Below are 72,089 nucleotides of genomic sequence, written 5' to 3'. Positions count from 1 at the left end.
CTCACCCACTTCCCCTCCAATCTTAAGAGAGGGCAAGGCACCCTGCCTTGTTGAAAGTCCAAGGCCCTTCCCACTACATCCAGGTTGAGCAAGGTATACATCCAAAGAGGATAGGATCCAAAAAGCCAGTACATGCAGTAGAGGCAAATCCCAGTGACATTATCATTGGCCCCTCAGTCTTCCCCAACTGTCAACCACATTCAGAGGGACTAGTTTCATCCCACGCTTGCTCGTTCATTCCCAGTCCAGTTGGAGTTGGTTAGCTCCCATTAGATCAAGCACATTGTCTCAGTGGGTGAACCCCTCATGGTCTTGATTTTCCTGCTCATACTCTCCTTTCTTCTGCTCTTCAACTGGACCTTGGAGATTCAGTCTAGTGATCTGATGTGGGTCTCTGTCTCTGTTTCCATCTGTTGTTGGACAAAGGTTCTATGGTGATATTTAAGATAATAATCTGTCTGACTACAGGGCAAGGCCAGTTAAGGCACCCTCTCTATTGCTTAGGGTCTTAGCTGGGGTCATCTTTGTGGATTCCTTGGAAGTTTTCTAGAGTCAGGTTTCTTGCTAACCCCAAAACGGCTCCCTCAGTCAAGATAGTTCATGATCCTAGAGATGCTAAGTAATAAAGTGAACCCAAAGAAAAACATATAGAGATTCACCTGGAAATTGGAAGTAGACAAGATCGCCTGACAAAATTTGGGAACATGGGGGCAGGGGTAGAAGGAAGGAGAGAAGGAAAAGAGGAGGGGAGAAAGGGAGGGTTGGGGTGAGTTTGAGAGAATGGGACAGTTGAGATAGAGGAAGGACAGATATGAAAGTAAAATTCAGATTTTCAGTTCAAATAAATCACACAAACATCCCTAATTGTCTTCCCTTCATTTTGAAACCTCATAAGTCTAACCTCCATCACCCGTATTTACATATATTTATCATGCATGCTCCCACAGAACAGTGCATTAAACTTTGAGTCCTCAATGGCTTTTCCAAACCAAAGTTCAAACACAGTGTATTTAGCTCTCTCACAGCAATATCCCTTAATCCTGGAACCAATTCCTGTTCCAGCTAGGCTTATGAATCACTGTTATAAAATACTGACTAAACTAATTTGGGACAGGAAGAGTTTTTGGATATTGCTCTTGTTGTTTGTTTGCATTATATAGCTTACAGTCAACCAAGAAGAGAAGTCAGAGCAGTAGCTCAAAGGTAGAAACCTGGAGTTAGGAACTGAAACAGAGACCATGGAAAATAATTCTAGCTGTGGTCCATAGGAATCTTGTAGTGAGATTTCAGGTGCTAGAGCAGAAAACTAACCCAACAGAACTAATGCATTCTGATCGAGATAAACCCAGATTCGCAAAGTGCTGGGCATACCACACTTTGTATATCAGCTGATTCTTACAGTAGATCACTTGTGAAACCATAAGCACTCCCCCTCAGTGCAAGATTCAGCAGAGTAGCATCATTGGGCACAATTCGCTCTCATCAATTATTAACAAAAAGATGTCCCCACACACTTGCTTACAGGTCAGTCTGATAGAGGACTTCTTTTAATACATGATTCTCCTTTCCTGAATGACACTATCTTGTCAAAATTCTAAGCAGCACAAACAGAATCATAGATGTATTCTAAATGAATGATCAAAATATCAAGCAGACATATATTCTAACACCTAACAAAATAGTGTTTAAACCAAAACTACTCAAAAGAGATAAAGAGTGTAACATTATTCAAATTAAAGGAATAATTCAACCAAAGAATATTTTAATTCTAGGTAAATATATATACCAGACACAATTACACCTAATTGCATAAAAATAATTGTTAGAATTAAATACAAACTATATATTAGCTTAAGCATTATCAGTTAGTGATTTCATTGTTGTACTCTCACCAATAAACATATCTACTATAAAGAAATGCTTTAGGACAATGGTCTTGTACCCTGTAAAGTTTTGTCAGTTGTACTGGTTTAATAAAACATACCAAGCCACATGGCTAACATAGACAAAACTAATGGGTAAATGTACAATGTAAGAGTTAGCTAATAAGAAAGCCTTATTAAACAGTTTATACATAATGTAGACCTCTGAGTGTTTCTTTGGGACTGAATGACTGCAAGACCAGATGGGACAGAAACCTCTGTCAACAGAAAAACATTGGAATTCAAGGATATCAAATGGGCCGAACAGACATCTACCCAACCTTGAACCTTGAGTAGAGGGATTTGGTGAAAACATTCTATCTAAGACGGAATGTTCCAAAGTCTATCACTCTTTGCATGTTGTTCAGTTTTGGGTTACTGTATTAATTCCCATGTTCTTCAAGAAGAAACTTCTCTGATTAGGGTTGAGGGAGGAACTAAACTCTGGGTATAGCAATTTGTCATTAGCAATCATTTTATTGCTATGTTACTTTTTAAGAATAACAGTAATTGGTTGTTTAAAAAGCACTAACAAACATAATTTTAATCAGTGATGATAAAAAGTAAACACTATAGTTTTTAAACAATATACATTTTTATCAGCCAAACTGACCACAAATTTAATAAGCAAATTTTTTGCCAAAAATTTTGACTCTATGTCTAAAAACATAGGAACACTAAAATGAAATGTTGCATTCTATTAGATTATAAGGTAATACATCTAAATAACAATTTCAATAGAAACAATGAAAAATATACAAACTTGGGACTACTAAACAATGTCCTACTGAGTGACAGATGGGACAAAGAAGCTAATAAGGAAATTTAAGAATTCCCATAATTGAATGAAAAGGAAAACACAATGTAACAAAGTCTATAGAACACAATGTAGACTGTCACAAGAAAGATTACAGTGTTAATTGCCAACATAAAATGACTAAATAGCTCTCAAATTAAAAACTTAATGATATAGTGGTATACCTGAAGGCCTTTGAAAAACAAAAATAAACAATTTCCCGAGACAGTAAAAGAAATGAGATCATAAAATAAAAAAAAACAAATTAAATGAAGAATTGTTTCTTTAAAAGACTAACAAAATTGACAAAACTTTAACAAAATGAACAGAAAGGAAGAGAAATAACATCCCAATTATTAACATTAGAGATGAAATGGGAGATTTGAAAACAGACATTAAAAACATCCTGAGAATTTTACAGTATTCTCATGATTATAAAGACATTTAAAAATGTTATTACTTCACTGATATGAAAAAACAAAGGAAACAGATAAATGTTTATATATATATATATGATTTACCAAGTTTAAATCAAAATGAAGTAATTTAGAGACTCATAACAACCAAGGAAATAGAAACAATCTTTAAAAAGTCTCAATCTACACTATAAAATGCCACCTATACCACTGACAAATGTAGCAAGGAGTCAGTCATGCAAACAATCCCATTCACTGTAGCCTTTAAAAATATCTTGGAATAAATATACAAAGGAAATGGAATATTTGAACAATGAAATCTTTAGGTTATTGGAGAAAGTCAGGCATAATGTTGCATGCCTTTAATCCCAGCACTTTGGCTACAGAGACAGGTGGACCTTTGTGAGTTTGACACCAGCCTAATCTACATAATGAGTTCCAGAACAGTCACAGCTGCATAGAAAGACCCTATTTCAAGCAAACAAACAAAAAGCTCACCACTAGCAACAAACAAATGGATACTAAAGAAAGAAGATAAAGAAGATTCTAAAAGAAAGACTTCTAATGTACACAGATTGATAAATATATTATTGCTGAAATAGCCATACTATCAAAAGCAATCTATAGCTTCAATGTGATCCTCATAAAATGTCCAGTGTAATTGTTTAAACAAAATGAAAGAATATTCTTAAAATTCATATGGAAGTACAAAAGATTCAAGATAGCCATAACAATACTGAGCAATAGAAACACTGCTGGCAGGGCTGGGGATATGGCTCAGCTGCCAAAGGCTATTATTGACAATCAAACCACCACTGGAGGTATTATTATCTCAATTATCTGAAGTTATATTATAGAGCTATAGTAATAAAAGCACTGTGATACTGGCATAAAAACAGGCACAGTGACTAATGGAATCGAACTGGGGACCCAAATATAAGTCTGCACAACTATGACAGCCTCATTTTTTTTCATAAGAATATTCAAAATGCACATGGGAGAAAAAGACAAAATCTTCAAAAACTGTTGCAGGTTAAATTAAATAATTACATGTAGAAGAATGAAACTAGATCCTTATATCTCATCATGTACAAAACTTGACTTTAAATAAATTAAGGACATCAAACTAACACCTGTTAGCCTAAATCAGTTAGAATAGAAAGTGGGGAAAACACTTCAACTCATAGACACAGAAAGTGGCTTTCTGAATAGGACACAAGTAGTTCAGTTATTAAAGCCATCAACTGATAAATATAAGTGTCAAGAAACTAAAAGCTTCTGTACAAAAAAAGGACATCATTCTTCAAGTGAAGAGACAACCTGTAGAATGAAAAAGGAATTCTTTCTGGCTGTATACATACACATATGTATATCTGACAGATGACCCAAGCATAGAGTATGCAAAGAACTAAAAAGATCTAAACACCAGGAAAGAAAACAACTCAGTTAAATCTGGTACATGGAAGTAAACAGAGAGTTCTAGAAAAGAGCAAAAGAAATACAAATGTCTGAAAAGGTTTTTTTTAAAGATAACTTTTTTGGCCATCACAGAATGCATATTAAAACTACTTTGAGATTTCGTGTTATTTCAGTCAGAATAGCTAAGATTAAAATATAAAAAGGCAGAAAACACTGGCAGGAGTGTGGGGAAAAAAGAAAACTCAGTCATTCTTAGTGGAAGTTTAAACTGGTATAGCCCCTACAGACATCAATGTGGAGGTTCCTCAGAAATCTTTAAATAGATCTATCATATAAGCCAGCAGTACTACTCTGGAGTACATTCCTTAAGTAGTCTATACCCTACTACAGGGATTGTTGCTTCTCTGTTTCTGTTCTTTTAACAATAGTCAAGAAACGGAAATAACCTAGATGTTGTTTATGAACTGATGAATGGATAATGAAAGTATGGTGCATATACACAATATAATATTGTTGAGCTGCAAAAATGTGAAACTATAAATTTTTCAGGTAAACAAATGGAGTCAGAAATAATCATAGGTCAGGCAACCCAACCTTTACAAGGTATATGTTAAATGTTGTCTCTCATATATGGATAGTAGTTTTGAATCGTTAGTTATATATATTTAAATTACAGTCCCTATATATATCAGGAAGCTAGAATGTGTCAACTGGAGGCACTTCAAAAGAATGGAGATAGAATATATGTGGTATGAAGTGGAAAAGGGCAACAGGGAAGATTAATTGAGGTTGGGGTAGGAGAGTAGGATAGGTGAGAGAATATGGATAATGCAGAGGGACAACTAACATTATAAAAACTCATCTGAAAATGCTCTAAAAGGCTATATAAAATCTAGTACTATAGAAACTTCCTAAAACATACCCAAATACAAATATCAAAGGAAGTTAAGAGGAGTTACCATATAATGGGAACATAATGCCCCTGTCCAAGACACCATAGACTGCCAAATAAAAGCCCATTATTGGGTATGGGATACATCTTCTCTAGTTGTTGATCAACAAGGTGTCACAAACTATCAATATTGCTCTGTATCCACAATTTAATAAGACTCTACTGTTGATGACTCTACATCACAAGTCATAAAACATAGATAAACAAAACTGGTTCTGACCTGAAAGAATCATCCATATTGGCTGGCAAGTAATAATGCTATAAGGCTATATATACAATACCAAGGGGGAAAAGCTAACAAACATTTTATTTAGCTGTGAACCATGCAAGGTATAATAATTATTGGTCAAGCAAGATACCTCTGCTTGTACAGTAAAGACATTATTGTCATGGGAGTAACTGATCACTTTCTGATTAGATTTAAGGATTGTGCCACAAAACAAAACTCATTCCTAGAACCTTTAGAAATGAGTCTCCAAACCTTGGTTTCTAGGTCGTAGACCCTAGGGAATTATTATACTATTAATATGCTTTATAATAATTAGTATGCTATTATTCTACTAAGTGAACAATAGTAAAAAACTGCTTAGTAAGATGAATTTTATTTTTATTATTTTATTCTATGTGCATGCATGTTTTGATTGACTGTATGTCTGAAGACCACAAATATCACCAGTACTTACAAAAGACAGATGACTTAGCTCCCTTGGAACAAGAGTTAAAAATGTTTGTGAGTCACCATGTCGGTGCAGAGAATTAAACCCTGGACCTCTGGAAAAGCATCCAGTGTTCTTAGCCAAAACTGTCTCACTAGCCCATCCTTGAGTTTTCTTCCCTATACTTAAGTAATATGTATCTCTGAGCCTTCATCAGTGAAAATTATACTTGTAGTATTACGTGTTGATTAATATAGAGACCCAAAACTCACAAAGGTGCAGAGAAAAAGAAACAGTGAAATGCTATCTTTAATGGGACATCTACATCACACACTCCTCTTATTCCTCTTCCCAAGACTCAGATATCATTGCAGAAGAAATGATGGAAAGATTTTAGGTGCTGGAGGTATTGAACATATTCAGTGTAATAGAATTTATTAAATATGACAGGGCAGTTGTATATACGAATTCACAGTGGCTGTGACTGCATACATAAAATCGGCCCTAGATTAAGACAGACAAAATTCCAGAATGGATAGAGAAAGTCCCTGTGAATTCATATCCCTATATGAGGAGTTATTGGATTGTTGTTGGCTGCTTTGCATGAGTAAGTTGGTTTTCTACAGAAATGTGTTTCCTGAGAAACTGCTCATTCTTCTGTAGGTGAATCTGCATCCATTCAATACAGGTAACGATAAGTAGTTTAGTCCACTAAGTAGACACAAAACTCATAGAGTTAAGAGTAAGAAGCAGTAGAGATATTTGGAAGGAATTGTAGTAGAAAGAGTGGGGGTGAATTTGATCCAATAACATCACACCTGATTCATGAATTAAACATAAAGGATAAAAGATATCATAATTTCCTTTATTTATAGAAAAATGGCAAAACAGAAAGAACATTGCCAAACACTTTTTATGAGGCTACAGTTACCAAGATACCAAAACCACACAGAGACTCAACCAAGAAAGAGAATTACAAATCAATCTCCCTACAGATATATTTGCAAAAATACTCAATAAAATACCGGCAAACTGAATCCAAGAACACATGAAACAGAGCATTCACCATGATCAAGTTGACTTCATCTTAGCGATGCAGGGATGGTTCAAGATATAAAAATCTATCAATGTAATCCATCATATAAGTAAACTTAAAGAATAAAATATTATCATCTCATTAGATGCTAAAAAGGCATTCAACAAAATCCAACATTCCTTCATCATGAAGATCTAATGGAGATCAGGAATACAAGGAACATATCTAAACATAATAAAAGCAATATACAGCAAGCCAACAGACAACATGAAATTAAATGGAGAGAAACTCAAAGTGACTACATTAAAATCAGGAGCAAGACAAGGCTGTTCACTCTTTCTATATATCTAGTCAACATAGTTCTTGAAGTTCAGGCTACAGCAATAAGACAACAAAGAAAGATCAAGGGATTCAAATTAAAAAAGGAAACGTCAAACCCGCTATTTGCAGATGATATGCTAGTATACATAAGTCACAATAAAAACTCTACAAGGGAATTCCTATAGCTAATAAATACCTTCAGTAATGTGGCAAGATAGAAAATCAACTAAAAAAAATAGTAGCCCTGCTATATACAGATGATAAAGAAACTGAGAAAGAAATCAGAGAAACATCATCCTTCACAATAGCCACAAATAACATAAAATATTTTGGAGGAACACTAACCAAAAAAGTAAAAGACCTGTTTGACAAGAACGTTAAGGCTTTGAGAAAGAAATTGGAGAAGAAACAAGAAAATGGAAATATCTTCCAGGTTCTTGAATAGGTAGGATCAACATAATAAAAATGGCAATCCTACCAAAAGCAAGCCATAGATTAAATCATGCAATCCCCATCAAAATTCCAACACAATTCTTCACTGACCTCAAAAGAATAATATTCAACTTCATATGGAAAACAAAAGGCCCATATAGCCAAAATAATCTTGTGCAATAAAGGAACTTCCAGAGACATCACCACACCTGCATCAAACTCTATTATAGAGTTACAGTAATGAAAACAGCTTGGTATTGGCATAAGAACAGACAGCTTGACCAAAGGAATAAAGTCAAAGATCTGAGCATTAATTCACATGCCTATAAACACCTGATTATTGACAAAGAAGCTAAAATTATACAATGGATAAAAGAAAGTATTTCAACAAATGGTGCTAGCATAACTGAATTTCAGCATGTAGCAGAATGCAAATAGGTCTATTTCTATCCCCATGCACAAAACATATGTCCAAATAGATTAAAGATCTCAATATAAATCTAACCACACTGAACCTGATAGAAGAGAATGTGGAAAGTAACCTTCAACGTAAGGACACCAGATACCACTTTCTAAATATAACTCCAGTGGCACAAACACTGAGAGCAACAGTTCATAAATGGGACCTCCTAAAATTGAGAAGCTTCTGTAAAGCAAAGGACACAGTGGATAAGACAAAAATGTAACCTACTGAATAGAAAAAGATCTTCACCAACCCCCCATCAGACAGAGGACCGATCTCCAAAATATTTAAAGAACTCAAAAGATTAGACATCAAAATTCCAAACAATCCAATTAAAAAATGTAGTACAGAACTAAACAAAGAATTCTCAAATGACCAAAAGACACTTAAGGAAATGTTTAACATCCTTAGCCATTAGCCATCTTACACCAGTCAGAATGTCTAAGATCAAAAACACCAAACATAGCTTATGCTAGAGAGGATGCGGAGTAAGGGGAAAACTTCATCATTGCTGATGGGAATTCAAAATTGTACAACCACTCTGGAAATCAGTAAGTTTATTTGTCAGGAAATTTGGAATCAATCTACCTCAGGACCCAGCAGTATCTCTCTTGGGAATATACCAAACGGATGCTCAACCATACTACAAGGACATTTGTACAACTATGTTCATACCAGCATTATTTCCAATAGCCAGAACCTGAAAAAAAACCTAGATGCACCTCAATTGAAGAATAGATAAAGAAAATGTGGTATATTTACACAATGGAATATTACTACCAAGCAGAAAAAAAAGACATTTTGATATTTGCATACAAATGGATTGAACTAGAAGAAAACATTCTGAGCTAGGTAATCCAGACCCAGAAATGTGAACATAGTATAGATGAACACGGTATGTACTCACCCATAAGTGGATACTAGCTGTAAAGCAAAGGAGGAGTCCTTAGAGAAGCTAAGTGACAGGGTGAAACCTAAGAGAAGCATGTATAGATCCAGCTGGAAAGTGGAAATATACAAGATTGCCTGGAAAAGTTGGGAGCATAAGGATGGGAGAAGAAGGGAGTGTGAAAAGGGAAGAGGAGGGGAAAAGGGCAGGGGTCAGGAGAACTTGAGGGAACAAGATAGTTGAGATGGAGGAAGGACAGAGACAAGAGCAAGGAAAGAGATATTTTGATTGAGGGATCAATTATCTGACTAGCAAGAAACCTGACACTAAAGAAATCCTCAGGAATTTACAAGGATGACCTCAACTAAGACCCTAAGCAGTAGAAGAGAGGGTGCCCGAACTGACCTTATCTTCTAGTGAGATTGATGAATATCTTTAATGTCACCATAGAACCTTCATTCACCAACTGATGGAAACAGAGGCAGAGATGCAAAGTGGAGCATTGGATGGATGCATTGCTGAGCCTAGATATAGTAGGAGGGGGACTTGGACAGTCCCCAAACCAATGTGCCTGACTCACTCAGAAGTGGATAGTGATGGGGTGGGGGAAAGGTGGAGGGGATGGGAGGAGGGGAGAAAGTGGGAACTGGAACTGGTATGTAAGATTCAAAAAAAGATAGTTTGTTTTCCTTTAAAAAATAAAATAAAAATTAAGAAAGGAAATATGACAAAACAATTTTATGATTTTACATTGATTATGCTTAAATAATTGACACATTCATTTTTTCTTCAAAAATTCTTAGTGTACCAGGAAGTAACAATTAGGTTAGCACTTGCATATTTTTGCTTACTGCAGAAATCAGACTACTCTTACCTACCCTGCTACCTTCTGTTTTCTAATACAGTTCAGTCTGTCAGTTTTCTAATTGCAGCATTCCTTCTAAATTGAAACCTTTTCTTCAGAAAGAAAAGGGAGTGGCCTTGAACCTCAGGAGGTAAACAAATTTCAAATGACTAGGAACTTCAAATACTCTCCAGGACCCCATCCAGCAGTTAAAACAAAAAAGAAGAGGAAGGGAAGGAATAAGGGAAGGGAAGCCGGAAGGGAAGCAAAGGGAAGGAAAAAAAGAGTAAACAGTTGTTGGGAGAGAATTGCTAGCAAAAATGATGAAGTATAGATAAATGATAGATAGATAGATAGATAGATAGATAGATAGATAGATAGATAGATAGATAGATAGATAGGTAGATAGATAGATAATATTTTCTGATTGAAGAACAACTCCAGGATTGAATATAAATTTGAAAATAGATTACATGAAGGTTTCAGGATTTTCTCGAGTCATTACCCATTTTTGAATAGGTGTTTTGGTGATGGAGCTGCTTTTTGTTGAGATAGCCCTGCTTCTTCTAAGTAATGGCTCACCCATACTCCTTTTAGCTACTCCAGTAAAAAAGAAAAGAAAAATCATTGATTGAACTAAGTTACCCTTGGTGCAATACTTACTTTGATCTGTCATGGAAGCTCCCTTTAGGGTGCAAGTAGATTCCTGTTGTGTCTTCCCAGGAAAATTCTGTTACATAAGAAATAATGTTTCTTTTACAGACTGTGCTTTGTCTTAGGCAACTCCATTTCACAAGGAGCTTTTAACCCCACTTTGGAAGGGAAGGATACACACAGCTCTTGGGTGACTACTGAAAATGCACCGTTTCTTGGGTAGCACAAACCTAGTCCAGACTGCAAATTTGTTATTTCTGGAAGTATAAAAGGAGTTGCCTTGTAGGTTTATGAGACTTAACTGAGACCTCAGGGACATATGGGTGTATTAAAATCATAGAAGGGAGCCATGTCCAAGAAATTATGACATACTAGACTAAGGAAACTGTGTAACTTCTTCATCTGAACCCCATACAGTGACAGACAACTATTATGGTGAGGTGTTTGAGTAAGTCCCACACAAGCTTATATCTGATGAATTTTTTTTCCATCAGGAATCAAAAAAGTCAGAACTGTCCCTGGGGCTCGAGCTCAGTTGGGTCCCCTGTAAATGCAGTTTACTCACCTGTCTGCTGTCTGTCCCACATGCCTGTCCACCTGCTTGCTATCAGAACATTAACCAGACCACCCATTTCCTGTTCCAGACCACTGTTCCCTTTTACCTCACAGTCGAATTCTGAAGTTTTCTCTTCAATTCTACCTTCAGCTCCCTCCTAGCACTTGTCAGGTTCACAGTCATATTAATGCAGATTTTTGAACTATCTTGAAGCTCTTTCAGCCTCTATAACTTATATTCATTCTACTAGTCACAGATACACAAATATATATGCATGTATGTATGTACATATATGTGTGTGTGTGCATGTGTTTATACATATATCTGTATGTAAGCATATAAATAATCTGTGATACATGACATGATGGTTAATATTAGTTATTAAGACTGTAATAAAAGAACTTGTACTGTCTTTGGCTGCCAACATATATGGATTATATGAAAAATTGATGTCACCCAAAACACTAAAACTTTTGAACTTTTTGTTATTCAATAAAATATAATAATGTGGAAAGACACAAAAGTGTTCATTTATGTCTTTGACATTTATAAATTAAGTTCGATTATAATTTTGAAATAAAATTTAGATCCCCCTCACACAGTTCATAAGGATAATTGCAGTTGTTTGATGTAACATGAGTGCCAGCTTGTTTGTGTTTCTGTCCTGCCCAGTTCTACCAGCTGTTTAGTCCCAGAGAAAAATCACACAAAGGACTCTATAAGTTATAAAGCTGATTGGCCCATTAGGTCAGGCTTCTTATTGGCTAACTCTCATATCTTGATTAACCCATTTTTCTGATCTATGTTAGCCATGTGGCTCAGTACCTTTTTCAGCTGGCAGATCACATCCTGCTGCTTTGGTGATCTGGGCAGGAGTGGGAGGAATCAACTTCCTCCTCCCCAGAATTCTCCTGCTCTCCTTGCATCATTTCCACTTCCTGTCTGGCTTTCCCGCCTACACCTCCTGCCTGGCCAATCAGCGTTTATTTAAAACATGATTAACAGTTTACATACAGTTCTCCTGCACCACTGCCATATGGCTAAAATGGATCAGAAAAATGGGTTAATCAAGATGTGAGAGTTAGCTAATAAGTAGCCAGACCTAATGGGCCAATCAGCTTTATAACTTATAGAGATCTCATGTGTGATTTTTCTCTGGGACTAAACAGCTGGGGGGTCGGGCAGGTCAGAAATCTGAACAAGCAGGCCCCTCATGTTACAGTTTGACTCTTCCTTTAGCAGATTTACATAGAGTAATGATAATGATGAAAAATGTAAAACTTTCCAGGTAGTAAAATACTCACATTTAAATTGAATCAAATCTGAAATGTCAAAAACCATATTGACTGATTAATATGTTTAAGGGCCACATACAATGTCAACTACATAAAAGCACTTATTTTTACTTTGTTTGTAAATGTATCTACCTTTAACTCTTTAAACTTTCCCATAAAATTCAGACATTATTCAGGCATGTATGTCTGTGTACTTCTAGTCATAGACACACAAGATAGCAAACAATTTAATCATCTAAAATAGTCATTTATTTGAACAGTGTGGTTATCCAACTCTTCTTTTTGTTTAAATTCAGTCATAAAGTTCTGTTCCAAAGGTTTTAAAACAAGCAGAATAGAAAACAAACAAGCAAAAATTTTAACTCTATGAAGTTTCAGTTCTTTATTTAAAAAATACATTTTGTGCCTTAACTAATCAAAAGTTTAACCAGGTTTTCAGAAAACAAATACACACATTTATTTAGAAAGAGCACAATTCTGGATTTTCTGATAATTGCTGGGATCAGATAAAAACTTAAGAAGACTTTGCTATTGTAAATGTTTTAGTTTTCATTTGTTGAATTAGTACAATTAATGTCAACCTGACAAAATTCTTTAAATCATTAATTTATTCATATAAACTTTTCTAGGATTGCCCTCCAAAAATCTGTGATTCACTCAGTTTTGAATTTTGTAGTCTTACTGTGGATCCTATCTTGATTTTTTTCCCACTTAACATAGGTGAGTCCCTTTCATTTAGAAAAACTATCTTATTTATTTATAAAATGGCACTTTCCTCTTTAACCTATCTTACCAAAGCATATTCCATATTTTGTAGTTTTCTTATATCTTTCTTTTTTATTTACTATTTAGTTTTAACATGTTTAAATTTATATTTTGAAATAAACCTTAAAATTTTTCTGAATTTTTTCAAAATATTCCCACTTAAATAAAAATCTTTTATACTTTTTAAAAGATTTCTCACTAAAGCCTGATTTGTTTTTTATTCTTCACACATAGAATTACACAAGTTAATGAGAATTGTAAACTTTAGTAATATTATATTTTAATGACAACACATGAAGAAAGCAACTTTGCAAATTTCCAACTATTAATTTACTCTTTACTTGGTCAATGATAATACATTCACATTAATTCTTTAACATTTACAATTATAATCTATAAACAGTATTAGTAAAGTTATTATGAAATGGAGAAAATGACTCTTAATGAATTAAATGGGTTGAATGAGACCATGCAATTGGTTATTAAGTAGGTATGTCGATATTTGAAAATGGTGCAGTATACAGTGGCAGGGTACTGTGCAGCTGTTGTCATAGATGGTACGATTCTTTGAGGAAGATCTTTAAAGCTGTGAAAAGGAACAGATGGAAGTGGTAAATTATGTCTCTGAACCCTCAAATCCATCTTGAAACAAATATATCTGTTTAACCCTTTTATTTATCATGGAGTTACTCAAAATGTTTTATTTGAACAATGAACAAACAGGTATTTAAAACCACTTTTATAGTAGGGAGAACATTACAAGGAGTCAGAGTTTTCAGTTTCAGTTTTGTATTCTCCACGTACTAGCTATAATTCTGGCTCTTTTCTTTAGAAGATTAGTAGGAGCATCAAATGAGATGATAAGCATAACAAATGCCATGTGATATGTCTCTGGCTGACTCTATATATGAGTGGAATAGGTGGCCTCTACGTAATAAGTTGATGACATTGGTGCCTGGGAAGATGACTTACTGCTTCTAGTAAATCTTAAAACCCATGTAAAATGCCAAGAGGGTGTAAAAGGTCTTCTAGCTTTGAGAGGTGAGTCCTGAGGAATCCTACAGTAAGGTAGCTAGTTAGAGTAGGCATATTAACAAGATCTGGGTTTGATTGAAAGACCCTGACTCGATGAATAGGGTGGAAAAGATATATGATGATTCCTGGCACTATCCCCAATTTTACACATATATGCTCACACATGCACCTGTGAACACCCCACATACCCATCCCTCCTCCACACTTCTATTAACCCATAATAGCATAAAATAAAAAAGGTTTTCCTATTAGCCTGCTATCTGAAATTCCCATGACAAAAAATTTTAACTATTCCTTACCTTTTTGGACAAAAGGAATGATTACAATGTACTGGCAAAAGGTCCTAAGGGGTAAATCAAACCAGAACTACCAACTGATGTTCTTATATGAAATGATTTATTAAATTAACAATTTGTGATCCAGTATAAAGTAATATGGTCTATGTTGGTGAATTTAAGTAAAAGATTTGAGAAAGAAGAATTCTTTTGATCACATTTTTTATACTGATTCGGTTTTCAAAGTACTTTCATTTTCATGTATTTAATACTTATAAGTATACAGAAATGTTGAAATTTAAAAGTCTTGATCCACAAGCGTTGTGGAAACTTATTTTGTCAATAGCCTTGGGGTACCAGCCCTAAGGTATGGCATTTTTCTGCAGAGGTGACCACATATTAGAAGAGAGAGGAAGGTCGCAGTCTCACTCGGATGGTAAAGATCAGGTCAGGTGGTATGAAGCAGCATCTGGACAGTTCACAGCTCCCTTTGGCAAAAGGGAAGGACTCTGAAACTGGTTACACATTGTATTGTATTCATGAGACCATCCCCCCATCACACCCCTTAATATACATATATATATATATATATATGTGTATATATATATATATTTGAAAATATAATAATTTAATAAAAGTATTTTGGGGTCAGGAAATTTTATTTAAACATTATAAAGCATTAAAAGTCCTAGACAGGATTAACAAAATTAAATGTTTCTAAATTACAAATTTAGCTCAAGGAGAAGTTTCATAAAAGAAGAAGACAACCTTTTCAAAAGAAGTGTGACACACACATTTTGAAGAAACCTCAACGTTTCATGCATTGGTAGGCAATATGTTAAAAGCCACCTAAACCCACACATTTCTACACCAATCACCATCCCAAAAGTCAATCTGTACATCCAAATGCATCTAGAAACCTATACCTACACGGCGTTATTAATATTGTATACACTTATTGACAAACCCTTATTTTTTAAATAATTACTTATATAAATCCTTTATTAATCCCCCCCCAAAAGATGTAAGACTATCTTGGGGGGAGGGGGAAAAAGATAATCACTTTAGACATTCAGTTAAAATGTAATTTATCTTAATCTCCAGATGTTTAATAAAACAAATATCTTCTTCATTTAGCACTTTGCTTGTTAACTGTACAGTAAATTGCATTATAAAGAGTACATCTCTATTTTCATACTGTATTTTCTTTGGATGGAATTGAGATATAACTGGTTAATTTTAAGATAAAAAAATGAGGTTGATCCAACTAAGATTAAGATGACAGAAGATATAAACCATGCAGAATTTAATAGTTTTTAATTTTGCTTTTTAAAAAAAGATGCAGTTGAATGGAAGAACGACCAAAAACAGGTCAAAAAGAACCCAGGTCAATATATAAAAATGCCCCCAATAGAACAAAAATGGCAGTAAAAATAAGAGAAAATAATCTTTCTGGAGCATCATTTTTCAATACCATGGAAACACCAAGTGCCAGGAAGATTTCTCCTCATGGAATCTTAGCATCCAAGTTTCCCTCTGGTTCCTTTGTTGAAACAAGTGTCTTTGGGGCTGGAGAGATGGCTCAGAGGTTAAGAGCACTGACTGCTCTTCCAGAGGTCCTGAGTTCAATACCCAGCAACCACATGGTGGCTCACAACCATCTGTAATGAGATCTGGTACCCTCTTCTGGCCTGCAGGCATACATGCAGACAGAACACTGTATACATAATAAATAAATAAAAATATTAAAAAAAAGAAACAAGTGCCTTTGTTTGAAAAATCTATACCAATGTGAAAATGACTAGACACCTGAGACAGCCTGGAACTTGGGGTCAGTTTCCCTTTCATGAGGATGGAACTCGCATGAGAATTCCTATTCTATATTCACATACCATTCCTAGAGAATAGTGAATACGAATCTGGCAAAAATAGGTCATATATCAGACATACAGAAGACCTTGGTTGGTATCCCTAATGTGATGATTAAGGAAAAGAAAAAAAGGAAGAAAAACTAAATTTGGAGCAATCTGGAAAACTCTGTCAGCTCCTAAAATAAAAAATGCAACACCTAAGGATTTTTGACAATGTTAAAAAAAATAAGATTTTGAAAATTTAGCCAATCAATAAATATTTTAAACTAAATATGAGAAATTATTGTCAATACATAAATTTATGAATTGCAATTTGAATAATGATTTGCCTTTTGGTTATTAATAAAATATTAAATTAAAAATACAGATGTAATTTTTAAATAAAAATCTAAATACATTTTCTAATATTAAGCATATGGTATTTAATGGTGTTTGTGTCCCTAAAGATTGAAGGAGAAAGAATATAAAAGCATTCCTGCTTAATAAATAATTACAAAGTAATCCACTGGTAGTAAAGAAAAGGCAAGAAAGGTTAAAAAAATGAAAATTTCTGAACATACAATCCTTTTCACATTAACGTTCTGTACCTAGAGAACACAATTTATGGGTGTTAGATTTGATTTTCTGATCTGGGCATTAAATATTTACTTCTAATTATAGCCTTATGTGAGACACAAACAAAAGCTAATTTACATTATTAATGATGCAAGAAATGTGTTGTTTAGTCTCAAGATTGGTAATAAAAGAAAAAAACACGGCACAGATTTACTTTACCCCTTTTTTCCTTTTAAAATCACATTAAAATGATAAAACTTATTTAATTAACTACTTAGGAATTACATGTTTCTGCCAACTAAAAAATAAAGAGGGGATATTGTCTGAGATAGAACTAGGACTACAAAGATTCCATTTTCAGTCCTAGTGTCTCAAGGGGGAAATCAAAGGGTTCTTTTCTTTCAACAGTTTGGGTGAGATGATATTTTGAGATGTTGACAGCTGCCAAAGTGCAAAAACAGTAAAGGAACTCCCTCCCCGCAGCGAAATTTCTGGTTTTTATCTACGAAAATGTGTCTGCTTCTTTTGGTCTTTTATTCTTTTCATGAATTTTTTTCTTAAAAGAGATGACTTTCTAAGAATGTTTGCAATTCTTCTAGCCATAAAAGAATAAACCAGTATTTCCAGTAACATTTACCAGGCATGCTTTCCTTCAACATCTTTGTTGCCTGTAGTTATAGCTGCATGACTATGGGTAGCCCAATACTAACCAGCTTGAAAGTCTAATTTTCATGCAAATGAAAGAAAGATCACAGAATAAATAACTCACTACTTTAATCTAGTGGGATGAGATTTTTTTATAAATAGTTCTATTGTGTTTTTTAATGACACATTGCACTATCCAAAGTATTTACACTCTAATTCTAGACCCTAGAAGATACTATGCATTGATACAAAGTTAAGAAGAATATCTAAATATTGATTCTTACTGATGTTTGAATGGTTTAAGTATTACAATACTTTATGTAACAGAATATTAAAACACAATAAATAGTTTACTGTAGTCTTTTTTGGTGATTATTTATCTATTTAGAATCAGCTTAGTAAGTTTGGGATTGCTAAAATTCAGAAACAGTAAGTAGAGTGAACATTTGGTATATATTCCAGCAGACTTTATTAGATGTGACTGCTGGATCAATGATTTATAATCACTACATCTTGAATACCTTACCTGTAAAATATAAAAAATAATATCATTTGCCTCATATGATTCTCAAAATCAAATTAAAAACACATTAAATATAAATTACATTAATTAGAACACTATAACTGATGAATAAATGATTATTACTATTTCTGTTGCTTTGTTATGATTCTAAAGATAGCCATAGAGTCTCCTATAATGGATTGTTTAAAAGTGATTAACTCTAAAAACAAATGCTTAAAAGCAACAATAAATAAACTAAGTAGATTATATTTATGCAGTTATTCATTTACATATATGTAGCAATAATGTTTTTATATAAGTCAGGAATTTCAGAAGGAGAGGGGCACAAGAGAAGTTGAGGAGTGAGAGGAAATAGAGAGAGGAGAAAATGCAGTGTACATATATGAAATTTTAATTTCAAAATAACTACAATCTCTTAAAACTTGACTCCTGATTTTTCATTCTTTATTGGAGAAATGGAAAGATCTTTAACCTTTGATTATTAGTCTTATTTTGTTGACTTTAATGTGTATTTTACCTGCTTTTGAATTGGAAACTGGAGAAAGACAAAGTTGAGTTTTTATTTTACAGCAACATGTTTCTGCAGTGAGGACTCTTATAAAGCAGAACTCGAAGTGTTGGCATATAATTTGACGTATTTCTCGACTACTAATCACAGGAAAAGAAATTTTAGCAAAAGTTGGCAGTGAGTTTTATGTTTTCCCTTGGCAAAAGTAATTTAAATGGCAAGAAGGTAGGAGTGATGGAGTTAGCTTAAATATTAGCAAATATTAGAACAATATAAGTTAATATAGATTATTTATAAGTTATAAATATTAGAAGAATGATGTTTTAAAGTTGGCATGAGTTCTCAAGCCTCTGGAAAGAAACTTTATTCAGTGGTCCAAATTATTTCAAAATGTGTTTAAGAGCACACATGTCTTGTTGTTTTTGTTATTTTTAATTTTGAAATAATCTAAGACAAAGAAATTGGACTAGTAATATATTTTCTAAAATCTAGCATCATCTGTGATAACATTAGAACAATAAATCAAGATGTGAACATTTATAAACTAATCCATAGACCTCATTCAAATTTTCTAACTGCCCCTTAAATTTTTGTATGGATTATAGTATCAAATCTTGTATTATAAATCATCATGTCTCTTTACTTTCCTTATGGCTTGGATGATCTCCCAGTATTTCTTTTCTTTCATGATCTTAACAAATTTAAGGAAAAGATGCTAGTCTTATTCATTTTGTGTAATGGTTCCTAGTGATGGAATTCAGTTTGTGCATCTGTTATTGTTATTTCTAGTTATTGGTCTAGTTAATCTTTAACATTTGTTTGATATAGATCTGTTAGGTTTGTGGGGTGCAAATTTTCTATTTTTTATCTTGTTTATGTATTCATTCCTTAAAAATCCTGTTTCACAGCAGGCTTCCTGGTATTGTGGTTATTATAATCTTCCCATCTTCTCTTTCATAAAGTTCCCTGAATCATAGATTCAAGAGCTGCAATGCAAATATTTCCATTTAGGTATTGATTTCTATGATGTATTATGTTTGGTTGTGGGTTTCTATGATTGTCTCCATTTGCTATAAAGAAACACATCTTTTATGAGAAGTGGTAGTTACACTTACTTGTAAGTTTAAGGATAAGATTTAGAATGTTGTAATTAATTATGCTGGTCTAGCAAAGAGAGGTTGTAGATTCTTTTTTCTATGAGCCATGGCCTCAATAGCCAGGAGAAATTAGATGGGTTTCCAGTATCAGGCATGATTTCTGTCCTGTTGAGTGAATCCTAGAAATGGCTGCAGAAACAAGACAAGAAAAATGTCAGTATCAGTGGACATGTTGATATGAAAAGGGGACAATTTTGTGGGGTCCTATCCCTAGACAAAGCACTTCAGGTCACTAATGACAGCTGGCAGAATGAGATTTAGAAATAAACTCTGTTATTGAAATCATATACACACAGACATCAAAAAGTCTCACAGGTTGAGTATATATATATATAATTGTACATACATACGTGCATATGTAAGAGCAGTAATAGAAGAAAAAAAGAGCAAAACATTAAGAATGGCGTAACGTAGGATGGAATCAAAAGAGGATAGTTAGGAGGGCAGGAGGGAGGAAAAGAAGGGAGAGAAATAATATGATTCAATTTCAATTAAAACATTTTTAAAAAGAAGCAACACAGATATTCTATTTATCTTCTGTGATTGTTAATCATCTTTTAGGATCCATTGAAGCCACAAAAGCATATATATCTCAGAATAGAGTTGCTACTAATTTTATCATACATTAATAATAGTTGAATTAAGAATTAATTAATCAGCTAAGAATTGTGCTACATTTAGCAGTGGTGATATTTCTTTGAATCATTCATTTATTCCACACTATTTTTAACTCTACTGAAAATATACTTCTCATTTTCTATTTTCTTACCTAATAAACTGCTCATTCAGGTAGCATATATATATATATATATATATATATATATATATTATTTTATTGTATAGGTTATAATGCATATTATTACCATTTTTTTAAAAAAACAAGAGTCTTATTAAACAACATTTACCATTAATTTTAAAAAAACAAGAGTCTTATTAAGCAACATTAAAATGTAGGCAACTTCATTTGTGTTTCGGGGGTAACAAATGAAAAGGGATGTTTTTAGTTATGAGCCACAGATCCAGAAATCTCTTTATACCTTAGTTGATGATACACTCACAATAAGCTATTCTTATTCATTTATCTTAACAGGGAAAGCATTAGTAGAATGATGATGAGTATATTTTGAGTTCCTGACTCAAAAATTATGTGATACAATATAGACCTGGATTTTTAATTTGTTTTATATACCTTTTAAATCAATTTCAAAGAATGTACTTTAAACAAGTTTGATATTGTTTTGTAAGAATATAATGTTGCTTGCAGAATTGTGTTTATTTCACAATAAAAATACTATTATTTTAATTCATATAATTTGTCAACTTAAAGAAAAGTACCGTCCTATTAAGCTACAATTCCCTTTCTTTACTACTAAATTAAGAATAACACTTTAAATTTATGGCTAAAAATGAAAACTGATGTTTTACTTTTGTTAAAATTCTTTATACTAGCAATTAATTCTTCATTGCTTACCAGAAAGTGCATACACACTCAATTTATATATTATTTTTATGGATTTAAATGATAAGATGAATGACAATATCAATTTTTAATTAAACAACATTCTGCAATATTTCCCCATATTGTTGTGAATTTAGTGTATTATTTTCTACCATCAGTTAATTTCTGAAAATTTTCATGAAAACTAAAATTTTTAATTAAATGCTACTTTTTGTTCAATGTTGACTTTGCTTGAATATAGGGTGACAGCATCATTAATCAGCTTCTTTCTTGGCATAGACTAATTTTTCTATTGAAACAAAAGTGTTGTTCATGTACAATCAAATTTTCATTTATACTTTGTGGGAAATTTGAACTCATACCCGTGTCTGAGTTCTCATGAAATGGATTGATAATATAGGATTTGGAATTATTTCAAAGGCTATGTACACCACCCTGGATTTCTAATGAAACTTAAATTGTTTCAATTCTCAATGTTTTCAATAACTTAAATTTAGCATAGAAAACACTGTTTCCACTAACTGGTTTCATTTTCACATGCTGAGTACCAGATTTACCGAAACAGATTGTGTACATTTGCCAGGATTTAGCCCAGTGGCAGATTAGATTTTAATTTGTTCTTCATCTAAATTGATACTAATTCATGGACACATTGGCTAAGCATAAATATTTTGACCTCCAAGAGTTTGCAGTATAAATAATAATTGATAAGCCATATGCAAAGTTTTTAAAATTTGATGCCTATATCCAAATGCAGATGTCAAATTGTAAGGATCCCACCACACATTTTATGTATTGAAAAAGGCATCTGGACCCCAGGAAAGAGAAGGAAGTGATTTGCATCTGGCTCAGGCAATTCAATATGAATGACTAGTACATGCAAGAGTAGTGGCAAACTGTATATTGTCAGCAATGAAGAAAACAAGAAATGAGCATGTGTAGTCCATTTTACATACTTTACACTCTTTTCTTCCCTTGTGAGCCAACATTCCTGTGGGCTAAGGAAGCTTCCCACTTTCCAATCATGGTGACTAAGACATGGGTTTATTTCAAATATTTCTTCATATTTTCTTGTGTTAAATGAGAAATAGATCTGTATTTCATAGATATCCTGAGGAAAACTCCTGAGAGGGTAAGGAAGAGCAATGTAAAGACTGACATGACTGAATTTTTGACAGCTGTTCAGCCGGTGTATCAAGAAAGTCTGCATTCCAAGATTTGTGTCTAGCAATCCTTCATCCTTTGACATCATTCTGCTTTCTGGAAACTCTGAAGGCTTCTTAGTACATAAATAGGGAAGCAAGAGTAGTCATTTTTAGAACATATGAAAAATATTTGAAAGAGCTCAAAATCCTATTCATGTTCTGAAGTAAATTCCAATCCATTTTTTTTTGTCCTGGGTTTTCCTAGGCTACTCTGATCCAACTATCTATGCCCTCCTGCAATTTATTGCTACTTTTATCCCTTATTGTGATGAAGACAATCACATTTCCTTAAAGCAAATTGTCTTTTTCTAGATTTCTATGTTTGTATTATTTAAATTGTTACATCTTTACATTTCTATCTCATCATAGTACACTCCTTGAGTTAATGTTTCTCATTCATATGAGTACCTCTTTTAAGTCACTGAATAATCTTTGTGTCTAGAAACTATTCTTCACTGATTGAGGAAAATAAAAAATTAAATATGGAAATTACCAAAAAGAAAAGGTTTTTTGGATATTCTAATGGCAATGAGTTAGTAAAATACACTAACGTACATAACATAAAGGTATGGCCTTTAGGGTATCTACTTGATTGCTTTCTTAAATATGTTTTCATTTTTAGTTACCAGTGTTAATTATTACCACATTCAATTTTAATTTAAAAGTTAGTTTCCTCTGGCAGTGACCCTGAAGCAAATAAAGCAATCTGCTAATTGATTCTAAACTCTATTTTAATTATCCTAGTCTTCTTTTCTTCAAACCACAGCAAGATGTTAAATATTCTGCCATATGAGTGAACTTTTTTCTACATCCATTATTTCATGTATTTAAGAATTGGTCAAGAAATCTTTCATTTGTTAGATAAAATTCTCAAACAAAAAGTATATGTTTTTTTAAATATCCCCTTTCCACAGTTATCTTCACTTTGGGGGCAAAGAATATTAAAGTCAAAATACAATTCAATAAACTTTAATATTCACCACTAAATTAGAAGCAATAGCTATGCCATCTTAAGATTTGTTTTATGATTGCGTTCATTATTTTATATGCAAAGATTTTTTGACAATTGTCTGAAGAATTGGTTACTCTTAATCTATTTTAAAATGAAAATCTGAGCACAGGACAAGAGCGTTATAAAGTTGTATAGCTAGGATTCAGATCTGTCTTCTTAACTAAAGATTCAAAAACCTTAACTACTTAAGTCACCGAAAAATGAATCACACAACAGTGATTGTCATTTGACCTTACTAATGAATCATTGGGTATGACAGAATCAAAGATATTATGTTCAGCAGGGCAAAGACAGGAAACCAGACAAAACATTAGAAGGCTAAATGTTGGTTTAAAGATTGATAGAAAATAAGGACTCAGATGTAGGAGCTAAGTTAATCTAGTCTAAATACCAGAAACTTGCCAATATAATGCAATTGAACTTGAGGAAAACGAAAATACTTACCTCAGGCCCGAATTGAAGCCTATTAATTTGGTACCTTGAAAATTCATAGACTTGACCTTGACACATGGATATCACTCTATTTTATCAATTATTAGTCATTATTATTAATTAAATGTTGTTAAAGATACTTATATAACAAAGATATGGGACTCAATTTGCCATGAAAATCTGAAATCTTGTCAGATAATAAGTTTAAAAGATTGTGTCAGAAGATAGTAGGATCTGAGACCCTTGAAGTTCAAAGGCCAAAGTTAAGCACATTCAAATGAGTAAGTTAGGACATTTTACTAAATCAGCAAAAAAAGGATTCATACAGAGAAAATGAATACAGGGTCCAGTTAACAAAATTTCGGAACAACTGGCACCAAATAAAATGTTTACTCCATGACAATTCTTTATAAGTCTATCTTATATTGATCCAAGATTGCTCTAAGGAACTGGGACGGGGGACAGAAGATGATTTAGTGGTTAAATGAGTCCTAGTTTCACAAGTACAGAGGTACCAAGGCTAAACATTAACAAAGCAGTCCTATTTTAAACTTTTTAAGTACACCTAATCTCTGTGTTCTACCACAGCCCAAATTAACAAACTATATCTGAGTTGAAAGAATACACAGTTATTAGTGAAAATTGCAAAACAAATGTCATAACAGCTCTTATAACATTCTGTATGAGTAGAAGAAGGGCACCTTCAGGTGTTACTCTTAATGCTTTTCAGATATACAATATGTTGAGAAGTCAGGATGCAGTATCAAAACACAGCTCATGCTAGACCCAGAATAGACAACTACAAGATTGGATAGAAAAATTGTGGCTTATCAGTACAAATAGAGACTGGAAAATCTGAAACCATATATTAGAGCATTCTGTGAGTACAAAATTTCTTAAGTTGGAGGGTTTTTTTAATGGTACTAAAGATACAAAGTAAGCAGGAAATGTAGTTATAGGCTAGAGAAAATTTGATTGATTAAACAAAAATTAGTATGAAGAGAGTCAGTTTTACTCTTGAGGAACTAGGTATAGCAGGTGATATTACAAAAAGAAAATGAAGATCTTATATCTGACAGATTAAATGATTTTTCTTCAAAGAGAAATCAGAGTTAGCATAACTCTCTGAAGATGAAATAAGTACCTTCTTTTTTCTTTAAGGAGAAAAACAAACTGATTTATAAATGAAATGGAGAGAAGATCAAGGGTCCAGAGTTTTAATTTCATCTTTTCTATAATGCTGTGATTTGGTATAAAACATATAACTTCCATTTTCCTGTAATAAGAAAAATATTTAAGTCCTTACTCCTATTGCAGGAGATTATTTGCAAGTAAAAATAGTATGTGTACAGTTAATTTCTAAAGACAATGTAAGCCTGAAGAAAACAAACCAAAAACTTAGAATTTTTATAATTGCGTAAGTTGTGCTATATGTATATGAAAATAGAATCATAATATTGACTCTACTTTTGCACCATTGTCTGCAATAAAAGTGTAAACAACAAAAGTACTGTATAAATGTCCTAATAAACACACACATACATATATACACAGCTACATATATACATGTATACATACACACATATATAGCTAAAAAAGGGTCAAAATGGAATTAATCTTTAACAGGATAGCTGAAAATGTGTATCCTTAAATGGGACATACATATGAATCCTCTGTTTCCAAAGTTCAGCAATTACTACAGAAGAGGGTATATAAAGAATATGAGAGGTAAATATGTTGGATGACTACAAGGAAAAAAGAGTCTTCTTGGAACAGCAGGACAATTGGACGTCTGAATTCACAGTGGCTGTGATGCCATGCAAAAGCCTGGTTCACACCTAAAGAAGATAGACCAAATCCCAGAAAGTGGAACTGGGCGTGAAATCTGATACATACCCCACCCCCACCCTTGGCTGAGTATCTATTGACAAATCTTAGCCACTGGGAAATGATCAGCTTTCTCTACAAGTACAGCTCCTGATAAACTGTCCATGCTCCAGTGGAAGACCACACATTATAACAGCTTGGGTGGAAAAAATGGCCTTTATGGGGGGGGTAAAAGGGACACAAAGTTAGGTGGAAATGGAGGAAATAAGTTCTGAAGAGTTATGAAGGGAAGGGTAATATGATGAAAATCACACTGTAGAAATTCTCAAAGGACTAGTTTTTAAAAAGAAAAAAATCTTTAGTGGTCAACGATGAACTCAAATGCTAGAAGTTTCAGGTGAAATAATTCAGGGGGAAATAAGAATTCAAACAGTAACTAATTTTGGCCTTATGGGTAAGGAAACTTTCCTATCAAAAAACTTGACTTGAAGTCAATTTTTTCACTCGGTATGTAGCAGATTAACTGCATCATGAGTCAAGAATTATTGGGAAAAAAGTGAGAATGAGCCATAGGCTTTGGTGTCCATCTGGTGACAATAATATTTTTGCTTTACTATACTCAATTACAAGAGCTGAATTTATAAATTCACAAGTCCACTGATGAGTCTGATATTTGAGAGTCATGTGCAGCTATGGATGTTCATATGAAGCCATTTAAGAAATATAGGTGGAAAAATTGAATACTTTTATTATTTTAACCTTTGTATTATACTAAAATATTATATTTTGAAAATTCTAAAACACTATCATAAAATAAAGTAAAAATAAACAATGTAATAAACACTAGGTAATAAACACTGTATATATTCTCCATATATGGCAAGAAGCTTAGCTTAGAACTTTTTTATATTGATGCCAAGCTTCAGGAGCACATAAATGGAAGGCGTATAGGAAAAGCTAACCCAGAGTCTACCTTAATGAGAACTACAGAGTGGGAGAAAAAGTTTTTCCAAGGAAACAAAAAAGTCTGAAAAACTGTTCAAGGACAGTAGATAAGTATAGGATGAGAGAAATGATATATATCAGCTCTTCTATCATAGGTTCAGGAAATATTATGATAAAAGGGACAGAAAAGTTTTAAGTGACAAAGGACATGTAGCTGTGGTACTATGAATAAAAGTGGCTCCCATAGGCTCATAGGAAGTGGCACTATTAGGAGGTTTGGCCTTGATGGACTAGGAGTAGCCTTGTTGAAAGAAGTGTGTCACTGGTGGTGGGCTCTGATGTTTCTTTTTTTATTTTTCAACTTCACTTTATTGAGATTTTTTTCTTTTTTATAATTTATTTTATTTTTTAAAAAGAAAACAAACTATCATTTTCATTTTATGTACCAATCCATTTCTGAAGCTCACATCAATCTGAGAGTCACTATTTCTTCCTTCTGCCTGCCAAGACAGAGGTAGAATTTTGAGTTACATCTCCAGTACCAAGTCTGCCTGTGTGCCACAATGCTTCCCATGATGATAAATAATGGACTAAACCTCTAAAACTGTAAGCCAACGCCAATTAAATGGTTTCCTCTATAATAGCTGTCATGGTTATGGTGTTTCTTCACAGAAATAGAAACCCTAAGAAAGAAGTTGGTGCCAGGGACTGAGATATGGCTGAGATAGACTAGACCATGCTTTTCTTTGGAGAAATATAGAAATGTTGGAACTTTGAGTTAGAAAAGTTGTTGAACACTTTAAGCAGAGTTAATGAAATGTGATTCTGAATGGTGTGCTACATTAGGTGTTCATAGAAGCCACTCCAAAGAAATGGCATGTGGGCAAATACAAAGACATTCAGATAATGATCTCAGTGAAGCACAGCTAGCAGACAGAAAACACAAAATTCAAAAAAGTAAGTATGTGTTTGAGTAAAGGCAAGAAATATTTGTTGCAGGCATACTGTATGTGAGATGGAAAGCAGGAATGGAAGAGGTTAGAAAGGTAAGCAAAGGTCAAAATATGAAGAGCTATGATATGCTGCCTATATCTAATTCTAGATGCAAAAGTTTGAGGTTTACAGGGTTTAAGTAAAAAAAATGCAGTTTTGAACAATGGACTAAATTCTTTCTGAAGAAGAGACTGGACAAACACTAGAAAAGGATGAGAAATCCTTTAAATTATGTTGCTAGTCATGGAGATAATGAAAAGTTTTAAATATTTAGTAGAGTATGGTTTTATTCCATTTGTTTGAACTGCTAGAGTAGCTTAAGGCAGGTAACATAAGTAACAGAATTTTCCGTTTAGACTCAGATAACAAGAAGTTTATGATCAATATGCTAATAACATCAATATGTGGTAGGAGAATATGTGTTTATGATCAATATGCTAATAACATCAATATGTGGTAGGAGCACAAGTGCTAGTTTTAGTTCCCAGTGACAACTTCCAGCTGTGTCCTCGCATGGTAACAGGCAAAGAGTCTTCCTCTGAACTTTTACTTTAACTAAAACTATTATCATATTTGAAATATAATGTGACACATGTCTGTATTGTACAATAATCTAGCAAAGCACACATCCTACATATTCATTGAATTTTGTTATACGATAACTTAAAATCTAATCAACTTTGATAAGGAATTTTCTCATTGCTTTGTGTTACATCCTTCATTAATTTGTTGAAATATTTGAAAGACACAACTTGAAGAGTTTCTTTTACAAAATATTTAAGGTTTTGCATTATAATATGTTATCAATTACCTCTTCCATTTTATCTCTGTAAATTTTCCCATGTATCCCGTTTCCTTGCTTTCTTTAAAGTTTATGGGCTGTTTTTCTTTAATTGTGTTGTTGGAGGGGGAGATAGCGGTTGTGTGTGTGTGTGTGTGTGTGTGTGTTTCTATGTGCATGTATTCCTAAATATATAAATTCAATCCGCTCAATCTGTATCCTCATCATTATCTGTATGTACATAATTTGAGGCATGAACAATTGATATTGGATAACCAGTTTGTATATGTATTCCATACCCAGTATTCTGTAGTTGCCTATAGTTCCTTGTCTAAGTTTAAGTCTTTCTGAACTTTTGGTTCATGGTTTGAGAAAGTACAATCTAACACGGGAAAGAAAACATAGGAGTACAAGTGAATCATGACTGGAGCAGTAGAAGAATGAGACAACTGAATGGTATATGACATTGACCAGCAAGCAAAGAACCTAAGATACAGGCTTGACCAGTTTCTAGGGACCTAGTTACTCAAGTAGGGTCCAATCTCCCAAATACATCACAGCATTCTAAAACAATGTGACCTGTTAGAGACTGAAAGTTCAAATATATGAGTTTGTGTGAACTTTTCAGACCCAAACTATAATAATAATAATAACCACAATCAGTATTCTATGCAATAAATGACTCAAAAAAATTCTTGTTAACTGAAACCTTGTACTTTACGAGAAGTATGCCCCCTTCCCCTATTTATCAACATCTAAAACCTCTCCCACCAGTCAATACCCAGGAAGTCAATGTCATGCTTTACTTTTTCTGTAAGTTTAAATTTTTTAGATCATACGTATCTCTGAGATCATACAGTAGTTTTCTTTTTCTGCCTAGATTTGTTCAGCATAAAATTCTCTAGCTTTATCCATGTTGTTGCAACATGATCTAAATTTGTTTCAGAGTTTCTGATGTATTCTTACTAGATAGCACCAATAGATCTATAATAAACACACAAGAATAAACACATTCTTACTTAGAAAAAAATAACACCAATAGATCCACAATAAGTTCATGAGAACAAACACATTCTTACTTAGAGAAAAATAACTTTAGCAGGATGTTTTGGCTTCACTGTCCCTCCTTTAATTTAATATTGGCTATGTAAAAAGGATAGAGGGATTTGGTACTTGTCACTCTAGCTTGTTTTGTTTTTTTTCTGAGCTATCTCACTAAGATACCTCCACTTCCTATATAGTGGTTCCAGGACTGGACGGATCCCAAGTGTTCTTTAGCCTGGTTTTTACATCTCACAATGAAAAAGTAAATGTTTTGGAGGAAGTAGAAGGTTTTGAAGATACACCTTGCTGAAACATCTTTGTTAAGGCTAGAGACCCTCTAATTAGATCTCTAGCCATTTATGTACCTTGTTTTCTGTTTCTCTATATGTTTTGACATACTTTCAAGTAACAGTATGTAATATCTTATTTTTAATCTTATTATATAAATTTTAATATCAAAATATTGGTCTGCCCCTTAATCCTTATAGATGCCAGCATACATTTTAGTAAACAATATTCATCAAAAGGCAGTATGGTTGATGCAGCAGGGTGCAAGATGTTCCAGAATGCACTTGATCTGGAATCTATTCCTGGTTCTCTTGCATCCTACACATCTTTTAAGCACACCTTTACTCTGTCTTAAGTATTCCTATTTGTAAAATGAAGGTGTTAATCCTAATTATCTCTTAGCTTTCTTTCAGTTCAGAGTTTATCTCATTTTTCTCAAAATAAATGTGAGGTGCATTTAATCTCCAAGTGAAAATTATGAATTCAAGAAATTTTAAACTGAACTTGAGTGATTTCTACCAAAATTTTAAGCTGAACTTGCTATCAGATGGAGGAATTTGGTGAGGGCATTGTGAATAAAATGATACAAACATGATTACCAGGGGCATATTTATCCCCGTTAGAAGAACAAACTGTTTTCAAGCACTTTTGAAGCATGCATTTACATACAAATCCATTTACATACAAATTCCTGATGACAAATAATTCTCAATTCATTACACTAGCTCCCAGAGGCCCTCTACTTGGCAATACTTTGTTAGTCTGGTTTGGGTTGCTGTAGCTCCTTGACTGTAATAAAATTGCCTTTCAAATATTCTATCATTTTTTTAATTAAAATTTTTTTAATTAAAAAAATTATTCAGGCCCCCAATTAGACTGAATTAGCAAGGTTTTGAGTTACCACATTTTTGTTCATTAAGCTCTGCCAAAGCTCTTGCCACTGAATACCAATCTCCAGCTGCGCCCTGGCCTCTTCTCCAACTTACCGAGTACGAGAAGCACTGTCACTCCCTGGATACCCACTGTGCCAGGGACAAGCACATGGATCTAATCAGAAAGGGCCTGCTCTTGCCCTCCTCAAATCTTTTCTTCCCTTGGTATCTATTAATCCTTCCTATGTAACCTGGCTGACTTCATGGGAATCTTTCCCAGACTTTTCTTCTCATGGGTGTGACAGTTGGTTTGGGAGGAGCTTGGAGAGACATGGAAAAATAATCCTGAAAACTACCATAGTCTCAAAAGGTAGTTAGAGAGCTTCTAGTTCACAGTATCTCTAAATTCAGTCTCCAAATAACTTACATCAATACTGACTAAAGTACTTGTTTTAGATTTATATTCTTGGAAACACTGCTAGAACTATTGAATCAGAATATTTGTATGCTAACCAAAGGTATATTGTATATGTTCTTTAAGTGATTCTGGCACATATATTGAACTATTGGAATCACTGTGTCTATCATGAGAGGCAAAGTAGGCCATTAGGAAACTGGGAAGAAAAAGTAACAGTGAACCTACTGGGTTAGACAATCCTAGTATTCATGATGGCAGTGGAGTCCTCTCAACACTCAAAAAAGCTACAACCATCATGAATACCAGTAACAATTCCTCGTAACAAACAATTGCAGAGTACCTACCACGTTCCAGGCATTTTAAGTGCATCATCATTCTTACTGGTAATAAGTACAATTTCAATAACTCACTTCAACTTTTACCAGTTTTACCTCACTAAATTTTCCCAATAATCTTGTAAACAAGATACTATTATTATTCCCAATTCAGATGAGAAATTGAATCACAGAGGAAGATAATAAGTGGCTTTTCTAATGCTTGATACCTAGTAATGTATCAAAGCCTAAAAGTATGGTGTCTCCTTATAGTAAAAGGAATTACAGAAAAGGAAAAACAAAATTTAATTTGACTATGATATCAATTACTCAGTCTGGAACAAGAACAAGACAGGAACCTATCTATAGTTGAACTGACCTGGTGCTCAGAAATGTCCTTCAAAGCAGAAGCATGGATTGGGTCATCCAAGATAGGGGCAATAGAAATAACCAAATCCCTTAGGCCTAATTGCCACCATAACCAACCTAAAGATTTCATACTCAAGTATTGTGGTTGTCAAATCTTTTGTCTAATCCTTGTTCCCGTTGGTTTTATCACCATCCTTCAAATCAATCTTTACTTTTTCCTTGTCTTTTCTTTCTTTCTTGTTTTTTTGAGACAGGGTTTCTCTGTGTGAAAGACATGACTGTCCAGGATCTCACTTAATAGATCAGGCTGGCCTTGAACTCATAGAGATCTGCCTGTCTCTGCATGTGTCACCACTGCCTGGGGAAATTTTTCTACATATTAATGTTCTACATACTAAGTGGTTTCAATCTCCATGACAACTATCTAGTCTTCAACCCTATCAAATACCCGACAAGGGAAATAATATCACTTGACTAAGCAGGAAAAGCAATCAAGCAACTTCCAAAATATGCAACAAATGACAGAGACAACAGGCTACCTGAACAATCATCCAAATTCTCAATTGCAGCTTTGGAGCAACCAATTTTGGCTAAGGCCTAGAGTAACTGACAGACCATTTTCAGAGGCAGGAAATTTTTCAAAACTGTCTTAGCTTGTCTTGGCTAGATTTGACAATCTTTTACTTTTATTCTACTTGTGCTGTCCAGACATCATGCATTTTGTTAGTGGTGGATGCATGAGCAGTTCCTTGCCCAAAGGCCAGTTTTGCCACGAATAAAACAAGCTCCAAGTGGAGTGTCTTCAGTGCTCAACATTCTCTCAAGAATAGATTGGTTTGCCAGGAGCAATTGTGTCCCATGTCAACAGAGCCCTAAGTTATTTAAATTTCATATTCTACAGTTCTTTGAAGTGGTTTAAAATCACCTATCTATGCAGAATACAATCTTTATGTATCTAAGTAACCTGATTAGTCTAACTATGACAACCATGGATGACTATTGACCTATAAATCTTAATACCTATGTAACTTTAAGACTTCATATTAGAATATTAAACAATGTTTAAACAATTATGCAACAAATGAGGACAATGACCTCGAAATATAAATCATGTATAAGTATCTTGATCAGAGTCAAAAATGTATATTTCAACATAATAAATATATCATAAAATTGTATCAATATACAAAATACCTTAAGCAGAGGTAGAAGCATGAATGCATATAATATGACAAAATAAATTTGCCTAGGTATACAAATATTATAGACAAAATGGGAACATATTCAATATAATTTATGTTTGTACCAATATACAAGAATCAATACCAACTTGAACTGCCTATAAAAAATAGTCCACAAGTATTCACTTTATTACTCACTATTATTATTAGTGCGAGTAAGCTCACACTAACCTATTATCCCACCCAATTTCCTTTTTTTCAAAAAGATTCCTGAGCTTACAAAATTTCCTCCCAAAACCCAACCCCATAACAGTTATAATCAACCCCTAAATGATGATGGGAGAGGAGACATTTTCTAGAATTACTTCCAGCTGTCATGGGGCAATGTTCTTTCTATGGAATCCTGTGAAAGTAAAATGATGGTTAAGTTTCAAAAATGCTGTCTGTTATAATTGCAGATAGTCTCTGAGTATTCAATATGATATTTCTGAGATTCCTATTTGGAGTTATGGTCAGAGTGTTGTAAAAAGGGTGCACCATTTAAGCTAACCAAGTTGAAAGCATCTTGAGCAGTTGGTACCCAAAACAGGTCTTATAGTAGTGCTATCAGCATCATGGCATCATATCAACCAGGTAGAGTTGTTGTGGGGCCCCATCTTCTTTCTGGAAACTTCAAAGATTACTGCAGGAAAATTCATTGTTCATTGTGGATAACTTAAACATTATTTATACAGGAATATATATTCAATGAAAGGTACAATAGAGACAAAAATAGGTATGAAGAAAAGTAAACTATTTTCTAAATTCTTTCTGTCTTATACCAGATGTCTTGTGACATGACAAAGAAACTCTGAAATTTTCTTTTAACAACATACTTAGATTTAGAGAAGGCCTTCTTTGATTTGTAAGTGAATCGTGACTATAATTCATTTTTAGTATTCAGAGATTCTTCTTGCCCTAAGATGATATGTCCTCACAAGTGATAATTTTCTTTGCTTGGTGATCCTATCTCAATAATTGTCTTATCCTCTTTAGATATCCATATGTCCAGGGTCTCTTAACTTTTTGAAGATGAGTATTTTTCTGCAAAGACAAGAACAAAACCCTGCCCCAACCCTTATAAAGCTTCCTTACCAACTGATTGGTTGTCATTTCAGTTAATGAGCTGTCATTTCTCTTTCTCAAGAGATTTCACTTTTTCAAACAGAATCTTTATTAATTTTGATGGTATCTATAACTTTTCTTCTCCTGTTGAAACAAGAGCAAAATGCCATCCCCAGCATAGCACATTTCCTGATTTCCATTACGAGGTCAATACATCCTTGAAATACACTGACTGATTTAATTCAGAAGACTTTTCTATTATCCAATGTTTCTCTGTTCCTGTTGTTTCTTTTCCATTAGCGTTAAGAAAATTCAAGGACAATAAACCATTATGTAATCTATTTCTGGGGGTATTTTCTATCCCTTTACTTTTTTACTTTTTTATTTTTTTATTAATTTATAAAAGTTTTCACTTCTGCCCCTCCTCCCAATACCCTCCCACTCCCCCCACTCCCTCTCCTCCTCCCTCTCCAGCCCTAAGAGCAGTCAGGGTTTCATGCCCTGTGGGAAGTTCAAGTTCCTCCCCCCTCCCTCCAGGTCTAGGAAGGTGAGCATCCAAACAGACTAGGGTCTCAAAAAGCCAGTACATGCAGAGGAAACAAGTCCCAGTGCCATTATCAATGGCTTCTCAGACAAGTCCCCATGCCAGGCACATTCAGAGAATCTGGTTTGATCACATGCACTTTCAGTCCCAGTCAAGCTGGCCTTGGTGAGCTCTCCTTAGATCAGTCCCCTTGTATCAGTGGGTGAACACACTCCTCACGGTCCTGCCTTCCTTGTTCATGTTCTCCCTCCTTCTGCTCCTCATTTGGACCTTGTGGGCTCAGTCCAGTGCTCCAATGTGGGTCTCTGTCTCAATCTCCATCCATCGTCGGATGAAGGGTCTATGGTGATATGCAAAATATTCATCAATATGGTTATGGGCCAAGGTCAGTTCAGGCACCCTCTCCTCTGCTGTCCAGGGAAAAATCTGGAGATATCTTCTTGGACCTGGGAACCCCTCTAGAATCAAGTCTCTTGCAAACCCTAAAATGGCTCCCTTAGTTGAGATATATACTTCCCTGCTCCCATATCCATCCTTTCTCCCTCCTCCCATCCCAATCCCCCAAGCTTTCCCCAATCCTCCCCTACTCCCTTCTCTCTAACCATCTTTCCTTACTTCCAACCCCACCACGTGCACCCAAGTTTTCCTGGCAATTTTTTCTACTTCAATATTCAGGAGGATAACCATATGATTTTCTTTAGGTTCATCTTCTTCTTTGGCTTCTCTAGGATCACGAATTATAGGCTCAAAGACCTTTAACTATGGCTAGAATCCACTTATGAGTGAGTACATACCATATTCCTCTTTTTGGGTCTGGGATATCTAACTCAGTAAAGCATTTTCTATTTCCATCCATTTGCATGCAAAATTCAAGATGTCATTGTTTTTTACTGCTGAGTAAAACTCTAATGTGTATATGTTCCATACCTTCTTTAACCATTCTTCTATTGAGGGGCACCTAGGTTGTTTCCAGGTTCTGGCTATTACAAATAGTGCTGCTATGAACATAGTTGAACAAATGCTTTTGTAGTATGTTAGGGCATCTCTTGGGTATATTCCCAAGAATGGAATTGCTGGGTCCTGAGGGAGGTTGACTCCCAGTTTCCTGAGAAACCGCCACACTGATTTCCACAGTGGCTGCACAAGTTTGCATTCCCACCAACAATGGATGAGTTTTCCCCTCATTCCACATCCTCTCCAGCATAGGCTATCATTGGTGTTTTTGAGTTTGGCTATTCTGACAGGTGTAAGATGATATCTCAAAGTTGTTTTGATTTGCATTTCCCTGATTGCTAAGGAGGTTGAGCATGACCTTAAGTGTCTTTTGACCATTCGAACTTCTTCTGTTGAGAATTCTCTGTTCAGATCAGTACCCCATTTTTAATTGGATTCATGAGAGTTTTAGTGTCTAATTTCTTGAGTTCTTTGTATATTTTGGAGATCAGACCTTTGTCTGATGAGGGGTTGGTGAAGATCTTCTCCCAGTCCGAATGTAGCCATTTTGTCTTACTGACAGTGTCCTTTGCTTTACAGAAGCTTCTCAGTTTCAGGAGGTCCCATTTGTTCATTGATTCTCTTATTGTATGTGCTATTGGAGTTCTACATATCCTTTTTTAGTTTGATCTGATCTTTCTATAACTTCCTGACCTGTACGATTGTGTGGTATACCTGTAATATACTTTATATTATAATAAGCTAAAAACCATTTCATTTTCTTAGAGACATATGCTGGAATATTTTCTGTCTTTATTTGTGCAGGTATAGTCATGATGTCCTTAGCTTCTAATAAATGTATGATTACTGAATCAACCTTTTCTAAGCTCAAAGCAGTTTCCCATTGATAACCTGAATAAGTGTCAATCGCATGGTGTACATATTTTAATTTTCCAAATTCTGTAAAGTGGAACACATCCTTCTGACAGATTGCATTCCTTTGCGTACCCTTTGGGTTAGTCCCTGCAAGAAGTAATATTTGGGTATAGAAAGAACAAGGAGGACATCTCTTTATAATCTCCTTAGCTTGTTGTCAGGTAATAGAGAACTCTTTCTTTAAAACTTTGATATTGACATGATGTTTCCTATGGAATTCTGAGGCCTTCAACACACCTCCAAACAATAATAGATCAATTTCTGAACTACCTTTTGCTGGAGAACCTGGTATACCTATATGGGATAGAATATGTGTTATTTATACGGGACAAAGCCTATTCCTGCTTATATGTTGAACCTGTATGAATAATGGTGTCAATTCTGTATCATTTGGTATAAATTCAGCAGTTTCAATGTGAAATACAACTCTTTATGCATATTGTGAATCAGTAACTATATTAAGAGGTCTTTTACATCCTTAACACCATGAGAATAGCATATAATTCTGCCTTTTGGACAGAATTATAAGGGCTTTGTTCCACCTACTTAAATGTTCTGATTTGTAACCTGCCATTCTGATTTATTTGCATGAGTATAGAATGTAGGGGCTCCAGTTATTTGTGTGTGCTGTACAATGTATGTGGGGAAGGATTCAAGTAGTTCTCTTTATAAGGTTAATTCTCTCATTTTTGAGATAATTGCTATTAATCTCTCCTAAAAATTAGCACAAGCTCTTTGGCAAGGTTCATTCTCTTCCCATATTTTTTTTTAAATTTCATCAGAAGTAAAAGGCACTATAATCTCTGCTGAGTCTATACATGCTAGTTGACAAAGTCTCAATTTTCCTTTTATAATTAATTCAGAGACTTTTTCCACATAAGTTTTTATTTTTTTTACTCTGTTTCTGTGGTTAAAAAAGATCCATTCTAAGATAACATCTTCCTTTTGGACTAAAATCCCTGTGGGGAAAGTTCTGGAAAACAATATGACTAGAAGATTTGGATCATCCTATCCCCATATGCCTTCTGTAATTTTTCTTCAATAACAATCAATTTCTTTTTCACTTCAGCTGTTAATTCTCTGGGACTAACTTTTTGATATCATCTAAGGTTTTGTTTAAATGAACTATTAGCTCAGGTGTTATCCCAACAGCTGGTTGTAAACTGGAAATGTCTCCTATCAATCTTTGAAAGGCAATCAGAGTATGCAATTGGTCTCTCCTAATTTGTGCATTTTGTATTTTAATTTTCTACAAACCTATTTTATAACATAAGTAAATGACAGAATCTCTTCTCTGTATTTTTTTCAGGAGCAATTTGTAATCCCCATTTCGGCAAAATTTTCTTTACTTCTTCAAACATTCTTTCTAAAGTATTTATGTTTGAATCAGATAGCAAAATGCTATCCCTACAATGGTAAATTATAGATTTAGGAATATATTTACATATCATTTTCAATAGCTGATTTACAAAGTATTGGCATAGGGTAGGGCCATTGAGCATTCCTTGTGGAAGGATGGTCCCCTGGTATCTCCTAGTAGGTTTAGAATTATTATAAATCAGTACCATGAAGGCAAATTTTTCTCTGTCCATTTCTTGCTAAGGTATAGTCAACAAACAATCTTTTAAATCAATAACTACAAGAGATCATCCTATCAGTAATAGACAAGGCAGAGCTATTCCAGATTGTAAAGGGCCCATAGGTTGAATTACCTTGTTGACAACTCTTAGATCTGTGACCATTCTTCATTTATCAGATTTCTTTTTAACAACAAATATATGAGAATTTGCTCCTATACCAGCTGTTCTATAACCTGCAGTTTGTCTTCTGTTAATGCCCTTTGTAATACCTTATAATATCCTTCCCAGAATTATGAGATTATGGGGCTGCAGGAATGTTAATCTGGTTATTCCATTGCTGCAGCAGGTCACAACCCCATAAACGCATTGCAATATTAGCCACATACGGCCTCAGTCTTCCTCTCTGTCCATCTGATCCTATGCATTCAACACATTTCATGCTTTGTTTGACTTGAGATAGGGTTCCAATTTCTAGTCATTGAACATCTGCCTCTTGAAGAGGCCAATTTGCATGCCAAGATTCTGGAGTAATGTTTCTCATGTCCGCACCCACATCTATCAAACTCATAGTCACAATGCCATTTATACTCACTCTTAGCTTTGGATTTTGACCATTTATAGAAGTCTGCCAGACGTTTCCTATTTCCTATTGAAATTTTTTATTTATCCTCCACGCTTACTCCATCATCAAGAATAATATAGTCTTTTACAGAAGACTCTGTATTTGAATTTTTTTAATTTTCCTAGTGAAACATGTCCTCCACAGTGACTGGGAATGACTGAACCACTTTTGACTTGGGGGCCTGCAAGAGTACCCCCCAGGGAGTTTCCTGATGGTATCAGGTTGCCTTCTAACTTTTGTTCAACTCCATTAATTGGTTCAATGTCAGTCTTTACCATAACTCCTACATAATCCAGAAGGTTGAAACCTTTTATTTTTGCCATTCTCAGAGGAGAAATTGTTTCTAGGAATTCCTTGTCTACAATACCATCTCAGATGTCATATTCTACCACAGTTAAATCATTTGGCATTTTGATGTCTCCCCATTCCTTTGGAAATTGCTTCTCCTACCCAAGATTCAGTATAATAGTAAAATGTCTCAGTAATCATAGTATTCAGGATTCATTCATCTATTGCTGCTTATTTAACCTCGAAAGGCCCAAATGTCTTTTTGCATTCTAGGTTGGCATTTTCAAAAGCTAGCAATTCATAAATACTCATCTAGAATCTAGGTCTGTTACTCCTATTTGTACAGCCTTAGTTAGACTTTGTAAAAACATCACTAAATGGGTCTCTCTGGCCCTGTTTTACCCTGGTATATGATTCAATTCATTTTCTTAGTTCTTAAATCCTGTCCCAAACATTTAAGGCTGCTTTGTGGCATAGGGACAAGATTTGTTCATTGTAAAGAGTTTGAGCCTATGGATCAGCATAAGCACCCTGATCAAGCATTTGTTCTTGGGAAGTCTCAAGTCCTTTTGCTTTTCCCTGTTACCCTAAAATTTTAGCTTCTTTCCAGAAATAAGATTTAAACATCAGTTGAGGTCTGTCATCCAGGACTGCTGAAACTAACTAATGCCAGTCCTGTGGCATCGCTTTAATGCTAGAAGCCCAAGTCTTTATCATCTTCCTAACAAATGCAGAATGCAAGCCATAACTTACTACTGCTTGCTTTATTTTTTTTAGATCATTTATTTTTATTGGTATTCATTTACATTCTTTGGATCCTTTCGGATCTTTAGAAGTTGATGCTTTGTTAGAGTAGATTACAGGGTAGGAAGCTAACACCTTGGGTAAGTCATCTTTGACAGCTATTGATAATGTTAAATTCCATCCTTGTAACTTCTTTCCCTGCTCATCAGTTCCAATTATTTCCTCAATCATTTTGAATTTTTTTTACTGCTATCTTTTTTAAAGCCTGAATCTCCTGGCCTGTATATATTTCTAGTGACTTCACTGAGTCGTCTAGCCTCTGCTCCTCATTCTGCACATGGGATTCCAAAGTGAGAAGTTTTCCCTTTAAAGATAACATCACATCCTTGGACATTATTTGTATAGTGTGCAGATTGCCTTCCTGGAGAAATAGTCTATCTGCTAACCTATCATAACTTTTTAACAAATGTGGATTGTCAAATTTAACAGTATAAATTCTTTTAGATAATTTCTCAGTACCCTTTGACATGGATTCAATTTTGTCTGTCAAATTAATGTTACCCTTTTCAAGAGTATTAATTTTTTCATGTAACTTTTGATTTTTGATGGTATTAATCCTGTCAGCTACCTGTTCATTATTACTTTGTAAAGACTGTATCATTCTAAAAGTGTCTGATTCTTGGCTCTGATATTAAACCATTTTCTTAAAGATATAATATGAAGAAAAAAACTGAGTTCTAATATCCAATAAATAGATGTATCAAAATAACCAAATAAGCCTTGAAGAATGCAATCTATAGTATTAGCAAAAAAGCTAACTAAAATTCTGTATGGTAATATTGTCTGCCATTATATAACTTTCAGGTTTATTGATTTATTAATTAATAAAATATTTACCTGGTATGAGGTCCAGTAAATTGTTTAAGTTGTAATAATCTTTACTGTCTAGCAGTTGTCATGGTAGCAGAGTCATGAATAGTGGCAGTACAATTGGTGGCGACACAAATGGTCCTGAGCCACCTTGGTGCTGGTTAAATGCAGAGAAATATGCTTTGCTTGACAAATTAAAATCTATTAAATCAATTCCGCACATGGAGCAAGAAACCCAGAACTCAGGAGCCAGGAGTACAAATTGGAAGCTGCCCAAGTCGCCACATGGGGCGGGGGGGGGGGGGGGGGGGCTGTTCACAGGCTTGGGATATTTCCAAGTTGTCCACATACAGTCAGCTTCACTGTGGCATGTTTTAAAAAAAAAACACTTACTAGGTAAAAGCAAGTCAAGTAGGCAAGGGTGGGAAACTTTCTGGGTTGTGGAATCAGTTAGGCCTTTAAGTTGGTCAACCTGGTAGGTGTGGAGTTTGGATCTATGTGGGGCACTAGATGAACTAGATGATAATGGACTCTTAAAAGAAATCCCACACTAGCTCATAATTGAGTATAATAGAGGGTTATTTATTTAGGGATAGACTCAGATAATAATCTGCGTGAACTGAGAACAGGAACAGAATCATGTCACCAGACATGCACTTTACATCGGCATAAACAGTATAAGAGGCCACACCCAAGTGGGTGGGTAACTTAAAGGCTACTAGCTGTAGGAATTCCTACAGCACCTATGCACTAAGGCTGGGAAAGGAGACCCATCATAAGGAATAGAATCCCAAAAGCCACTAAGGAGGATATTTTCTTGATTAATGACTGACGTGAGAGGACTTATCCTACTTCTGGGATGGTAGTCCTGAATGGTATAAGAAAGTAGGCTGAGCAAGGTATGCATGGAGGAAATCCATGAACCTGTAAGCAGCATTCCTTCCTCCATGGTCTCTGCTTTAGTTGCTGCCCCCAGGTTCCTGATTTGAGTTCCTATACTAATTTCCCTTTATGCTAGACTGGAAATTACTATGGTGATGCAAATCTTTTCATTTATAAGCTACTTTTGGTCAGTGTCACAGCAACACAAATAAAATAAGGATACCTATAATCCTTTTGGTTTTGTAACCTTTTCCCTTCTTATGTAGATAGAACTAATATGACAAACTAATACAACAGAAGATATTGTAGCTAATAAAGACATAATGTATTAACTTCTTAGTGTGTGGAAAGAGCAATTAATAGTGGTAATTTTGAATTTTGTTATAAATGTTAACAGTTTTTTTCCTATAATGAGGTGCAAGGCAATATGCATAGTAAAAACTGAACTATGAAAGTATTGTCATCCAATTTAACACACAAAGTGAAAGATTGTTTCATCTGTGAAAAATGATTTTACAATGCTTCAGAAAACTGAAAAACTTTTTAGGTTTCTCAGGATTTGATGCTATGGCAATGCTGGGTATAAAAGATTGCTAATTTATTTAAAGTTTATTCACATTCCTTAAAGGAATTCCAAGATTTTAGTATCTTAGAAGTAATGAATTTCACATTTTAAATTATTTAATAATTTACTCACATGGGAAACCAACAAAAGTCCATAGTGTAGTTTGTGTTAAAAACTAAAAGTAAAAACAGATAATAGCAATTGAACTTCAGTTATATACAGACAAGTTCACCAATAATGGTAGACAATAGAAAGGATAGAAAGATCAGGTACAAACAAGTTCTGCTTTGACTATATGCTGATTGATCTGAGGCTCTACATAGTATGTGAGAGCTGTAGAGATTCTGGAGTCATAAACTTGTAACGTGAGGAAAATTGAGATTTTAGGGATTATTTATTTTGATGCTTTATGCTTTGGTTTTATGTCCTGGCCTGAAGCACCACAAGACATAGGCACAGGAGACCACTTCCTAGGTAGAACCCCAGTAGCACAGACAATAAGAGAATCAATGAATAAATGGGACCTCTTGAAACTGAGAAGCTTCTGTAAAGCAAAGGACATTGTCAGTAAGACAAAAAGGCTACCTTCAGACTGGGAGAAGATCTTCACCAACCCCTCATCAGACAAAGGTCTGATCTCCAAAATATACAAAGAAATATAATATACAAAAAGTATAAATTCTTTATTATCAGAAGTCAAAGGGATAATAAGTCATAATTAACTGGAATGGTTATTTCTTTCAGATTATAAAAGTTTGCTTAGGCTCCTAGAACAGTGATTTACAACCTGTGGATCCACAAATTTTTGGGAATTGAATGACCCTTTCACAAAGGTTGCCTAAGACCTCTGGAAAACACATATATTTACATTTTAATTTATAACAGAAGCAAAATTACAGCAAAGAAATAACAACAAAAATAATTTATGGTTGGAATCACAACAGCATGAGGAACTAAATTAAAGGGTCTCACCATTAGTAAGTTTGAGAACTACTGTTCTAGAAGAAAAGAGGTCACAATTTTTATCATATAAAAAAGATTTCCCTTTTGTTTCAGTTGTGTGGATACTTTATCATAAGTGATCATTTTATTTCATCAACTGTTTTTCTTATCTATTGATATCTTCTGGAGTTTGTATACTTTCTTTAGGTAATATGATCAATTACATTAATTGATTATGAACTGGCAAATTTGTCTTATATTTCAGGACAAATATAATGGTCATGTTACATTATCTCTCTTTTATGTCTAGAAATTTGTTAAATAATATTTTTTACAATATTTTATATCTTTAGTTAAGACACATTGTTCTACAGAGTTGTTTTTGGCTGGCTTTCATGAAAAGTTGATCCTTGATACTTAAAATTTGGAGTATTTGTCTTTTGGTATTCTTTCCTCTTTAAATGATTGATAATATTAACTAGGGAAAGCATCTGATAAAATGCCTATCTTTGTTAGAACATTCATAATTTCTCACTCTTTTCAAAGTTGGAGAGATTACTTAACAGTTAAGAGCACTTGCTGCTTTTCCAAAGAACTTGAGTTTATTTCTTGTACAGCACCCATATTGCACAACGTATAGCTGCCTATAGATCCAGTTCCAGGGGAATTGATGCACCTTGTGCCTATTTCTGGGGTCCATGAACACTTATACACATGAAATATGATCACACACACACAAACACAAATAGAAATACAACCGTTATTGAAACAGGAGTATAGCCTTGGCTGCTCTGGAATTCCCAGTGTGGGTCACTCACAGAGATCAAGCTGCTTCTTCTCATGTACTAGAATTCAAGATATGCATCGTCACACTCAGCCGAAATCACAAATGAGTTTTTTCTCATACTTTCTTTCTGAAGTTAATCTTTTATTAATCTGTAACTTATTACAGATTTTTTTATTTTACAAAAGATGAAAAACTGACAAATATTTTAATAGTATGCACTTATAATCATTTTAATTCCTGAAAGTCTAAAGATAGGCTTACTGTATATCTAATTCCTGTGGTCTGTATTTTTTTTTCACATACATAGTTTATATACAGTTCCATCAATTTTGTTGATCTCTCATATAGTCACTTCTTATCTCTTCAACAGTTTTCTATTTCACTAATGTCTACACTAATTTTAATTTTCTTTGCTTGTGAATAATTTTGTGTGCTTTTCTTTTATATAGATTTTGGAAATAGCACCTTAAAATGGAAATTCAATTATTCTTTTTTTTACAATTCAGGCATTTATAGCCACATATTTTACTTCACATAATCAACAGCACTCCATTTTGTTTCCACTCAGTTGAAAATTTTAATTTTCCTTAAAATTTTTAAGATACCATATAGATGTTATTGTTTATTATATTATTTATTTATCCTAGACTTTTTATATTTTAGTATTTTGATATTATGATCAAGCAAGCATTCAATAATAAACTGAAAATGTGATTACATCAAAGTAAAAGCTCCTAGATTTTGGGGGGGGGGTTGCTGAAAATTGGACTTAGAATATTATACACTCTCTGCTACTGAACTATAGGCCTAAAACAAACTAAAAATATCTCTAAGGTAAATGAAAGAGGAAAATATTGAAGGCACAAACTACAAAATTGGAGAAAATGTTTGTGACCTATATATAATGATGGATTAATACCTAAATTATTTAAGGAACTCAAGTAACTCAAAAGCAGAAAGAAAATATGAGTTCAAAACTAGCAAACTAGGAAAAAGTCATGAAGGAATATTGTTCAGATAATATTTATATATGACAAAAAAGTGTTTGAACAGGGTCTCATCATTACTGATTGTCATGGTTTGTTTTAAAATATCCTTCCAGACATATGTGTTTGAACATTGGGTACTTACTTTATGACACTGTTTGAAACTTTTGTGGTGCCTTTGGAAGAACTGAATCTCATGGGTTTTGAAGTTTATAGCATGTGACTTCTTCCAGGTCCACTGAAATGTGAACAAACAACTGCTATATACCCATACTGCCACAGGGCCAGCAAGCAAAGTGCATTTCAAATTACAAGCCAAAATAAGGTTCCTTCCATATTTTGTCATTTGACAGTTGCTTTATAACACCATTGTAGAAAGGATATAATACACAAAATACCAGGGAAACAGTAATTAGAAGCATAATGGGATATTACACCACACACCATAATTTTTAATGATTATTGTGAAGTAAGTAAACAAGAAAGAAAGATTTTTTTCATTGTTTTAATGAATAGAAATTATATTGTATTCATTAACAGCTTTGGTTATAATTTTTCTTTCTCCTCTTCTGCAATGACCCCTGATCCTTGGAAGGAAGGGATGTAATATTGATGTCTCAATAGTGCTAACCATTCCATAGTCTCTTATTATCTATGCCTTGACCAACTGTTAGTCTCTATGTTAATCATTAGCTACTACTCTAAGAAGTCCCTCTGATGAAAGTTGAAAGCTGTACTAATCTGAAAATAAAAATAACTCATTATGGTTCAGTTTAATACTATTCTTATATATCATATTAATTTTAATAAATTTTCTCCTAGAGTCTAGAACCTGTCTACAGTACTTGATAATGTTGCTATGTATGTATGATTTTCAACTGGTAGAATGGGCCCTAAATCCAATTTGAAAGTGCTTGTAAATTCTCACTGTATTTGGGCCATCATTGAAGCATTAGTCATGCCTTCCAAGGTTGATACATAATGTAGCTTTCAGGATTCACAGCTGGAAAAGACAGGTGATTCTTTATATTCTATAAAGCACCTTTCAGCACTATAAAAGTTCCTCAGTAGGAATGAAGCTTTCAGATTACAAGCTTGATTTTTTCCATGTTTTATGTATGACTCAAGCAGGAGGTGTCTTCAGAAAGTTCTAGCAGTTAAGACATATGATCTTACAGTAATTGTGTTGGTAAAATGAATATCTGAGGAAGCTCAAGCCATAAAACTATCCCAACATTGAGAGACAAGGTAATCACCAAGTAGTACCACTTGCTAAAGAGCTATTGGTAATCAGTAAATACTGGGAAAAACCGATCAATTTTCTTTGAAGGCATGGCATTGTGGTAGTTCAATTACTCCTCAGTGGAAGTCCAACCATCAAAGAAAATATAGGCAATATGAGCTGGACAGAATGAGTTTAAAAATGAACACAAATTTTGGTGGGTGGGAAAGAGGTGTGGAGTTGAAGAAGTTGGGGGGCAGAGTAAATATTACCAATGTACACTGTAAAAATTATCAAAGAACAACCCAAAACATAAAGATACAAAAAATTAAAATAAGTAACAAAACAAGGCTGTCTATTCTCTCCATATCTATTCCATATAGTACTTGAAGTTCTAGCTAGAGCAATAAGACAAATGAAGGAGATCAAGGGAATATAAATTAGAAAATATGAAGTCATAGTATCTTTATTTGATGATATTATAATATCCCTAAGTGATCACAAAATTTATACCATGGAACACCTACAGCTGATAATAACATTCATTAATGTGACTGAACACAAGATTTTCTCAAAAAACCATTAGTCCTCCTATATACAAACAATAAGTGGGCTTCAAAAGAAGTTAGCAAAACAACACTCTTCACAATAACCACAAATAATATAAAGTATCTTGGGATAGTTATAATTAAGCATGTAAAAGATGATTAAAAATTGGGAAAGATATTTGAAGATGGAAAGATCTCTCATAGATCAGTAGAACTAACATAGCAAAAACGGCCATTTTACCAAAAACAACCATGGATTCAATTTAAATCTCATTAAAATTCCAATATAATTCTGGTATGGGAAGTCCTTATGCATATTTGGTGATTTTATTGGTTAATGAATGAAACTGTTTTGATCAGTGGCTTAGCAGAATAGAGCTAGGCCAGAAAACTAAACTAAATGTTGGGAGAAAGTAGATAGAGTCTGTGAGATGTCTTGTAGCTGCCACCAGAGGAGACAGATGCAGAAATTTTGCTGATTGGTTACAACCTCATGGTGATGCACAAACTAATGGAGATGGATTAGTTTAGGATATAAGAGCTAGCTAGAAATACGCTTAAGCTATTAGCCAAACTGTATTGCAAATGAAATAGTTTCTGGGTGATTATTTTGGGTCTAAGCAGTTGGGGATGAACATGTAGACTCCTGCCAACAGATTGGCATGCCTATGTGATTTGAAACTTGTGGAGTGATGCCCACCACCCACTTGAGGTCCAGATGCTTTTGTGCCCACTCAGGGTTTGGATAAAAATAGCTGAGATCATGACCATTGTTCAGCACTTCCTGCCTGGGCTGGTTGCAGAATCAGGTCTACTATAAGTGCACATGCAGGAGAGCATGACAGACTCCCACCACCATACACAAAGATATTTCCAGGCCTCACAGCGTGCTGCAAGGCTGATTTAGCTTCGACTCAGATAAAAAAGGGTGTATGTGCTACACGATGCTAACCACATTTGAAGTGGTGAGGATGGCTCCCACACAGCAGTCCCAGAGCCAGGGGTGAACAGACCTCTGCCATGGTGGACTGGGCACAGCCAAAAGGCAAAGCAGCCTTAGTCCTAGCCACACTGCTTAGCATTTTAAGAAGCAGTCATGGTCAGAAAAGGATTTCAGATATGCAATAGGACAAATTCAGACATAAAAGACCTCTAAACCATATACAGTGTGTTTAAGAAATACATGTAGGTTTGGAAGAGAAAAGAAAAATATAAAGAGTTATGAAGAGAAGTAACATATATTTTAAAGGTATATTGACTTCAACATTTGGGTCTAAGCATTTGTTGCTTTGGAAAGGAGAAAACTTATCAATGAGAACTTATGAATTCCTTCCAGGCTAATATGGTTTGATAGACCAAGACCTCCCTAAAGGTCACCGTGAACACCCCCAAATATTACTTCACCCAACAAAAAGCAGGAAGCAGTTTGGAAAGAACTATATTCAAATTCCCAAATATTGTTTGTAAATGTTTGCTTACATTTAAAGGGGAAGATGCCATAGAGATTTGCATTGATATGGATCTTGGTTTATTGATACAAATTTAAGATCAATTTTGTTATATATATATATATGAATATATATATATATATATATATATATATATATATATATATATATATATTCTACTCTTGCTTAAGGTATTATGTTTGTGAAGATCATTTAAAATGTAATGGATAATTAAGAAATACAGGTTAAAAGATAATGATCTATAATAGTCAAGCTTGTTGTCATGATAGGTTTTCTAGATTACAGAGATGTATTTCAGATGAATAGAGATTCTTCAGATCTTTCAAAGACTACAGAATATGGCATTTAAATTGTTTTAAAAACTTAGGACTTTTCATGACAATGAGACAATCTGCTCCTGGCAGCACCAATTACTTCAAGAGTAAGATGGACATCAAAGAGGCTCGTTATGGAGTTGGTTAGTCATTTGGACAAGAAACTGCTCTTTCCTGGACTGCTTGATGTTATGCTATATGAACTGGACATGCAGGACCCACAGAAAAATGATTGCTGAATTTGTCTAAAGAAGGTGAGATGGTCCTTCAGGGTTCCTGCTTCATGAAAGAGTCCGCCAGATATTTTTCAGGAAACAGAAGTAAGTGACTGATAAACTGTCAGTATAGGTGGAATTGTCCTTGAAATTTCTTGTTTCATAGAAAAGTCTGCTGGATACTATGGACCTGTAGGCTAAAGATGGGTGCCCGCAACATTACAGAAGAACTTTGGGTGACTGTCAAGACAGCAAGATGTCTCTGTCCATTCTAGAGTTTTGGAGATTTCTTACAATGCACTTCCTGCTTACTTAGGTAATATTATAAGTTTCTGGAGTCTTCAATGGAGTTGAAGAATGGTTATATAGTTTTCCTACAGTTATGATAAAAGATAAAGTAAATATAAATATTATAACTGTAATTCGTGCTTGATACCTATCTTGTTATATGTAATTTTACTCTGTTAAAGTTAAAACCTTCCTTTTTATTTAAACAGAAAATGGGAAATGGTGTGGGAAGTTCTTATGTATTGGTTTTGCTTTTGTTGATTAATGAATAAAGATGTTTCAGGAAGTGGCTTAGCAGAATAGGGTTAGGCAGAAAAAATAAACTGAATGCTGGGAGAAAGAAGGCAGAATCAGTGAGATGTCATGTAGCTGCCAGTGGAGGAGACAGATACTGAAACTTTGCCAATGAGGCATAACCTTGTGATGATGCACAGATGGATGGAGATGGGTTAGTTTAGCATATAAGAACTACCTAGAAATACGCTTAAGCTATTGGTCAAACAGTATTGCAAATAATAGTTTCTGTGTGATTATTTTGTGTCTGAGCACTCAGGATGAAACGAGCAAATTCTAGCCAACACAATTCTTTTTTTTAAAAAAAATCTTTTTCTCTTTTTCATTAATAGTTTTTAATACATTCTTTTTCCATTTTACATAGCTATCCCTTTCCCGCTCCCTTTTTTCTTCCATTCCACCCTTTTCTCCACCCCACCCACCATCCACTTCTCAGAAAGGGTAAGGCTTTCCATAAGGGATCAATAAAGTCTAATACTTCAATTTGAGGCAAGATCAAGCCCCCCCCATAATATTTAGGCTGAGCAAGATATCCCTTCAAAGAGAATGTGCTCCTAAATACCAGTTCAAGCACTAGGGATAAATCTTGGACCCACTGCCAGTGTCCCTACAAACTACCCAAGACCTACAACTGTTCCCCACATTCTGTGGGTCTAGATAGGTCTGATGCAAGGTTCCCCTTTTATCAGTCCAGAGTCAGTGAGCTCTCACTAGCTCAGGTCAGCTGTTTCTGTGGATATTACTATCATGATCTTAACCTCTTTGCTCATATTATCACTTCTCCCTCTCTTGGACTGGTCTCTGGTATCTCTGCCCAGTTTTTTGCTGTAGATCTCAGTATCTACTTCCATCAGTAGCTGGTTGAAAGTTCTATTAAGACAATTAAGGTAGTCATTAATCCGATTACAGGAGCAGGCTAGTTTATGCATCCTCTCCACTGCTGCTTAGAGTCTTAGCTGGACTCATCCTTCTGGATACCTGGGAATTTCCCTAGTGTTATTTTTTTCACTAGTCCTTTAATGGCTCCCTCAATCAAGATAGCCCTTTCCTTTCTCTCCCTCACTGTCCTTCCCCCTTCTTGAGCATCCCATTCTCTCATGCTTTTTATAGACCTTGACAGAACAATACTAAACTCCTTATGCAATGTCAAAAATCTAGGATAGTTAAAACAATCCTGTACAATAGAACTTCCTGAGGTATCACCATTGCTGATTTCAAGCTCTACTATGAATAATAGCAATACAAACCACGTGATATTGAGATAAAAACAGGAAAATTGTTCAATGTAATTGAATTGAAGACACAGAAGTAAATCCACTCACCTATGGACGCTTGATTTTTGAAAAAGAAGCCAAAATTATACAATGGAAAACAGAATGCATCTTCAACAAATGGTGTTGGCCTTCTTGGACATCTGCATGTAGAAGAATTCAAATAGATCCATATCTATTATTCTTAAGAAAACTCAAATCCAAGTGGATCATAGACATCATCATAAAAACAGAAACACTGAGCCTAGAAGAGAAAATGGGAAATAATCTAGAGTATATTGGGACAATAGATGACTTCTTTAACAGAATACCAAGAGTGCAGCAACTAAGATTTTCAATTAATAAATGCAAAGTTAGCAGCTGGAAGAGATGGCTCAGCAGTTAGGAGGAGCATGGTCTGTACTGCCAAAGAACCACGATTATTTCCTAGCACCCACCTGACAACTCTCAACCATCTGGAACTCTAGCTCTAGGGGACTTGACATCCTCACACAGACTTGCATGCAGGCAAAACATGAATGCACATAAAATAAAGGTAAATAAGTCATTAAGAAATTTTAAAATGAGACCTCATGGAACCGAAAAGTTTCTATAAGGTTAAGAACAGCACCATTCGGACAAAAAATAGCCTATAGAATGGGAAAAGATTTTTATCAACTCTACATCTGACAGAGGACTGATATCAAAATATGTAAAAAAAATCAATAAACTAGACATCAACAAACCAAAAATCCAATTAAAAGTGGGGCACAGATCTAAATAGAGAAAAATTTCCTCAACAGAAGAAATTCAAATGGCTGAGAAATACTTAAAGAAATATTCAGCATTCTTACACATCAGGGAAATGCAAATCAAAATGATTTTGAGATTATATCTTATTCCTTAAAGAATGGCTAATATCAATAACATAAGTGACAGTCATGATGGTCAGGATGTAGATTAAGGGGAACACTCTTCCACTGCTGTTGGGAATGGAAACGTGTATAATCACTTAAGGAAATCACTATGGTAGTTGCTCAGAAAGTTAGTAATTGATCCACCTTCAAGACTGAACTATACCTCTAATGGTAATATACCCAAATGATGCTCCATCTTATCTCTCACAAGGACACTTGCTCGACCATGTTAATAGCAGCTTTATTCATAATTGTCAGAAATTGGAACCAACCTAGATGTCCCTCAGTTAAAGAACGAATAAAGAAAATGTGGTGCATTTGTATAATAGAGTAATAGGCAACTGTTAAAAAGCAATGACATCATGAAATTTGTGGGCAAATGGGTGGAAATAGAAAAAAATATCCTGAGTGAGTGAAGTGACCCAGACTCAGAAAGACATACATGGTATGTACTTACTTATAGGTAAATATTATCTATAAAATAAAAGATCATTATGTTAACATCCACAGACCTAGAGAAGGAAAGTAACAGAGGGCAGACTCAAGTATCTCCCTGGGAAGGAAAAGTAGAATAGACTTTGCTAGCAGACTTGGGGATGGTTGGGTTGAGAATAGGAGGGATAAACTTGGGGAGAACATTGGGGAAAATGACTGGAATTTCAGGGCATTCTGGGGGTGAGGTGGAAACCTAGTGCAATGGAAACTCTATGGAATCTATGAGAGTTAACGTTAGCAAAGACTCCTAGTAATAAGGGACACAGAGCCTGAACCATGCATCCTCTGTAATAAGGAAAGTACTCAAGTGGAGGAATTGGGGTATCAACTCAGTCACAAAATCTTTGACCTACAGTTTGTCCTGCCTATAGTGTTTTCTGGAACAAAAACCTAGCAGAAGCCTCATTGAAGAGACCAGAGTGACTTCATACAGAAACCAATAGGAGCAGATGCAGAGTCCCACAGCAAACATTACGAGGATTTTAGAGCATCCTGAGGAGTAGAGGAAGAACGATTGGAGGAACCAGAGTGGTCAGGGACACCAAGAGAACTTGGCCCACAGAATCAATTGACCAGTACTCATGGAAGCTCACAGAGATTAGGGAGTATATAGTGGTCTGACCTAAGTTCTCTGCATTTACATTATGGCTAATTAGCTTGATCTTCTTATGGGGTTCATAACAGTGGAAGATGGGGCACTCACTGGCTCTTTGCCTACTTATAGGATCCTTTTCCTTCTACTGGGGTGTCCTGCTGTTATGGTATGTACCTGATCATGTAGCATATTATGCAATATTTGGTTGATGTCAGTTTGAGACCCTGCTCTTTTCTGAGGGGAGATAGTGGGAACATGGATCTAGGGGATAGAGGAGATGGGTGGGAGAGATTGGTGGAGTTGAGGTAGGGGAAACCGCAGTTGGAATGTAATGTATGAGAAAGTATTAATAGTAATAAATGTACTACTCTGGTGTCAGTATTTGTCTTAGAGTTTTTATTGCTGTGAAGAGGCACTATGATCATAGCAACATTTATAAAGAAAATATTTAAGTGGGGGCTGGCTTACAATTCAGAGGTTTAGTTCACTATCATCAATACTTTGTACTGAACACTGATTTGACTTAAATAAGGTAAGACAAGAAGAAATTAGAGAAATAGGTAGCACTCTGACAAAGTTAAGGGAGGGAAATATTTTAAAGTGGTTTGATGTGGTTGTGTGTTAACTAGTTTTCTGTATTTGTTACTAAATATCCAAGATGGATAAGCTTAAAGGATAAAATGTTTATTTAGCCCAGTTTCTAAAACCTCAGCTCTTGTTCACTTTTTACTTATTTACCTGCCTATAGTAAAACCAAGTATTGTATTGGGGAGTTCATAGTGAGGTGAATCTGTTCAATTCATGCAATACAGAAGCAAAAATAATTCTGTCTAAAAGCCTTTTTTTTCCTTAGAACTTGTTAATAAATGATGCCATACATCTTTCAAATCATTTATAAAGACATAGCTCTCATGAGCTAAAAAAAACTCCCTAAAATCCTGTCTTTAAAACACTTTTGCTTTAAACACATGAGGCATTTAACATCCAAGCAACAATGAGTTACATAGGAATATGTAATATGTTTAAGTATCTTAAACCACATACAATATTAGAATCTATCTCAAATATACAAAGTAAAAGAGAAGCTCCCTCTATTCAAAAGCAAAACAACAAAGGATGCAAAGGTACCAACTGTTTTTAGTTGAACTGATGATCAGCATAAAATCATCTAACAATTTGGCAAAAATATGTTCCTCGCAGATGTATGTTAGCACATAAAGATGAAGTTGGTAGTATAAGACTTTTGAACTTTGGAATGCCATATATGAGACTACTGTGAGGAAAATTGATTCCTGTCACACTATGATCTGCTGTAAATATGTATAATCTTTATGAAAACAATGTCAAGTCCCCACTAATAAAAGTAAAATTCCCATGATTCAGTGGTACCACTGTTGGGTATTAAAAGGAAATTAAATAAGTATTTTGAACAAGATACCTGCAGTTCCATGCTATAGTACCAATTATTTGCTGTAGCTGACTTGTGTCATAAACTTAAATGAGATAATAGAAAATATCCTAATCTAAGGTAACACTGGAACAAAAGGAATCAACGTCATTTGCAGTCACATGAAGGGGCTTCTAGAATATAACATATTTTGGTTTACTTGAGGCACCATGGAATTAAACCTAAATGCATTGAAGCTGAGTCTAAAAATTTGTGACAGAATATATGTAGCATTTAACCTTTTACTATCTTATACGTCTACTTCTGGAAACTGAATAAATATGTGGACTGTATTGTAATGCCTCCATATTCATGCTAATTTTTTGCAACTAAACCTTCCACTTCAATTTCTGTTTGTTTCTTTGTCTGTGTTTGTTTCTCTGTCTATGTGTGTTTGTGTGTGTCCATGTGTACACATATATGTAAGTCTAGTTAAGGTAACCATAGCTGTTGTATGTTCAGGATTGTAAGGAGCTTGTCATTTAATAAACAGCATTCAATTGCTTCTTTTCCATCCTCTGATTCTATATACTTCAATGATTTTTTTCTTGGACCTTGGGGTGGGTGAAACAGATGCAACATTTAGGGTTGAGCCCTCAATGGTCACTTACTCTCTCCCTCTGACCAGTTACGAGTTTCTGCATTAATTATTTTTCACTTCAAGAAAAAGCTTCCCTGACCTAATATGAGAGTGACACAAATATGTAGCTCTCAAGCTACAAGTTCATTTAGTACATTCTCCCCCATGTCTCATGTCCTCCATCCCTAGAGAATGTTGTTGGTTATCCCCATATTTGTTAGATATCTATTGTATTAGTGGGCATGCCTTGCCTAGCTTGTCAGAACTGTAGCATACTGAATTCAGTACTTGGTAAAACCATTGGTTTCCTTTCTTCCCTAACAGCCTATGTAGGACCTTTAAACACAATGAAAGTTATGCAGCAGTGAGGAACTTTCTAGGCAGTTGGAGATTGATTTTTCTGGGTCCTGCAAGCAAAGTCTGTGGTGTATTCAGAAATACAGTTTACCATCTAGTTATTGTGAATAGCTACAAGCAGGGGCAATAGTGTATATTGTTTTGGAAGCCTCTGAGGTCTTCCCAGTTAAAAACTCAAATGAAATTTTCACATATCTGACATTGAGATTTTCATTCAGAAATGTATGACTTCTGAAGACAGTATTATAAACTTATGCAGATGTCTTGCATTTGCAATTCTTGCTTACCAAGTTATATATTTATTGAGTCTATAAGGTAATAGGTTTACATATGAGTTTTCCATACAAGTTTATCTTTGGCACACCTTCTCACTTTTCCACCTTTCCCCTAGGCGTTATGATATGATTCACTTACCTAGATCATACAAACCATAGTTAATGACACAGTTAAATTTTACAAGGATATTAATTTACTTATGAATCTTGATAATCTACCAATGATCATTTGTTGTAGTATATCTATACCGTGAAGATCAATAAGTCATCATTTAAAATAAAAATTATCATATTTGTCTATATCTTTATTGCTTTGTAAAATGTCTAGTACATATAGTTAATATTCAATGACTAATTATTCAAAACATCCAAAATATTCATTCTTGAATAAACTTACAAAGACTGTCCATCAGGACAAATGAATAAAAGAGACAAACTTATTGACTCTTGGGTATAAGGCACTGTTCTAAGAACTTTATAAGAACAATTCAATTAATCTATTTGGGAAACAAAAACAAAATAATTAAGAGATAGCCTATATTTGAAAGCAGTTTAGAGTGAAGAATTTAAATATCTTACCTCATATCCCCAGTGCATATTTAAGAAAGAAAGAGTAGATCTCAGGAAATGACAATAAATTTAGGAATGCTTCACTAAGTTAGAAAAAATAAAATTCATGGTAAGCCCTTTTAATGTTTAAGGCCTATGTTAATCATTCACTAATAATCCTTTCCCTTGCCTTGGAAGCTTTCAAAGTTAAATGGTAGAAGGCCAGAAAGAAGTATAATCTGACAACCTGGTTCAAGTAATACCCTAGAAATTTTAACTATTGAAATTAAAGTATGTGATTCTAGAAAAACCATATCTACTGGCTGCACTATTCATTAGAATAATGCCTTCCCTGACATCTGGAAAGGAGTTTATGAAACTTTGTCATTCTTTTTACTGGATATTTGGATAATTTCCATTCTTCTGAATTAGATGTGGGTAACTTTTAAGTAAAATACAAATCATGTAATCATGATATAGAAAAAAAAGTGAAGGGGAATAGTTACAAAAATAACTCTCTTTCTGGAGGAATGGTAATGAAACCTAACTTGCTCAGTGATTGGCAAGGATATGAGAGAGGATTCAATTAGCAAGGGAAGAAGAGAGAGGAGGGAGGCAAGAGAGAGAAGTAAATAGGGACTATGTGGAGATAATGGGTTTTAGGGGAACAGAGTGGTAACAGGGAATCATTATTCAGTTATTTAGTCATGCGAGGCAAGTATTCTATTACTGAGCTTTATACACAGCCCATTTATATTACTTTAAAAGATTAAATGAAATAACATATATCACATGGTGTATACTTTGTTATCTGATAAACTACATTATTCTATTTTATTATTTACTAATTGGAAAAAGTTGTAAGTTTAATTGTGACATTTTTCTAACATTTCTTTAGAACAGCTTGGCAATATTTACCTTGTCTAATACCTTTTTCTATGCCCTTTGTTAATCATTAAAACAGCCCTGTCATTTAGTAACTTATGTCATCAGTTTTAGCTGAAGAAAAGTTGCTGAGGTGTTGATTATCCAAGGAAGTTAGGTCTAAAAGTAAGCAAAACTACATCAGCCAAAATGTTACTATTGTACCATTGATAGTAATAATAATAATGATGATAATGATAATGATGATGATGATAATTAGTAGATATATGCATGTAATTTGGCTGAATTATCTATTTATCAGGACCATTAGCTAAACACATGTATCCTAAATTCAAATTGTTAAATTTTAATCTTAGCTTCATCACTTACAATCACTATAATCTTAATACCTCTGAGCCTCAGTTTTCCTGTCTCTGAAACATGGAGATTTAAGCCTTTCTATACAGTTAATAATATAACTATATGTATAAAAGATGCCCACTATAACAACAAACAAATAAAACATGTTCTGGAAAGCTAGTTATTACTTATTATTAATGAGAAAAATATATAGCCCATATGCTATGATTTTCATAAGCAACTATCTTTCTGTATATATATTTTCTAAGTTAAAAATTTAACATGCTGACATTGCATATAAAGCTGACACCTTTGGCCCACCCACTCAAAATAAAACATGGGCTTCTAATGTTTTTCCTTCAGTTGTAGTAACAGATTTGCAGGGACATATCCTCACTTACTGATCTTGTCTTTTAAATAAGGTCTCTTTTTGGCAGAAAGAAAGTCAGTATGGATACAACCTACTTTACCTTTCAAACACTTGACTCCATGAATAAAATATTCTAGGATTATCCTGACAACTTATGGTCACAAATGAAAGTAATCACACCCAGTCCAATTGATTTATCCCTTCTCCTTTCAGATCCATTCCTTAAACGAAAGATTCTTTTAAATCTTGTCATTCATTGATGATAGTTTTTCAATAATGAAATACCTGTGTTACAATGAGAAATAAAAAAATCTATATTTGACCATAAATCCTATGTAGGGAAAAAGTAAATATTCACTGTATTTTAATAACACGTGTGTGTGTGTGTGTGTGTGTGTGTGTGTGTATACCCCAGGTTTTCATATCTGTGCATTTCTTGAACAACCAGTCGAGAAAACATGATTTCTAAAAGCATAAATACATTGATTGAGTTTTTATTCAATAAAAAGAACAATAGTCATTAAAATGTTCAGTTAAACAACTACTCCTGATCAACTTCTTTCTTTATTTCCTAAAAATGATCCCACAGAGGAAAACTAAACCCTGTGGTCACTATTACCACTAAACAAGGAACATATTTATAATTTCTTTTCAATTTATTTTACTAAATATCATGTATTTATGGAATACTTTTTATTAGAATATGTTGAAATTCTTGCATTTTCTATAATCTTTACAATCTATGCTCACTAATATAATGAGTTCTTTCAAATTTTAGACCTTTATATAAAGTTAACATCAATGACATATATTATTACTTTCATTAACTCTATAAAATTATAAATAAAAGATGTAGCAAAATAAAAGTGGCAGAGGTTTGGTTTGCATTGTAGAAAACTTTTAGGCAAAAAATAAGTAATTGCCTATTGACAATTCACAGGAAAACTCTACACTGCTTCTTTGAACAATCTATATCTGATAAATACTACTGAAAGAAAATTAAGTTCATTGAACATCTTAGTTCTTGGGTCTAATTAAGAATAAATAGAGTAAATATAAACATTAAATGGTTGCCTTTATTTATTGAAAATTGTTTGTGATTATTATTTTTATTTATTTTCCCTTTATAACCACAAAACTACTTTCCTAGTGTTTTACTCGGCCTCATCTTACTGTTCAAAAAGGGAGCCTTTACTACTTCTGGGCCTTCATTCATTAACAGATTACATCTATATTTTCATGGTTATGTAGTTATAAAGCCACTTCCCAACAACCATGTTTACTATGTAACCCAGGCTGCCCTCAAGCTCATGACAATCTGTTTGCTTCAGTCTCATAATTGTTTGTATTACTGGACTGAGCCATCACATATAGTTTCAAATGTCCTTACATATCAAAAAACACTCTGAAAATCATTTTATTAAAAATACATATTCATATAATAACAAAAACATATACATATGTGATTCAATGACATATTTTGAAACATATGTTTTTTTTAAAACATAAAATCACACTTATTGATATATCTATTGCCTTACCATCTTACTTTTGTCTGAGTAAGATATATATATATATATATATTTATAAGATATAGATATATAAGATATATATCTTATACACATATAAGTATATATTCTTATATATATATATATATTCCTTTAGAAACTTTAAAATGAGAAACAAAATCTTTGATGCCAATTAATTTATTTCTCTTTTGTTAGAGTTTAAAGATGTTAGAAGCGGATGACCTGGCTGAGGTAAATCTATTTTCTGACTGGTTACTCTAAAGAAGATAAAAAAAATTGTGGAAATTTTCCTTGCCAAAGAATTAAGTTTGCATTTGAATTGAAGTTTGATGTTTTACCTTCTCTACCAAGAACACAAATCAAACTATACAAATAAGGGTATTTATACAGATAAGTTAAGTATTTAAACTTAACTCAAAGAGCTTGCTTCTAATTATGATTAATTTTTAAATTATTAAAAAAATGAACCTTTGGGATTAGACTTAATCCCCTCATTGTAGTTAATCATTGAAGGGCGTTGGGACAGGAACACAAACAGGGCAGGAACATGGAGGCAAAAACTAATGCCAAGGTCATGGAGTGAGGCAAATTACTGGCTTGTTCATCATGGTAAGCTCAGCCTGCTTTCTTAAAAACCCCAGGACCACAAGTCTAGAGATGGTACCACTCACCATGGGCTGGGCCCTCCCCCATCAATCATTAATAGAGAAAACTCCTTACAATTTGAAATTATAGAAGCATTTTTCTTTCATTTGAGGTTCCCTCCTCTTAGATGACTCCGGCTAGTGCAAAGTTGACCTAAAATTAGCCAACATTTATTAAATAATTTATTAAAGTTAAAAGTAGCTAAAATATATGCCAGTCAGTATTTGGGCAAAAGACCATAGTCTTATTTGGATCAAATCCTGCACTTTACAAAATGGGCAACAGATAAAGCCTTTCAACACACTTTTAATCCAGCTGCCTTTTTTCATCTCACTGACCAAAATAGTACACTAGGTAGTGAGTCTTGCCTGCTTTATGCTCAGGAAAAACAATTTTGAAGAAACAAACCAGAGCACTGTTTCCTGTAAGACAATTAATATTCTTCAAAAGCAGACAGGTTATTATTTATATGAGTATTAATTTAAGAATAATTAAGGTTAAACAACTTTAAATGCAGGGGCAATAAAGTAGCAAGAAAATGGTCAGTAAAGAGCCGTATATGTTTTGCTGCAAATCAAAGAAAGGTAATTGCATAGCAGAAGGAAAAGAAAAAATAAAAAATTTAGGTTAAGGAGATATTATATGACAAATACTCTGAAATGTTCATATATACATATGATCTCATATATCCTCAAAACAATCATTTGGGATTCATAATATCAAACTGTTTAATAGCTCAACATAGATCCACTGCATACTTGGAACTGGAGTAGTGTGCATGGCTCAGAGGCAATGAATGAACCTCCTCTACCATGTTGGAAGGAGCGAGGCAAGCAGACAATGCTGTATATACCCTAGCAATCCCACTGCTTAGATTCTTAAGAAACGCTTAGCTTTTAAGAAGTGCTTCTTGTCAGAAAATGTTACAGATACACAATAGAAACAGATTCAGATGGAAAAGACCTCTAAACGGGTCACAGTGTTGGATAAATGTACATAGGCTTGGGAGAGAGAAGAAAAAGAATATAGACCGTGATAAAAAGAAGTAAATAATTTCAAAAAAGGTAAAGTCTTTAAGGAGACAGAAGACAGAAAGTCATAGATTAAAAGAAATAGAAAAATAAGCCATGTAAAGACGAACTATACACAGATTCTGGATTGTGTATATTATTGCGTTTTCTTTGAATTTTTTGACTGTGAAGGAGCTTAGAACAGAGGGACATTTAATTGTATGGACTGCTAAACTAAATCAGCATATATATTATAAAGGTATCTTGACTTCAGAATTTGGGTCTAAGGATATGTTACTTTGGAAAATATGTTCTTTTGTTTCCAAAGAGGATGAGAACCTGTGGATTCATTTCAAGCTAATGTAGTTTGATGGACTAAGAATCCCCCAAAAACTCACTGTGAACACCCCAAAAAATAAACAGCAGTAAGTAGTTTAGAGAGAACTATGCCCAAATTTCATAGATGATAAAGGGATATGCAATAGAGATTTGCATTGGTATGGGGCTTGCCCTATTGATACAAATTTAAGGTCAATGTTGTTATATGTATATTTCTGATGTTGATTAAGGTATTGTGTTTGTCCAGCTTATTTAAAAATAATAGTCAAGTTTGTAGTTATGTTAGTTAGATTTTCTAGATGTATAGAAATGTGTTTCAAATGGATAAGTATTGTTCAAACCTCCCAAAGACTACAGAATAAGCATTTAAAATGTTTTAAGAGCTTAAGACTTTTCATGACAAAGAGACACATCTGCTCCTGACATCCGATTACTTCAAGAGGAAGATAGGCATTAGCCATTTGGGCAAGAAATTGTTTTTGCCTGGACTGCTTCATGGTATGTGAACTGGATATTCAGGGCCCACAGAGAAAGGACTGCTAGACAATCCTTTGTGGTTCCTGCTTCCTGAATGAGTCTGTCAGACATTCTGCAGGACATAGATACTATGGGCCTGTAAGTTGAAGACAGATGTTCCAATGATACAGAAGAATGCTGGGTGACTGTCCAGTCAGCAAGATGTCTTTGTCAATTCTAGAGTTTTGGAAAATTCTTACAATGCACTTCTTGTTTACTTAGGTAATATTATATCCTTCGGGAGTCTTTGATGGAGTTGAAAAATTTATAATTATAGGTATAGTCTTCTAGAGTTATCATACCTATTTTATTGAGTGTAATTTTTCTGTGTTAAAATTAAAACCTTCCTTTTTATTTAAAAAGAATAGGGAGGTGATGTGGAATCCTCTTCTGTATGTTGTGATTACCATTGATTAACAAAGAAAATGCTTTGAACCTAGGCAAGGCAAAATTTATCTAGGCAGGAAAAACTAAACCCAATGCTGGGAGGAAGAAGGCAGAGTCAGAGAGAAGCCATATAGCCCTCAGAAGACAAACACTGGAAACTTTACCTGATAAGCCATAACCACGTGGTAATGCACAGATTACTGGAAATGGATTAAATTAAGATATAAGTGTTAGCTAATAAGAAGCTAGAGCTAATGGGCCAAGCAGTGTTTTAAATAATATTATTTCTGTGTGATTATTTCAGGGCTGAACATCCAAAAATGGTAGCCTCTCCCCCCAACAAACTTTGACCATTTAAGATATAAACAATAATTTCCCCAGCTAGCTTAATTGCTACAAGGCCATAAACATAATATAGTTTAGGAATGAACTTTTTAAAACTTTCTAATTGTCTGTAAAAAAGCTGGAAATAGGAGTAGATGCAGGTTATTTATTTCATCAATAGAAGTCAATTTACCTCTGCTACTACCAAGTATTTTAGTACCAGGTTACATTATTTCTTTCTGTAATTACCCCATTTATTTTAGTAAGCAGAACATGACCAATATTAAAGCTATAAGGCAGGAAACTTTTGATATTTTTCTAGATTTTATGTAAAAATAATTACATATTCCTGCTACATAAAAATTTTCTTGATATTAGTATGTAAAATTCTAAGAAGTATCATGATTAGTCATTTTATTATCACTGATAATAAATAAGAGAATAAATATAATGAGTTTAATTAATGTGAAGCAGCAAATTCAAGGAAAATAAGCACAAGTTTATATTACTAAGTTAACTTCCAAATGCTGGGTCTGGTATCAAATTCAAGTCAGTATAATAAATGATAAGAACTTGTTGGGTGGTGGTGGTGCATGCCTTTAATTCCAGCACTGGGGATGCAGAGGCAGGCATATCTTTGTGAGTTAAAGATCAAGAGAGTGAGTGAAAAGAAAAGCTAAAAGTAGGCCTTGCCATTACACCAGCAAAGGAAGGATAGTGCCAGACATCAATGGACATGACACAGTATTAAAAGTACATTTTCAAGAAATCCTTTGTATATTTAGCAACTAAGCAGCTGTATAGGCAAAGATCGTTTTCTGCAGAAATTATCCTGAGAATCAAAAACATGTTTCAAGAAACTATACTCTGGGAACCTGCTTGAAGAATACCTATGTTCTTCCAAATAAAAGTCATATTTAATCCATTTGCTGTGATAGAGCTATTCACATAAGAAGAAATCTATCAACTGTGCCCATACAAGGTACCTGATATCTATGTCCATGTGTGGAGACTCCCCCCACCAAAAACATAGGTTGTGTTGCTATTAACCTTGGCTGCTTCCTGGAGATTGGAGACAAGTGCCTATTGCTGAAGACGCCACATACTTTGGACTTGGGACTTGGAAGAATCAAGCTGGACATGACATGCAATTCTTTTTCCTGAGGACTGGCTCTTATAGCAAGCAAAATTACTATTTAAGCTGCCATCTGCAATTGAAAGTCCTACTCAACTATAAAGTTATAAGGACACCGATGTCACAATGGAACACCAAGGTATACCCAAAGGCACAACAATGTGTATTATATTTTGGAACTACCCAGTAGCTACTCAATTGGACTTAAGGGCTGCTGTATTTATGCTTGCACTGTAGCCTAGCCAACCTCTCCACAGGGTGAGGTCATGGACCCTAAATGATAATCTACTACTGCCACATTCCTTAACCAGTATAATTCCAAATTACATTCTAAACACCTATTATTATATCTACAGATAAGTATAGTTTTTACTCCTCATCAAGGAACCTTGCCTTTGAAACTGATAGAGCATAGAAATTCATAACTGATCAAAATGTAGAGGACAACTGACTATGGTGTGTCTGTCCTACCTAATGCTTCTATTGCTGTGATAAAAAAAATGATCAAAAGCAAATTGCATAGGAAAGGGTTAATTTCAGCTTACAAATCTCAGGTAACATTTCATCATTGGGGAAATTCAGGGAAGAAACTTTTGTAGATCAGGAACCTGGAGGCAGGAAAGAAAATGAAGGCCATAGGAGAGCACTGTTTCCTGGCTTACTCTTCAAAACTTGTTCAGTTGACTTTCTTTGTCCACCAAGAACCATATGCCCAGGGATGACACTGCCCACCTGAGTTGTACCCTCCCATAGCAATCATTAAACAAGAAAATGTTCCATAAGTATACCTACATGCAATCTGATGGGAGTATTTTTTTCAGTTGAAGTTCCTCTTCCCAAATCACCCTAATTTGTATCAAGCTGTCAATTAATAATAATAGTAATAATGACAAAAACTACGAAGATTTTGATAAAGATAATACTAATAGTAAAAATCAGTACAGTATCCATCCTGAGGTGATACCATTATAACATGATGCCTACAACTGAATTTCAAGGAACATGATGAATGATGGGGTGGAAAGATCACAAGAGCAAGAGGACCAGCTTGTCTGCTATGAGACAATTGTTATACATGTTTGGGATATTGTACCCATGAACCTTAGCAATATGGTCAACTAAATAAGTCCTGTGCATATGATAACACCGGATGAAACTCAAGGTGTATGTCACAAATCTCACAAGTCCCCAACTCCATATGAATAGTTATGGTCAATTAATGGCCATTTTGTTTTATTTTGGGTTTTATTTTTGTTTTCTGATGAAGTGTCTTTCTATGTAGCTCTGACTGTCCTGAATCTAACTTGGTAGACGAGGCTGGCTTCAAACTCAGAGATCCACCTGCCTCTGCCTCTGTCTCTGCCTCGAGTTCTGGGATTTAAGGGGGGAATTTAATGTATGTTAAAATAGGAAGAATCAGTCTTATTCAGGGACAAATCCCTTATCACATGGGGTTATCATATATATATATATATGTATATATATATGGGGTCATCATATATATATATAGTGATATATATATCACTAAATAAACTCAGCATATCTCTCTCTCTCTCTCTCTCTCTCTCTCTCTCTCACACACACACACACACACACACACAAACACACACCTGTAACAACAAGTTTAAAAGGAAGATATGAGGATAGTTCAATGACTGTTGACAATATAAAATCTTTCAAAAATATTTTATTAGAGTACATTAGAATTATTGGTTATTTATGTCCTTCTTTAACATTTTTACATTTAAATATATTCTTGGCAGACTTTAGATCAATCACTGTGAGAGATATTCTAGCTCATTCTCATGGCCCAGAGATATGGGTAGTCTACCTGTACTCCCAGGCAAAGTTCCTTCCAAATTCAGTTACCCAGTAACAACTTGCCTAGGATCGTGATCTCCACTTAGCCGTGTATCCCTCACTTTAAAACTTTTGAGTTCCCAGACCCCTTATTTCTAGAGACACATTAGCCTTATCACGTGGCCCAGAAATACAGGTAACCAACCTCTGTTCCCAGACATAGTCCGTCCCAGCTCTGGTTGCCCCACTACTATTTGTGCCACATGCATCCTGCAGGCCCAGCACATCCCAAATATCCTCTGCTTCAGCTCAGCTTGAACTCAGATGACTCTCAGAATACAGATCTTAAAAGGGAAATTATAACAAATGTCAGCAAATAATCCATGGACCAAGACAGAAATAAATATTCCAATGACCTTAAAAAGAATGAATTCAAAGAGAGCCTAAGTAATGTTCAAAGACACAGATATAAACTGAATAAAGTAAGCCACTAGGCAAAAAAGTCCCCTTGCCTCACCTGATGGCAGTATGCTGTTCAAAATGGTCACAGAGGACATAAAAGAAAGGACTCTAGAACTTTGTCAAAACAAGGTAGGACAATCCTTTGAAAATTCTGCTTCATTGAAAAGTTTGTGGAGTATTCTATGCTTATAGGCTGAAGATGGATGCCCCAACATTACAGAGGAATTTTGGGTGACTGTGCAGGCAGCCAGTTGTTTCTCTCATTTCTTACTTCTTCTAGAAGTTGCTTGCTTACAATTCCTGCTTACTCAGTTAATATTATTTTCTTCTTGACTCTCTGAGAGAATTTAAAACTAGATTTTTTTGATTTTTCAAGACAGGGTTTCTCTGTGTCTATTTGGAGCCTGTTATGGAATTTTCTCTTTAGACTAGGCTGGTCTCAAATTTAGAGAGATCTGCCTGCCTCTGCTTCTCAAGTGCTGGGATTAAAGGCATGCACCACTGCCCAGATAGACTAGATGGTTATAATTATAGTTTTCCTTGTTTACCAGACTCAGAAAAGAAACTAAAGAGGTATAAAGTATTTACATTTGAGAGACATCTAAAGGTAGCTTTGGATATTAATCCAAGTTAGGATATAAAATGAATTAGAAACAAGACTTTGGACTCACCAAGATAGGATAGATAATGGAGTATTTTCTCTGAATTTTTCAAATGCAAATGGACTAGATATTGTTGATGTATTTATTGCTTGCATATATTGTATATAGTTATTGTACTAATTGTATATAGTTTTTCTTATATTAGCCACAATCTTTTTATTTTAGACAGAAAGTGAAAAATGTGGTGATATTTTGTTTGTGATCTAAAAAAAAAAAATCTTACCTGAAGATCAGAGTATGGTTCTAGCTACTAGTTAGCCATAAAGGCGAGGCAGTGGTGGCTCACACCTTTATTCCCAGTACTTGGAAGTCACATGCCTTTAATCCCAATACTAGGGAGGTAGAGACAGAAAGAGAGAGAAATACAAGGCAGGAGGAGACTGGTGCTCAGCACTTTCAGTCTGAGGACTTGTATAGACAGGATACCCCATTCGGTCTGAGGATTTTGTAGAGGAAAGAACTAGTGGCTGGCTGTTCTGCTTTTCTAATCTTTCAGCTTCCACCCCCCAATGTCTGGCTCTGTTCTGTTATAGATATGTCACTTCTTTTTATTTCTATATGTGGGAGCTGGTAACATCTAAGGCAGACCTACCACATTGCTAGCATTCTCAGATCCCAAAACATCCTTCCATGGAGGTAATAGTACATCTTCTTTCTCTTCTAACACACACATAGTAACTAAGTGCTTAATTACCTGCTAGAATGCCAAATTATGGACTGTTGTAATATTCCCTTTCACTGATTTTTCTGTCTATCATCCCTCTTCTAATAAAGATCCTATAATAGTTCACAGGAAACTATACCTAAAATTTAGCTTATTTTGTTTTTCATACCTCATGAGAAATTCCCTATACTTTCCAGTAATCCACACTTTAGGAGATACTTTTCTACTTCCAGAAGCTTGAAATATTACTTCCTAAATACCTCTCTAATTTGGTTATTTTTTTCCTACAGCTAGGACAAGTAAAAGTATTATCATGTATTATTATAATTTGTATTTCTGTTTCCATTTTGCATTTTGTTAATTTTACAAATTAACTAAAATCATTATTTCAAAACGTATATTTCATAATGTCATTTCACCCATTCTTGCTTTGAACTCCTTTAAGGCCACCATTTGTGTCCATGTGAACTCTATCTACATCTCTTATTTTGTCTCCCAAGTCATTACTACAGTCTTTGCACTGTTGGCCCACTAGTGTGTCGGTTCTTCAACACTGTCATGATTCACTGTAGCAATAATTTGTTTTTGCAGCATTTGCAAAAACACTTCATCTCCAATTCCTCAGTACCTAGTTGTCACTCAAATCTCATTCCAAGATAATATATTTTGCTTTTCTGACATCCCCAAAACCACTTTTTATATTTTATAGCTCTATTTACCTTTCTATAATTTGTTATTTGACAGCTATTTTGTGATTATATTATAAATGTGTCTTACTGGTTATCTGGGTAGGGTGTTTAATAACATTTTTTTAAATTGGAAAGCATATTTTGATATTTTTTCATAGTAATAGGACCCATTACAACTTTAAGGAAGTATTTGAGGTTGATTTCCATTAGCATCTATGCATATTTTCTCAGTTGCAGATGTTTAAACAAAATAGACATGTGTGTGAATTCATATTTGGTTTCAGAAGAAAGATTGGTACTCACCAAATGGCCTGGTCTATAAATGAGTAGTCTATTATAACTTGCCTTACTACAGTGGCCAGGAAATGTGAGAAAATGTTTCATTCTACCATGATTTTGTACAGCTTTAGAGAGAAACCTGCTTCCATTTTGGTATATAAAAGTAGATCAAAACAAATGCTATTTAATATGGGTTTATATCATAACCTGATAATATAGAATGTGAACTATGTTAACTGGGTAACAGATGTTAGAAAAAATAAAGAGGTGATCAATGTTTAATTAAGATCAATGATACTGATAAAAGAAACTCTAGCACAATGTTTTTATTTAATCTACATTTAAGATCACATTGTATTGAACCATTTGCACTGGAAATTATCTTGAGTAAGTAAAACAAGTTAAAAACAAAAATTTCGATATATAATGTTTTTAATTAGAGCACACTTAGAAGCTTAACAGTGATTATTTGAAAATATCAGAAATAAAATGAACTGTATAATTCATTTTCTTCCCTTATATAATAGGTCCATGATGAGTTAAGTAACCAAAATAATCACAATAATCTATGTCCCTGGGTTATATTTCACTGTTCTTTCATGTTCAACTAAAACTTGACTACACTACATTATGCACTAAACCAAACAATATGCTCTTGTCACAAATCTCAACACCCAAAAAATGTTTCCCCATTTGTTCAATAATTACCAATATAGTCTCAAATTGGATACATTAGAGGGCTCAAAGGAATCAACTGGAGACAGGAAGACTATCCGGCTGTCAGATGGAAGTAAGTATGAAATAATTAGTTCATAGTCATATAGTAACAATCATAAGAATAATATTTTCTCTAATTAGAATCAAGATTAGCTGGCCCCACTTCAGAGAGGAAACAAATGCAGGGATCTCACTATATTAGAGACTATTTTATAATGTACTACATTTATTACCAAGTTAAATCATTGGATAGCCAGTAACAGAGAGGACATAAATAAAATTCTTACAATTTCCAATATTATAACCAGTTATTGTTTTAGATATCACCGTAGATGTTTAAAAGCATTATGATTAATATCTACTAGTAAATATCTTTCTAAGTGATAACATTGTACTGCAATCAGGGAAATGCAAATCAAAACAACTATGAGATACCATTTTACACCGGTCAGATTAGCTAAAGTCAAAAACACCAATGATAGCCTATGCTGGAGAGGATGTGGAGAGAGGGAAACTCTCATCCATTGTTGGTGGGAATGCAAACTTGTGCAGCCACTGTGGAAATCAGTGTGGCGGTTTCTCAGGAAACTGGGAGTCAATCTCCCTCAAGATCCAGCAATTCCACTCTTGGGAATATACCCAAGAGATGCCCTATCATACCACAAAAGCATTTGTTCAACTATGTTCCTAGTAGCACTATTTGTAATAGCCAGAACCTGGAAACAACCTAGGTGCCCCTCAATAGAAGAATGGTTAAAAAGGTGTGGAACATATATACATTAGAGTTTTACACAGCGGTAAAAAACAATGACATCTGAATTTTGCATGCAAATGGATGGACATAGAAAACGCTTTACTGAGTGAGGTAAGCCAGACCCAAAAAGAGGATTATGGTATGTATTCACTCATAAGTGGATTATAGCCATAATTGAAGGTCTTTGAGTCTATAATTCGTGATCCTAGAGAAGCTAAATAAGAAGGTGAACCTGAAAAAAATCATGTAGTTATCCTCCTGGAAATTGGAAGTAGACAAGAGTGTCAGGCAACCTCGGGTGTATGGGCGGGGGGTTGTTGGAAGGGGAGAGGGTTAGAGAGAAGGGAGTAGGGGAGGAATGGGGAAAGCTCGGGAGATTGGGATGAGGGGAAGGAAGGAAGGATGGATATGGGATCAGGGAAGTATATGTCTCAACTAAGGGAGTCATTTTAGGGTTTACAAGAGACTTGATTATAAAGGGAATCCCAGGTCCAAGGAGAGATACCCAGATTGTTCTCTGGACAGAGGAGAGGGTACCTGAACCGGCCTTGACCCATAACCATACTGATGAATATTTTGCGTATCACCATAGAACCTTCATCTGGCGATTGATGGAGATTGAGACAGAGACCCACAATGGAACACTGGACTTAACTCCCTAGGTCCAAACGAGAAGCAGAAGGAAAGAGAACGTGAGCAAAGAAGGCAAGACCAGAGGGACCCTTCACCTGTTGATGGATGGAGATTGAGACAGAGACCCACATTGGAGCACTGGACTGAGCCCCCAAGGTCTAAATGAGGAGCAGAAGGAGGGAGAACATGAACAAGAAAGGCAGGACCGTGAGGAGTGCTTTCACCCACTGATACAAGGGGACTGATCTAATGAGAGTTCACCAAGGCCAGTTGGACTGGGAATGAACGAGCATGTGATCCAACCAGATTCTCTGAATGTGGCCAGATTCTCTGAATGTGGCTGGCCCGGAGTCTTTCTGAAAAGCCATTGACAATGACACTGTGACTTGTTTCCTCTGCATATACTGGATTTTTGGGATCCAGTCTGCTTGGATGCTCACCTTCCTGGACCTGGAGGGAGGGGGGAGGAACTTGAACTTCCCACAGGGCAGGAAACCCTGACTGCTCTTAGGGATGGAGAGGGAGGAGGAGAGGGAGTTGGGGGATTGGGAGGGTGTTGGGCAGAGGGGCGGAAATGGAAACTTTTATAAATTAATAAACTTTTATAAAAAAAATAAACTAGATTATGTTCTTAATGGCTAAATATTTCTTAAGATCAGAATGAGTAGATTTCTTTAGAAAAGAGTCATGAATTATTGGAACTGTGTATGTCTCTTTTATTAGTACTATTCTTTTATATTATAAATATCTTGCAAAAACAGGGGCAGCAAATTATAAAAGAATTGGCACTTACAAAAAATAATCATAAAACTGGACTTCAGCTTATATGATTCAAATTTTTATTAATGTATATTATATATTAACTTTTACTTACTCTTTAGGCTTAAAACATAAAGCCTTCCTGATAACCAACTTCTGCCAGAGATGATCTTTTTTTCAGTTATTCTTTAGAATCTAGAATATCCTCCATAAACTATAGTCCTTGGTTTTCCCCTCATACCTCATTTTTTTTGTCTTCACTGCTATCAAATTCTTGTCTGTTTATTGATCTCTTAAATATCACCTGCCCACAAATTTCTCACTGCTTTGGACCATGGCAAGCTACATTGTGACTCCATCTTGGACTTCTTAATTTTCAAATGTTATATTAAATTCTTCTTAAAATAAATTTTCATAATATTGAAAATTCCCTGAATAATTCTTACTTCTGTATGGAAATATCAGATATGAGAGGATAATAACAACAAAAATAAGGACAGTTGTGTTTTATTTCCTGAATATATAATTGTATATGATAGCATTTTTAACTCATAAGCAACCATATATTGTAGATATTCTCTTCATATATTAAGTATGGAAAAATGTAGTGTTTAACCAGTAGAAAGTAACAAGACTAGAAAATATGGTCTCAGGTTCTGCTTCCCTCAACTACCTCACAACAAATAAGATATTATCATTATATCTAAAACAAAATGCTAATGTCAACTGTCATTCCTCATCTGACTCACATACAAATTAATGGATCCTACAGTTTAACAGACCAATCAGAGCACTAATGAGTATTCATTTCAGCATGAAAGTATGACTTATTTTTTACCTGTATCTTTTATTTGACTAATGCAATATGATGTAGTCCATTATCAAAAAAATAGGAAAAAAGCTAAACAATTAAGCTCTCCTACCCTAAAATGAATTTCATGTCACCTGAACAGAGACTTAACTGTAAAATTGTAATGAACTAAGTGAATAATGGCTAAAAGGGTTTCTCCTTTTTCCATGGAAAGAGCTTGAACATTTCATTAAAACGTGGACATATACTAACAACAATTAAATGTATATTTATATGAGTTCAGAAGAAAATTTTCCTGGAGGTGGCAATTATGCACATTTAGAGAAAGGGATTCAAAGTACTATTTTTTAAAGGTCAAATCAAAGAACTTCCTTCAAAACTAAAATTTTCACCTTTCAAATTTTCCCTGCAAGTTTTTGAGTGTTCCAAAACTGTGATGCTGGGTCCTACTTGTAATTTATTATTACTTTTCTTTTTAAAGGGTAAAGCACCATTTGCTGTCACTTCTCAGCAACATCCATAAATATGCCTAGGGCCTAGCAAGCATGTGAGAATTGCAGATCAAGATTTTCAACATCACCTTTGACATATTGCACTCGATTATTGTTTGACATGGGAAATTGTCTTATTCAGTGTAGAATATTTAACATACCTGGC

At 34.4% G+C, this 72,089-nt stretch overlaps 1 long non-coding RNA gene across 1 annotated transcript; it reads right to left on the bottom strand.

Moving 5' to 3' along the window:
- Positions 1 to 12,877: 12,877 nt before the first annotated feature.
- On the bottom strand, positions 12,878 to 55,847 carry LOC146889166 (uncharacterized). Its single transcript, XR_015000245.1, has 4 exons — positions 55,754 to 55,847; positions 50,581 to 50,773; positions 19,944 to 20,114; positions 12,878 to 14,002 (listed from the first exon to the last, which is right to left on the bottom strand). It is a non-coding gene; the product is annotated as an uncharacterized LOC146889166 (long non-coding RNA).
- Positions 55,848 to 72,089: the final 16,242 nt, after the last annotated feature.

Source organism: Myodes glareolus, chromosome X, assembly GCF_982192425.1.
Source record: "Myodes glareolus chromosome X, mMyoGla1.1, whole genome shotgun sequence".
Lineage (NCBI taxonomy): Eukaryota > Metazoa > Chordata > Mammalia > Rodentia > Cricetidae > Myodes > Myodes glareolus.
This window is presented reverse-complemented; position numbering and strand designations above follow the sequence as displayed.